This window comes from Symphalangus syndactylus, chromosome 23 (genome assembly GCF_028878055.3).
Source record: "Symphalangus syndactylus isolate Jambi chromosome 23, NHGRI_mSymSyn1-v2.1_pri, whole genome shotgun sequence".
Lineage (NCBI taxonomy): Eukaryota > Metazoa > Chordata > Mammalia > Primates > Hylobatidae > Symphalangus > Symphalangus syndactylus.
Window position 1 is genome coordinate 11,403,316 of NC_072445.2, and position 60,948 is coordinate 11,464,263.

General features: G+C 43.7%; 1 protein-coding gene across 3 annotated transcripts; it reads left to right on the forward strand.

Moving 5' to 3' along the window:
• The first annotated feature begins 709 nt into the window (after positions 1–709).
• On the forward strand, positions 710–38,113 carry RNF8 (ring finger protein 8). 3 transcript variants are annotated; one of them, XM_055264312.2, is made up of 8 exons: positions 710–1,021; positions 7,178–7,306; positions 15,412–16,146; positions 18,438–18,500; positions 21,550–21,639; positions 23,842–23,949; positions 28,004–28,208; positions 37,614–38,113. In XM_055264312.2, exons 1-8 carry the CDS (start codon positions 911–913, stop codon positions 37,628–37,630), a joined length of 1,458 nt encoding a protein of 485 aa, XP_055120287.1. In that variant the 5' UTR covers positions 710–910; the 3' UTR covers positions 37,631–38,113. The 3 variants fall into 3 exon arrangements, with proteins under 3 accessions (XP_055120287.1, XP_055120288.1, XP_063488376.1); XM_055264313.2 differs by lacking the exon at positions 28,004–28,208; XM_063632306.1 differs by lacking the exons at positions 28,004–28,208; positions 37,614–38,113 and adding an exon at positions 26,783–27,985 and having other exon boundaries at positions 742–1,021.
• The last annotated feature ends 22,835 nt before the right edge of the window (positions 38,114–60,948 follow it).

Sequence of the window (60,948 nt, forward strand, 5' to 3'; positions counted from 1 at the left end):
ACCTCAGCCTCCCAAGTAGCGAGACTACAGGTGTCCACCACCACACCCAGCTAATTTTTCTTTTTTTCTTTTTTCCTTTCTCTCCCTCCCTCCCTTCCTCTCCGCCTTTTTTTTTGTAGATACGGTGTCTGCCCCTGTGGCCAGGTCGGTCACAACTCCTGAACTCAAGCGATCCACCCGCCTCGACCTCCCAAAGTGGTGGGATTACAGGCGTGAGCCACTGCGTCCGGCCACATTTCCATGACTTTTTAATAAATTTATACAGTTGTGCAATTGTCACCACAATCCACTTTTACAACATTTCTATCACCGCTTTCCTCCAATTTTTTCAAGCCCATCTGCATTCAATCCCCGCCCCCACACCTCGCCCCAGGTAACCGTGCTCTCTGTCTTTGTAGATTTGCCTAGTGTAATTTATTTTTTACTTCGGTAATATAAGGAGGTCGTGCAAAATAGAGACTATTTAGGAACAGACTAGGCGGACTTAAATCTGATGGAAAGTTTAAAGTTGTTTAAAACTGGGCTATAGTTTTACATGATTTTTTTTAAAAAGAGGAAAGGTGAGGAGAGGTTCCAGTCTGAGGCGGCCAGGCCTGGGGTGACGGTTCTGGAGGGGGCGAGGGAAGGTGTGAGGGGAGGAGAGCTCTCGAGTCGCGCCCGCCCCGCCCAGGGCCGGCTCCCAACCCACCCTCTTTGCCCCAGGGCGGCCGCCGTCCTCCTGCGCAGGCGCAGTGCTCCCGTTTCCTGGCCGAGGGCGGGCGAGCCGAGCCTGCAGTAGCAGCGATTGCGAGCGTGTGGCGATTGCTTCTGTCTGTCATTTAGATATGGAAGCTGAGGGGATGCACGGAGGCAGCCGGAACCTGGGTCGGGGTCTCGCTGGGTGCTGACCGCCCCCGGGGTCGAGTAGGCGATGGGGGAGCCCGGCTTGTTCGTCACAGGAGACCGCGCCGGTGGCCGGAGCTGGTGCCTGCGGCGGGTGGGGATGAGCGCCGGGTGGCTGCTGCTGGAAGATGGGTGCGAGGTACGGGGGAAGGGGTCCTGCGGGGCGGAGGGCAGGGGCTGGAGGGAGCGGGGCTCCGGGGAGGGAGGAAGGCGTCTTGCTGGATGAATGGCAGAGAGGAGGCGGGCACCGGGAAGAGGAGCGAAGCGTCTGTCGGGGGTGGATTCCCGGGGAGAGAAGGGAGAAAGCGGTTCTGGCGCGAGCGGCTGAAGGGTCTGCGGTGGGAGGTGTTTGGGGGAGAAACAGGGGCCGAGTGGGAGAAACGAAGCAAAGAGAGTTCGGCTCCGGGGAGCCCTGGGGGGCCACAAGGGTTGGGGTGAGGACGGAGGCCCTGACCCGCGGCCTGTGGGGCGAGAAGCGGGCCCCGTCCAGGGAGGCCTGGCTCAGCGGGTAGCCGGGCCGGGGACGGGAAGGAGGGGGACGCGCAGGGAACGTGAGGAGCGCGGGGGTGTCGGAGAGGGGAGGCGGGGGCCGGATCCCGTTTAGGGCGCACAGAGCCCCGCGGTGCCCGGGTCGGGGGACGGTGGCGGGGGCCGCGAGCCGCCGGGAAGCCGAGGCAGGGCCCGGCGCGTGAACTTTCTCGAGTTTGTTTTGAAAACGATTGCAGATTTTGGGTTTTGTCCCTTAAAGCAATCAAACTTTCACGTAGAAATGTCTTCCTCCTTCCCAACTCTGAGGAACATGGGCGGCTTGGGCTGGGCCACATTTCTGCCGTGAGGCTCCTCCGTACGGCCGAGTGGCACTCCCCGAGGTGGGTCGGGCGGGTATTCAGAGTTCTCTCCAGAGGCTGCCTGTCGTCTTTATGAATGCAGTTGCAAATGAAAAAAATTTTAAGGGGAAAGATGAGGCACGGTTCCTGGCACGGTTCAAGATGCACCAGCGTGGTGCATCTTGAAAGGGCGAGGGAAGGGAGGAGGGCGTTAGATTGCAATCAGGTTGAGAAAGAGAACTGGGTCAGGGACAAGCTTGTGATGACTGGGAACCATTTGGGTTTTGGAAATAATCTGTATGAAAAGTTCTCTTTGCAGTAAAAGTGGATGGTTGGTCATGATGTAAATTGAAGAAGTCTTTTGAGTCTTATGTGTGTTCAGGTAGATTTTTTCCTATAAGCCATACTGCCTCAATTCAGTCTGCCAGGTATTTACTGAGTATTTAACATGGTTTGGTGTACAATGAAGACAAATAAAATCTCTGCGCTCGGAGAGTTTAAGGCTTGAGTGGGAAGAGAGGATTTATACAATGAAGCAGTCATTGTATAAAGAAGATCCATATGGGCTGTATGATCAAGTGCCAAGATGTGGATTATTTAGTTCAATCCCAGAGCAGTAGTTCTTCAAGTCAGAGGAGGAATTCATGTCTAGGCACAAATTTAGTTGCTAGATTAGGGGGTGTTATAAAGGGTTACTTGTATGCTGTGATTTGAGGAACACCAAGAAAACATCTCTGCCCCCAAATACCTCTTCTATCCAGGTATTAGTGCCTAAAAGTCCACATTAAGCATTCATTCTTTTAGCTTGAGCACTGATCTTTCCCTGCCTGGCCCTTTCCAACAGCATATGTTTGTGAGAAGTTTAACAAATTAAAAGACGAACACCTGAATAATAACCTGAATAATACACACAAAAATAAATTATTTTTGTGCATAACTGTTAGTTAATTTCACATACATTACTTAATCTGATCCCTGCATACACACAACCTTATAAGGTAACTTAGTGGGCAAGTGTTATTCCTTTAGATTCAATTGTTGTGGATTAGTTTATGACTCTTCTGAATAGCTTGTTAGTACTGCCGTCTTGGGCAGGTGGGATGGGGAGGAAGAATTAAAGCACCTGAAGAAAGGGCAAGAAGACTATAAAGCGCTCTTAGACATATTCTGAACCATTTGATAGTTCTTTGTGGAGCCACTTGCATGGGGAGGGACCCATATAAACCCGGTAGTAAGACTGTGGCTGGCTTCAGGGACCTGTGTGTAGGAGAAGCCTGCCAGGCTTGGCGGCCTGCAAGGTCAGGTCGTAGCACAGCCTGAAAAAAAGTCTGAATCTAAGGCAAGAGAAGAAGTTGTACTTATTGTTATGGTCCCCAGATCATAGCACAAGCTGTTTTGCACAAGATTTTAAAAGGTATGCTAATAACATAACAGCAAAGGTAGGTCAGTTCCCTGCCTTTCCAGTTCTTAGTCTCAGATGTTGTGGATAAAATAATAAAACAGGGTTCCTTTCATTTCATTGATGGGAACACTGTAGTAAATTGTCTAAATAAGTGGCTTTAAGCTTGTTAAAGCAATGCATAGAGTTTGGTGGAAAAACAAGTAGAGATTTATTGCAAATTAGCTAGTTCTCAGGTACTATAAAGTATCTAGGCCTTTGGGGAAAACAACAGAAACTTCTCTCCCCTTTTCTTCTCTTGTATTTAGTTTTCATTAAGTTTTCTGCCCCAAGGGAAAAAAGGGAAAGGATGGTTATATTTACTGGTTTGGGGGCTTTTTTGTGGGGTGTTTTGTTTTGAGACAGGCTACTCCCTCTGTCACCCAGGCTGGAGTGCAGTGGTGTGATCACACCTCCACCTCCCCGGTTCAGGTGGTTCTTCTGTCTCAGCCTCCGAAGTAGCTGGGATTACAGATATGCACCTCTATGCCCAGTTACTTTTTGTATTTTCAGTAGAGACGGGGTTTCGCCACGTTGGCCAGGCTGGTCTCGAACTCCTGGCCTCATGTGATCTGCCTGCCTGGGTTTCCCAAAGTGCTGGGATTACAGGTGTGAGCCACCGCACCCGGCCGTATTTACTTGTTATTTGAGAAACAGTAGGAATTGTGCCCGGGAGGAAAGAGATAGTCTTAGTGAAGGTGGGCAAAGACAAGATGATCTTTTAGATCAATAATGTATGTAAGCCCAAAGGCTTGCAAAACTATTGTAAATGAAAACAACCCCTAACATACGGGTCGTCAGTCAGTTCCCATGGGAAATTCAGTGTTACGTTGAGTGGTCCTGAGATTTCCAGGTAACCTCACTGCACTCCTTAACTACCGTATAGGTGAAATATCAGTAGTACCAGGGTAAATTCTAAGACCAGGCAGTGCAGGGAAGGATGTAAAAGAATGATTCCTTTTTCTGGGTTCAGAGTCTGTTGGAGGCAATGTCAGGAAAAGGTACTCTTCTACTTTTTTGGTACTGTTTTCCCCAGGCTACTCACAATGGCAGTCTGGCTGTCTCCCCTCAAGTATTAGCATGTAATATGAGATGCTTCCTCTCTTAGAGATAAAGCTACCTAAATAGAAATTTTACTGAATATGGATGACAGATAAATCCCTAGCCATTCCATTTTTAACAGATATGTGTATTCAGAGGAACTTCTATAATTAATATAATTCTGGCAGAGTGTGAAAGAACTGAAAAACTTTGTGCTCAGTGTTGGTGGAGTGATCACCACAACATTTTAAAGAGAAACAAGTGAGACCGTATGAGTTCCAACTGCTGCTCCATATTTTCCAGTGGTAATACAGTCTCTACCTTCTGACCTAAAAACACCCACCCTAAAATCTTGAGGATTCATATGCAAGACCTCTTTATTCTTTCATTCATTCTCAAATACTTAACTGAACACTGTGCCCGGTATAGAAACACGGTGGTAAACAAGACAGACAAAGTCCCTGCTTATCTAGTTTATATTCTATTAAGGGGACACAGGGGAAAAGTAAAATAAGCAAGATAATTTTGGTTTGTGTTAAGTACTTCCTAATAACTGAAGAAATATGATGGGAAGCAGACAACCAACTTTAGACAGAGGTAATCAGAGTAGGCTTATGAGTAGCTGGAACATGAAAGATAAGGAGTCTGTGCAAGATCTGAGAGAAGAGTGTTCTTAGCAGAGGGGCTAAGTGAGAAGACTTTCAGGTAGGCTGGCACTTCGGGGAGAGGGGCTTAAGGAACAACAACAACAAAAAGGTTGAGGGGCTGGAGCAGCTAGTGTTGGCACTATGGTATGAGTTAAGACTAAAGAGTAGAGGGGCTCAGGACATTCAGGGTCTTGTAGGCCATGGAAGGAAGTTTGAATGATTGGACAGTTTTAAGGAAAGAAGGAAAATGATCTGATTTAAAATTTTTACATTTCTATTCCAGTTACTGTATAAAGCTTATGGGGGCTAGAGTGAGAACAGAAACAGTAGGAGGCCAGGTGGTTTGGAGTAACATTGTGGCTGCAGAGATAGGAATGAACAGATTTAGGACATATTTGAATTATAGCCCATATAATTTACCAGTGATTTCAATGTGCGGATGAGGGACAGAGATGAATCAAAGATGGCTTCTGGGATATGAGTTGAGTAGTTGGTTGGAGAGTATTGTGAATACTGAAATGAGAGTTTGTGGGGAGGAATAGATTAGGTCAGTGAGTCATGGTGGTCTTTGAGGGACTGAGGAGGACAGGTATTCTGAAAGATTTTAAAAAGAAGAGGGCAGTTTTAGCTAACTTTGGTTTAAAGTCCCCAGTTAAGATCGTGGTATGAGTCATTAAAGAGGTCGTTTGTGCACTAAGAATATGCAAGGAGCTGGGCGCGGTGGCTCACACCTGTAATCCCAGCACTTTGGGAGGCTGAGGCGGGCAGATCACTTGAGATCAGGAGTTCGAGACCAGCCTGACCAACATGGTGAAACCCCCGTCTCTACTAAAAATACAAAAATTAGTCGGGCGTGGTGTTGTGTGCCTGTAATCCTAGCTACACGGGAAGCTGAGGCAGGAGAATTGCTTGAACCTGGGAGGCAGAGGTTGCAGTGAGCCAAGATCGCACCATTGCACTCCAGCCTGGGCGATAAAGCAAGACTGTCTCAAAAAAAAAAAAAAAAAAAGAAAAGAAAAAACAACAACAAAAAAGAATAAGGGAATTCTGTGATCTGGATCTCAGAAGAATTTCCTTCCTTCACAGGGTTGTTATGAACTAGACTGGTCCAACAGGAAAGTATGATAGATGTGAATTGGGGCTTCTTTTCAACCTTTTCTGGAAGCTCTCAAGCTGTTGTTGTGGATAAGACAGAGGATATGTACTCCAATGCAAAGACTTTTGGTTGAATTATAACTGGCTGAAGTATATCCAGACTGTGTGGATTAATGTTTACTAGGTTCTCCTGAAAACTTTGCCTTTGGCTGCACCCCATTCTGTGTCTTGAACGAAGGTATAGAAGGCATCGTCTCATATAAATTTGGTGGAAGGGATATTAAGTATGTCTGATCTGATGGCAGATTAAAAATTCAGAAAGGTCTTGACAAATTGGTTTGATAGGCTGAACTAGCAAGATGAAATTTAATAGGAATCAATCTAAGGTCCTGCGCTTGAATCCAAGGTTTCCCATCCAGTCAACTATAGAGCAGAAGAGACAGGACTTAGCGTAGCATTTCTTGGAGGAGGGGGAGACCAAGAAATTTAATCATTCCTAAGTTCGAGGATACACTGGCAGTGTACTAGATCTGCTATGAAAGCTAATGCAATTTGTATGCTCCAGTGATAATATCTAGAACTGGGAAAGTAACACTTGCGTTTGACTGTGTAATAGAAATTAAGTTTATTTTTCTTAATATGCCATCCAGGAATAAAGATAAACCAGCAGTCCTTTCACAGACTCATTAGAATGGCAAAGACTCAAGCCCATCCCCTGGGAGTTAAGTTGAAGTAACTGGGAATACAGAGCCAGGAAAAGAGAAAACTCAGTGTTCACTTTATAGCTGTGACATTGAAAGGGGATTGGAGATTTCCTGATGGTGCCGAGGGCAAAGCCAGTGCCAATGGATGGAATTTACAGGGAGAAAGATGCCAAGTCAGAGACATTTTAAAAATTGGAGGGCCTGCCTTATGTAAAGTTACTGACAGTATTTATGCATTGATGGGATGTGTAGAAAGAATTCCTCCATCTCATGGTCACTGAACCAGATGACCTTTCAAGATCTCGCCAACCCTGAGATACATGGATAACTGTTTTTCAGCGTTCTCTTCTTGTCACAACTGTTTGCCTTTTTCTACTTGGTGGTTCTCGTGGCAGCTGAAGAGGAGATAGCTGATGCACTTCCACAGGTGTCTGATTTCTTAAGTCAGGCCTGCATATGCTGCTGGTTGACGAGATTTGTAAAGGACCTCCCTTTTCGGTACAATGACTGATGGTATTTCTTCCATTGTTGTTGTCTTCCCAGGTGACTGTAGGACGAGGATTTGGTGTCACATACCAACTGGTATCAAAAATCTGCCCCCTGATGATTTCTCGAAACCACTGTGTTTTGAAGCAGAATCCTGAGGGCCAGTGGACAATTATGGACAACAAGGTACAGGAATTCACAGAAGCCTAATGACTTTTGTTTTTAAATTACTTTTTTTTTTGCATAGGTAATTCATGGTATAAAATTCAAAAGTATAACTTCTTTCCTAGCCATCGAGTTCCCTTTTCCAGAGGCAGCCACTTCCATATGCTGCCAGAGATTCGATTGTGCTAAAATAATTTCTCTTGATTTGGCTTGAAGTTTGTTACCTTGAAGAGAATACCTGAACTGGGGTAGTAAGTCCTATTCCAGAAACTAGACTAAGTTACTGGGCAAATTAGCCTGTTTGAGGTGAAGCTCCCAGAGACCCTGGGAATCTGCAGAATCTGCTGACGCTTCTGGAGTACACTTATGGCTCAGTGGACGGGGAGGACGGAGAAACTGATCTGACTGCACTTAGCCCCTTTCCTTCCTCACTCCTTTCAATCTGAGCAACCTCCCCTGGCTTTTAAAACATGTTTTAAGTATTGGTGTTCTGAAGATTTCCTTTGAATAATGGGTTTTTCTCCTTTAAACAAATTTGAAAACCACTAGTTTAGTGGTAAATATATTGAGGGAGGTGCAATAGTATATAAAGCCCAGCAATTAGAAAGTACCTAATGTGCTGGGTGTGGTGGCACATGCCTGTAGTCCCAGCTACTGGGGAAGCTGAGGCCAGAGGATTGTTTGAGCCCATGAATTCTGGGTTATAGTGTGCTATGCCATTCTGGTGTCTGCCTTAAGTTCGGCATCAATATGGTGTCCTCCTGGGAGCAGGGGACCACCAGTTTGTCTAAGGAGAGGTGAACTGACCCAGGTTGGAAGGAGGGCAGGTCAAAACTGCTGTGCTGATCAACAAAGGGATTGCACCTGTGAATAGCCACTGCACTCCAGTGTGGCTGACATGGTGAAGCCCTGTCTCTATCAAAAAGAAAAGAAAATACCTAAAGTGCAGATGTACAAGCACCCAGGAATGTGATGAAAATACAGACTATGAGGTGAGAGAAATTCTAACATAAACAGTTAATGTTTAGGAAGTATAACATGTCTTTAAGTACCATTTCATATTGCTTCACTGCCCCAGTTAGGATTTTAAAGGTACCATTAGAAGGGAGGATATCCCAGAGGTCTGCCCGCCAGCCTCATTTTGCGTGCATAAAACTGCTAGATTTAAGCTGTTGGAAAGTATCTTCCTGCTCTAGAATTAAGCTGAGTTGGCACTGTATTGAAGGAGACAGTACATAAATGCTAAGTAAATTGGTTCAGCACTTTTAGCAAGGCATCATGAGCGGGATAAAAGTTGGCACTGAGATTATCTACTTTAACCCCTTATGTAGACAGATGAAGCTGAGGCCCAGAGAGATAAACTGTTTTGCCCAAGGCCTTCTCTACAATGAGCCAGGACTTAAGTTTCTCTGCTATACCCTGTGTCAAATACCAGTAAAGTACGTAAGCAATTTGCTATACTGGCTTTATGACATCAAACAATTAATTATGCATATTTAAAATATAGCTGCAAGGTTTTAAAGCCTCTGTAATAGCGTATATCAAAACAGCTTAGGAAAAGATGTTTTCCTCATCAGAGTAGGCTGTATGAGAGTTAGGATTACAATATTATAGAAGTGAGTTCTCTGCTGCTGCTTTTCTTAATTATGTGCAGTGTAGATGTGATCCACTTACGGGATTAGCAGATTTTCATAGGCTGGGAAGCCAAGAGCTGATCAACTTTAGTGTTATTTGAATGTCAACCACAGGGATACAGAGGCAGCCTGTGCAAGATCAGATCATGACTGTGCTCCGGGCTCGCTCTCCAGTGTTTGCTTTGTACCCTTCCTTCTAGGGTTGCTGTTGTCATGTGATTCTTCTCAGGTCTCAGTCAGGCAATAGAGAGGAAAGATGGGTTTCTTAACAACCTGTTTAAACTTTTTAGCTGTGATTGTGAGATAACTGATTTTTAAGAGAAGCTAGGACTGGGGTGTTTTGATGGAACAATTCTTACAAGTAAATCCCTCCTCCCCCCTGCACTTTTCTTTTGACTACAGATGCCCCCTTTCTGGCTTCCTCCTGGCATGATGCCATGGCAGCCCTCTTCTGCTGATAAGAGACCTGAATTTCAGCTGTAGGGTATTATTGCTGTGGTTGTGTTTGAAGTCATTTGCCAAGTCTCTTTCAAGAGATAGGTGTTTCTAATAAGTTAAAACTCAGAGCTGCATTCTCTTATCTGCTGGAATGGCCAGAAAGTGAGAGCTTAAGTATAGATACAAAAATTGCAAGAAATGTTATTTTGGTTTAAAATTGGCTTAAAATATAGAAAAAAACCTTGGAGGACAGCTAAGTCTGCACACAGTATGAGGATGGTTCTAGTTGTGTAGGTTTTGGTCAATTCATATGCTCTTCAGATGGCCCGTCCTTTGTATTGGTATCCAGCTCTTTCAGAAAATTGGTTGTTTTAAAGTCACAGTATGAAATGCCTTAGAGGTTCGGTCACGTCTTACTTGAGCCTTTCCCATTCTTACACTCCTCTCCTGTTGCTTTTCACCTGCTGCCTGGTGATTCCTACCTTTGTTCTTCTGCAGACTCTGGCATTTGAAGTCTCTGGTGAGTGTACTCTTACGTGAACAAAGTTTGCTGCTTGGGACAGTTCAGCTTCTGGTCCTCCAGCAACTAGAGCAGTGGTTATCAACCCCGTTTCCAGTTTTTACTCTCACCTGGGGCACTTTTTAAAAATACTGATGGTAGTACAATAGAAACATTCATTCATCAAAAAACACCATTAAGAGAGTAAAAGGCAAACTCAGAGGAAGATGTTTGCTACACATTATAGTCAATGAAGGGCTTATACTGAGGTATCTGCAGAACTCCAATAAGAAAAAGACAGATATGCCCTATTTAAAAATGAGCAAGAGACAAGCACTTCACAAAAGGTTCTATCCAATGAAAAGTTGTTCAACCTCATTAATAATCTGGGGAATTTAAAACCATAATGGAATACCTCTACACATTCACCAGAGTGGCTAAAATTGAAGACTATTGATGCCAGGTATTGGTAAGGATATGGAGCGACAGAATGCTCTTACCCTTCTGTTGGGAGTGTAAATTGGTACAACTACTTTGGGAAATTATTTGGCATTATTCATTAAAGTTGAACATACATATAGCTCTTGACACAGTATTTTCACTCCCAGGGAAACAGCCCAAATGTCCATCAACAGTAGAATGGATAAATTGTGCAATAATCTTATATTGAAACACTATACTGTAGTGAATATGAATGAACTACTATAATAACATGGATAAATCTTACATAATATTGAGTGAAAGAAGGCCGGGCACAGTGGCTCACGCCTGTAATCCCAGCACTTTGGGAGGCCGAGGTGGACGGATCATGAGGTCAGGAGATCGAGACCATCCTGGCTAACGCGGTGAAACTCTGTCTCTACTAAAAATACAAAAAATTAGCCAGGCGTGGTGGAGGGCGCCTGTGGTCCCAGCTGCTCTGGAAGCTGAGGCAGGAGAATGGCGTGAATCCGGGAGGCGGAGCTTGCAGATCAGGCCACCGCACTCCAGCCTGGGTGACAGAGCGAGACTCCGTCTCAAAAAAAGAAAAAAAATTGAGTGAAAGAAGACAGACACAAAAGAATACATATTATATGATGCCATTTATACAATGTTTAAAACCAGGCAAAATTTAGATGTGCTGTTATATCTGAATAGTAGTCACCTTATTGCCAAGGTGGCTACTAACTAGAAGGAGGCACACAGGGGTTTCTGGGATGCTGATAATGTGGGGTTTGTTTTGTTTTTGACTTCATGGTAGTTACACTAAGATGTTCATTTTGTGACTGTTCATCAAGTTGGTACATTTATGATTTGTACACTTTTATGTTTGCATGTTCTGCTTTAGTAAAGACTTTAAAAAATATATTGACGGATACATACTTAATACAATTGCTGAAATAAGACTTGATGATACCACGTGCTGGCAAGCATGCAGAATAACTGGAACTCCTCAACATTCAAGTGTGAATATAAAATAGTACCTCCACTTTGAAAAACTGGTGGTTTCTAAGAGTCAAATATACACTTGTCCAGTGATCCTATTTCTAGGTATTTACCCAAGATTAATGAAAGCTTATGTTCTCGCAGAAACTTGTATGTGAATGTTTCTAGTGGCTTTATTTTTTTTATTTTTATATTTTGAGATGGAGTTTTGCTCTTTTTGCCCAGGCTGGAGTGCAATGGCGCGAACCTGGCTCCCCAAACCTCTACCTCCCGGGTTCAAGCGATTTTCCTGCCTCAGCCTCCCGAGTAGCTGGGATTACAGGCACGCAGCACCACGCCCGGCTAATTTTTGTATTTTTAGTAGAGATGGGTTTCACCATGTTGGCCAGGCTGGTCTTGAACTCCTGACCTCAGGAGATCCACTGGCCTCGCCTTCCCAAAGTGCTAGGATTACAGGCATGAGCCACCACGCCTGGCCTGTAGTGACTTTATTAACATTCACCAAAAACTGGAAAAAAAACAACCAGGGAATGGATAAACTGTGCTCCACCCGTACTACCTTCAGTATTACTCAGCAATAAAATATAACAAACTGCCGATAATGCAACAGCGTGGGCGAATCTCAGAGGCATTACACTAAGTGAAAGAAGCAAGACTCAAAAGTGTAGATAATAAGATTCCATTTGTATTACATTCTGGGAAAGGGAAGAGAACAGATAAGTAGTTGCCTGGGAATGCGGGAAAGGTTGACTACCAAGGGATACTGTTTCTTGATACAGTTACACAACTATATGTGTTTGTATATAAATGTAACTTTTAAAATACTGATACTTAGTTCCTATCTCAGACCACTTAACTCACTCTGAGGGTGAAACTCAGGCACCGCTCTTTGTTTTAAACCTTCCCAGGTAGTTTTACTGTATAGCCAGGGTTGAGAACCACTGAGCTACATAAATTATCTAAAGCACTCCAAGAAAACATTGTCTTTTGGTTTTGAGTTTCCACTTTCCTCAATAACTGTTTAAAAGCAGCTGGACAGAGATTGAGCATCTAGTGAAGTAATTCCTGTCTAAGCGGATGTGAGTTATCCCACTTTTTTCCCGTTGGTGGCTAAGAGACATCAGGCAGACTTTTCTGGGTATCATTTTCTGCTGTTAGCATTGTTCAAGTGGGTATTTATGAAAACCAACATTAAGAAAGCCTTGAACAGAGCATGATTATTTAAGCCATTGTATTTGAGATCATATCCGGCAGTACTTGATTGTTCTTGTATAGCCATGGGATTTTTGTCCTTTTTTTTTTTTTTGAGACGGAGTCTTGCTCTGTCACCCAGGCTGGAGTGCAGTGGCGCGATCTCGGCTCACTGCAAGCTCCGCCTCCCGGGTTCACACCATTCCCCTGCCTCAGCCTCTCCGAGTAGCTGGGACTACAGGCGCCCGCCACCACGCCCGGCTAATTTTTTTGTATTTTTAGTAGAGACGGGGTTTCACCGTGGTCTCGATCTCCTGACCTCGTGATCCGCCCGCCTCGGCCTCCCAAAGTGCTGGGATTACAAGCGTGAGCCACTGCGCCCTGCTGGATTTTTGTCCTTTTCTAGTCTCCTTATATGAACAGACCTGACTCAGGGCTTTGGTTTAAATTATACCACTAGATGTCACCAAGAAGTGATGAATGGGTAAATGTACAAGGATCCAAGGACAAAATATGATGGGAGAATTTTGAGTTTTACTTTCCAGCTTCTAAAAGGGCTCTGAAGGCAATGGGTTAATGTAGAGGATCTAATGGAAGGCTGCAACATATCGTGAAAGTTTGCCCCAGCTTCTGAGGGATTCTTACTCTCTTTAGCTGTGGGCTGTTTCTGTAATCTTATTTATTTATTTTACCTTATCTTAGCTTTGGAGACTTTCCTTAAATTTCTGTACCTTGGCATTAGGTGGCCTTCTGTGTCTTACTACTTTTTCTGAGACCTTTTTCCTGCGTATAATCTAAAATGGACTGTCCTGCTCTAAAATTGTTCTCAGATAGATTGTTCTGGCTCCATCCCTCTCCTTTGTTGTTTCTCATATGTTGTTTAAAAATTCAGCAAAACTTATCACTCCCCATAGTTTCTCAGGCTGAATAGAAAGAGTGTGAGGAGGTTTCCTAGATGAACCAGGTTAGGCCCAATGCACAGTGGGTTAAGACTAATCTTTCTGTATATATCTATGCCAGTCTTTCTTTCCGTGTAAACCAAGTAATAGAAGATAAAACTGGAAACAGGAGCCTAATGCCAAACCAGAGCTAAGATCTAATCTCTACTTTACCCTCTGTGCCTTGTGGTCAAACCCCCCGTCCCTCATATTTGGGTTGACTGGGGATTTTCTTCTAGCTGAAAGTAGGTAACTGTAGTTGCCAGTGTAAACATAAATCTTGGTCCCAATTCAGAAGTGAGCTTCATCTCTCGCCTATCCCCTGAATTTAAGTCCTTGGTATGGGTTGAAATGCTCACCAGTATATTTCAACTCTGTATCTTGCCTTTGTTTCAAATCTATTTTAGGACCTGTCATCTCCCTTTAGCATCCCTTAGCTATCCCAGCTGCATGTGATATTCCTTTGCATTTACAGGCTGTGCCATGTAATCCCACATTTGCTTATTTGTGCCCTTGCATTTTCTTTTCCACCGTCAGCTGCTGAAAGTTTTCATGTCCTTTCCACTCAATATATTTACCTTGCATGACATTGAGCATAGAATCGAAATGACTGTTGATGAATCAGTTGAACCAAGGCATAGTAATAGTAGTGAACACTTATGTAATACGATGCCCAGGCACTGTCTAAATACTTGCCATATGTTATCTCATTAAATCCACACAGACACCATGAGGGAGAGACTTGTTTTCCTCCATTTTATCAGTGCAGTAACTGGGCCATAAAGAGGCCAAGAAACCTGGCCAACATCACCCAGCTGCTAAATGATAGAGCCACATTACAAACCCAGGCAGTCTGACTCCAGGATCTGTGCTCTTAACCTCAATACTATGACTTCATTAAAACCATAAAAGTAAATATTTATTTTATTTTATTTATTTTGGAGACAGAGTCTCACTCTGTCACCCAGGCTGGAGTGCAGTGATGCGATCTCGGCTCATGGCATCCTCTGCCTCCTGGGTTCTAGCAATTCTCATGCGTTGGCCTCCCAAGTAGCTGGGATTACAGGCACCCACCACCCCACCTGGCTAATTTTTATATTTTTAGTACAGAGGGGGTCTCACTGTGTTGGCCAGGGTGGTCTTGAACTCCTGGCCTCAAGTGATCCGCACACCTCGGCCTCACAAAGTGCTGAGATTACAGATGTAAGCCGCCACTCCCAGACAGTAAATATTTATTAAGCATTTATTCTATGTGAGTCATTGTGCTAAGTGATTTCCATGCATTATCTTATTCACTCCTCACTGGAACAGTGTGAGGTAGGTACTGTGCTATGCCTGTTCTGCAGACAAAGCTGAGGCCTGGAGAGGTTAAACTGCCGAATGCCATGCAGACTGTGACCCCACATCTGAGTCCAGAGCTCCAGCTCTTAACCGCTATCCTGTATTGCCCATATACCCCTGTTGGTATTCATTGGGTCAGATCCTACCTGCCATTTGACCCCAGTACCGGATATAGTACTCTTTTTTTTTTTTGGTTTATGTGTGCTTGCTTGCTTACCAGTGTGTTAAGGAACCACATCCAGAGATAGCATTTGAACCTACCTCATGGACCTCACCCTTAACTACTGCTTTCTTCACTAATAGCATTTTTTCTAGTTTTGGGACATTGCTCCAGTTTAGGTTAATAGGAGCTATCCAATTTCAGTTTCCTTTAATGCTATTCCATGTGTTTGAGTAAATTATCCACCAATAATAAGGTGATTCCTGCCTGTTATAGGGCAGTTCTCTGTGGAGGCATGAATGTGAAATATAGGTAAAAAGCCAAAGCACTGCTTGACGAATGCTGTTTCTAAGGATGGTTGTTTATGAATCTTTCTTTTCTATTTGTTATCAAGAGTTTTCCTTCTGAAAAGGCAGAAGATTTTACAGCAGCAGGAGAGAGATTCCTTTAAGAAGACGAAAATCATGAAGCTTATTTCTTCTTTCTTTCACTTTCCCCAGAGTCTAAATGGTGTTTGGCTGAACAGAGCACGTCTGGAACCTTTAAGGGTCTATTCCATTCATCAGGGAGACTACATCCAACTTGGAGTGCCTCTGGAAAATAAGGAGAATGCGGAGTATGAATATGAAGTTACTGAAGAAGACTGGGAGACAATATATCCTTGTCTTTCCCCAAAGAATGACCAAATGATAGAAAAAAATAAGGAATTGAGAACTAAAAGGAAATTCAGTTTGGATGAATTAGCAGGTCCTGGAGCTGAAGGCCCTTCAAATTTGAAATCCAAAATAAATAAAGTGTCTTGTGAATCTGGTCAGTCAGTGAAATCACAAGGGAAAGGTGAAGTAGCCAGTACACCCTCTGAAAATTTGGATCCTAAGTTGACTGCCCTTGAGCCAAGTAAGACCACAGGGGCTCCCATTTACCCTGGCTTCCCCAAAGTCACAGAGGTTCATCATGAGCAGAAAGCCTCAAACTCTTCAGCATCTCAGAGAAGCTTACAGATGTTTAAGGTGACCATGTCCAGGATTCTGAGGCTGAAAATACAGATGCAGGAAAAACATGAAGCTGTTATGAATGTGAAAAAGCAGACCCAAAAGGGGAACTCAAAGAAAATTGTGCAAATGGAGCAGGAACTGCAGGACTTACAGTCCCAGCTGTGTGCAGAGCAGGCTCAGCAGCAGGCAAGAGTGGAGCAACTAGAGAAGACTTTGCAGGATGAAGAACAGCATCTTCAGGTACCACACAGAAGGGAAGGGCAAGAGTGGTCTTCAGGGGTGGGGCAGGCACTTCACGAGCCTCTGGCCAGAGTTCTCAGTTTCTAGGCCAGGTACCAAATTCTGAGCACCAAAGACAGGAAATGAAATGGGAACAGTAAACTTTTGAGATAAGGGAAGGGGATTGAGTAGAGGGTTAAGTCTTCAGCATGCTGATGAGATCAGGAGCCAGAGTTAGAGTGCCAAGATAGGGTAAAGTGAGCAGCAGAGCCAGCCAGGGCATAACTCATCCCAGGATGCAAAGCTGAGGCAACTCAGAACCAACATGAATTCAGGGGGAAGTTAGGTGAAGGTCAAGATGCCACAAAACCACAGTATAGTCCAATTAAATCAATAGTTGTCTTCAAGACTTACCTATCTTTGCTCTGTGGCCAAGGCCAAATCACTTAGTCTCAGGGCAGGTACAGGTCAGCTGGTTCCTCTGCCCTGGTGCCTGACAGTTTGTTAGCTATAAAGGTTAGTTAACTCTGTAGCTAAGCCAGGAGGTGAGGGGCTAAAAAGGCAGAAAATGTTTTTGTTTCTATTTTGAGCAGCCAGCATGTGATGGGACAGATGCACCATGACTGCATTGTTGGGTTGAATGATAAACCACCTTCCACAGTGCCTATAGTAGGAAGGTAAAATAATGACTGTCTTAGCTGTATAAAGGTAAGACCAAATGTATTTCCATCCCTCAGTCATTTGCTTAGATGACAAACTCTTGCACAAAGCTTTAGGCTAGAGCAGATCCTGTCCCTGCTCAAAATGTCATTTCCTATCTGGCAGGAACTGCACATTTTGCTCCCACCCAGTTGCTCAGATAATATTGAATGTCAAGAATTCCCCATTGTTGACTTAGAACTCAGATGGACCAGTCACAACTAAAGTGAATAAGCTTTTTGTTTGGGTTGCTTAGGGTAAGGAACAGCCAGGGGTAGTGTTGGCTTATTTCTGAGCAATTTATAAATTTCATTCTGATCTCTGCCATCCCCTTGAATTGGTAGTATTAGCAAAGGCCATGGATTAAATAGGTCTTTTGAGAGTATACACTGCTTGCTTATGTGTACCTTTTTGCTTCCGTTATCCAGCCTAGACTAGTTCTTGAAATTAATAGAGGGTGGTTTATGTCTACGTGTTTAGTATATCACACCTTCACCAGGACAGAACTCTCTGTAAAGGCTAATATGTTCAGGAACAAGTTACTGTTGATTAATATTTGTGGCTGCTCTGGACATGCCTCAAGGTATAGCTGCAAAATCTTTTTCTGTACCAAAATGTTAAAGGGGAAAGGATTGGTTTAGAGAATTTCTCTGGGTATGAGTTGGTCGTGTATATATTGCTCATAGTGAAGTGTATCTAGTCCCTTGTTTATCAGCTGCATCTCCCTCTGCCCACCAAGCCCTAAAGATTTATCCTATCCCCTACTACTTGTTTAGAAGCTCATTAAACCTTTGCTCCTTCACACTTTTTTTTTTTTAAGTACTCAAATTGCCTGGTACTAGGGAATTCTGGTGGTTATAAAGATGCTTACCAAATGGTTTTTGCCATTAAGGAATTTATCTTGTTGAGGAGGCAAGATGTTTCATACACATGATATAGTCAGAGAATAGTTTTCAGTCAATATAGTAAATTAGAGAACAATTTCAAGTTGGCATATTAAATGGGTAGGTAATTCTTAAGGACAGAAGGGCCCAGAAGTTCTTTTGGAAGGTGCTGGACATATAAGTTAATGATCACCTGGAAAGCTTCCACATTGGAGGAGGCTGATAAGGAAATACAGCATAAGCTCAGGCAAGGAGAGAGGAGGAGCAGAGGAGCAGTGTATAAACTGAAGTGGTAAAGACTCAGAATGAGAGACAAGATGGCCAGAGTAGAGGGAAAAGAAGCATGCTAGGTGTTGTGAGTGCCAGCACTGGGGATTACATCTGAGTTTAGGTATTTGGGGGCTCAGAAGTTCTCAGTTTATATCCTTTTGGGAATCATGGCATTAGTCCATGAAGGAGGCTTGGACTGTTAGGCCATAGTATTTCCAGAACAACCCAATTGGTGGCTTAAAGCTGACAGTCCTGAAGTGTGCAGTATTTGAGCAGATAACTCTGCTCAAATTCTTTACTGCCAACAGCTTGAAGTAAAACAGGAGATTTTCCACCTGCTCCCTCACCCCTGTTGTTTCCAGATGCTCACACTAGCTGGTCTGCTCTGCTTGTTGCTGGATTGTGTTCCTTTTTTCTTTTCCCTGCAGAGAAACCTTCCATTTTGTTTTGGCTTTGCAGGGTTTGGAGATAGCACAAGGAGAAGAGGACCTGAAGCAACAGCTGGCCCAGGCTCTGCAGGAGGTAACTTTGCTATAGTACTAAGATTATAGTGGAGTGGGGAGCAACCAGGCATCACATGGCCACTGGCTGCCTCTGCTGCTTAGCCCATACCTGTGTGGCATCCCCAGTCTGTAAACAGAGCAGTTGGCAGCTGCTCACACCATCAGATCAGAGATTTGGAGCCTTACAAACATGCCAGACCTCAGCATGAAAACTTACATCTTTGTCTGAGCAGAAGTTGCTCTGGTGAAGATGGAATGGAGCTTTAGCAGTTAAGAGGCTCTCTGGGGAAGTGGCTCCACTTCCAGAAAGGTGAGGGCAGCAGAGGGAAAATGTGAGGTATGACTTGGCCACCAGGGCCTGTGAAGGCCTCTGTTACCGCAATGTTCCTGAGCTGTAGCCGACCAGAAACAATTCGGGAATGTTCCAGTTAAGCATTTTAGGCCAGGTTGAGAATGTGCAGTTTAACAATCAACAACACATATCAATTTATTGAAAAGGTAAAGCTCAACAGGACTAAAATTCTCCTAAAAGATTGCCTGTAATTTATTTAACCTGACTACTCTCATTTGATTATTTTTTTGTGTGTTCTTTTGCATCTTTAAAACCTACTATGCCTTCTACCTTTTATGTATTATGATTAGTAGTTTAGTGCCATTTAGTCAGGATGGTTCAAATCTCATTGGAGAGAGTGAGCAAATCGCATAGGAATTTGTTCAGGGGAATTTATCCTTTTATCGTAAACCTACTTCCCAACCTTACAGTGCTAACAGTCATACAGTATTGTAAGCATGACAGGGTGCCTGCCTTGATCTCCTTGAGGGTTGCACAAACAGCTTTGGAAAGAATTAGATGAAAATTAATTCAATCTTTTCAGAATTTTATTTTTTGAGCTTGTTTATTTTCTAGGGTGGGAGAGTAGGCATGTTTCCCATTTGGAGCATTATTAAGTTAACATTCAGACACTGTTTTGAAATTGAAAAAGAATGTGGTTCTGCTAGTTGGAAATCCCTGAGGGATCACTGAGTAGCCTGCACCCTCTCCCGAGATAGGAAAACCCACTATCATTTTGCATGGGATACTTGGCCATGCATTTGTGAGCTTAAAATGTGATACTTTTAGAGCGGGCGCAGTGGCTCACGCCTGTAATCCCGGCACTTTGGGAGGCCAAGGCAGGCGGATCACCAGAGGTAGGGAGTTCAAGACCAGCCTGACCAACATGGAGAAACCCTGTCTCTACTAAAAATACAAAATTAGCCGGACGTGGTGGCGCATGCCTGTAATCCCAGCTACTCGAGAGGCTGAGGCAGGAGAATCGCTTGAACCTGGGATGTGGAGGTTGCAGTGAGCTGAGATCGTGCCATTGCTCTCCAGCCTGGGCAGCAAGACTCCATCTCAAAAAAAAAAAAAAAAAAGTGATACTTTTAGGTCATGGTTCTATACCATCATGCCTGGGGGACATGCCACTCTCATGCAATGGTGGTTTTTTTGTTCCACCATGCTGATACTTTTGAAAGCTGTTCTTTACCAGACCATTATAAAAACTGTTTTTATAATGGTCTTTTATAACTGATTTCCTGTTTAAATCACATAATACCTTCCTCTCCAATCTCCAAGAAGCTACCACATCTTTTTAAACCGAGTGATTCATAAGTTCTCAGGGAATTTGACTATAGTTAGAAATGGGTCCAGACCTTCTTCATTGCCCTGAGCGGTCTGCCAGTCTTTGCTTTGAGTGGGAAAGAAAATAAAAAGATGCATTTATATACAGCTCAAAAAGCTTCTCTGAATGCTTTTCATACCTGTTATTTTCTTATGAACACTAAGGGGGGGGGGGGGCACCTATTTTCCCATTTCCTTTTATTTTTATTTTGAGACAGTGTCTTGTTCTGTCACCCAGGCTGGAATGCAGTGGTGCAATCTCAGCTCACTGCAGCCTCCGCCTCCTGGGCTCAAGTGATCCTCCCACTTCAGCCTCCTGAGTAGCTGGAACCATAGGCGTGTGCCACCATGCCCGACAAATTTTTTGTGTGTTTGGTAGAGACGGGGTTTCACCATGTTGCCCAGGCTGGTCTCAAACTCCTGAGCTCAAGCGATCCACCCGGCTCAGCCTCTCAAAGTGCTGGGATTACAGGTATTATGAGCCATCAAGCCCGGCCGTATTTTCCCATTTTGTAGATGAGAAAGTTAAAATACACATATCTAATTAGTGAGTCAAGTTGAAGACCCAGGCCTTCTGACATAACTGCTTTTTTTTGTCAGGAGATCACACATTTTAAAATTTGGTTCTTGAATAATATCTTTTCAAAAATATTTACCTTTAGTCCACCTTCTTTTAAAAAGAATTTGAGGTGAGATTCTAAAGTATAAGCTATACTTAAGCATGAGAGTACTCATAAATTATGTTTCATATATGTGGAACCTCTTGACATTCAGCATAGGCATTTAGTCGCAATGAATGAGCTGTTAGCTCCTGGGTGTGCCTTCTTCCAGAAGACACTGGCAGGGTTCAGGCAGCATTGTCTTCTGAGCACGTAATGTGTGATTTGTAGAATAAATAGGTTAAAGATCTTTTTTATTTCAATAAAAATGACTATCTAATTCCGCTGATTCCCATTTCCTCCTGATTATTTCATAAAAGCCGCTTCCAGTTCTGAATAGCTTTTAATTACTTCCTAGTTCTTAAATACTGTTCCCAGAATCACTTGGGTGGCTTTAAAAAAAAAAAGAAAAAAAAAAAACACATTTCTGGGCTCCAAGCCAAACCTATAGAAGCAGACTCTGGGACACAGTGAAAGTTCTTCAGTTGACTTGGATGGCCACCAATGTTGGGTTAGTTTTAGAGGCCCTAGTGCATTTGGTGGCCGCCTTCCCTAACTGCCCTCTCCCCTGAAAAAAGCAGCAGGTAGGTGAGATAGCCCGATGGAATAAAGGTATTATTTTGAAATTGCCAATTTATCGATCCCTGAAACAAAGTCACTAACTAGAGGGAGAGAACAGGCATGTTTGTGGCTAAAAGGAAGGATGCATTGTAGTTCATCCTGAGTATGTATCTGCTATGTTTTTGCAGCACTGGGCTCTAATGGAAGAGCTAAATCGCAGCAAGAAGGACTTTGAAGCAATCATTCAAGCCAAGAACAAAGAATTAGAGCAGACCAAGGTACTGGAAAGAAGATGGAAGTTTAGAATTTGGTTAGTGCATGCAACTCAGCATTTTCAACAGTGCAAGGGTTGCTATGGAGAATATAGAGAGAAATTTTGGCTGCTCCTTGCCTCTGGGGAAATAATCTATAAAATTATAGAGGCCTGTAGCAGGTTCTGCCTGTCAGACAACATCTATTTCCTTCCCTTGTTCAGAAGCAAAATGCTGGGAATAAGGCACTTGCATCCTACATTCTAGTCCTTTGTCTATGGTGGGTACTTCTTCAGGGTGTGTCACTGATACAGACTGAGGAATATTGTAGTCAAGAAATAGTTCCTCCTGAACTATGTAATTTGAATTACATAAAGTAAAGTGAATTACTTAATGCAGTTCCTTCCCATGTCAAATCAGGAGAACTCTTGAATTAGGGGTTATAAACTTAAATGCCCACCAGGGCCAGACTGGTAATCAAAGTGAGTGAAGTGGCCTGAATGTAAGAACACAGTAGGGAGCTGTGCGGGCTATGGCTCATTGGATGGGGTACTTGCCCATACCCCATCCCAGGAGGCAACTCTTCTCTGCTCAGCCAATTGTTGCCATCCAGAAGTGCAGGCCCAGTGTTGTCAGATCTTCTGATTTTTCCACAGCAGATGAAAGTCCAAATGTTTAAGTGGAATGTCCCAAATTTTAAATATTGGCAACAGCTTCAGCTCTTTGTGTGTGTTTTCTTTAATATGAAGGCCAAACTAAACAAGTCTGCAGGGTGGATCCAGTCCACAGGCCACCAGTTTGCAACCTCTGTCTTGAAATTAATGCCTGAGTCTGACTGCATCTCTCATCCCACCCCCTCCATGTACTGACCTAGAGCTGAAGGAGGGACTTGTTTTAGTTGGTTTGATTTCCTGTTTAAATCACGTAATACCTTCCTCTCCAACCTCCAAGAAACTACCACATCTTTTTAAACCCAGTGATTCATAAGTTCTCAGGGAATTTGACTATAGTTAGAAATGGGTCCAGACCTTCTTCACTGCCCTAAGCAGTCTGTCAGTCTTCGCTTTGAGTGGAAAAGAAAATAGATGAAAAATGAGCCAGCCACTCAAATGTACCTCAAATGGCCTATCTTCTCCCCTTCAGGGGCTCTTAATGCTTTCTGTGTTGGGAATGAAGTGCTAAAATAAATGTCTACTTCAAGAGAGCATACCTAGGATCCTCCTTAAAAAGTGTGTCCACACGCAGTCTGACCTCTTGGGGAAAGCCGGGGAGATGGTACTGCAGGCCTCTGCAGGAGTGGGAAGTGGCAGGTATCATAGAGCATGGAGCCTGAAGGTAATTCAAGAGGCCTCTCTCCAGCCTTCTGCCTCCAGAGGTGTACCTTACTTTATAGAAAAGTCAGCTGCAAAGAACACAGCAACTTTATAACTAATTCAAGTTTCCTGCCTCTGTGGACTATTCGTGCCTCTTTTCTTGTCCACTGAGTTTTTAATTGTTTGGGATGATCTTATGTAACGTCTGAACTACAGCTTGCTATAAACTGCTTCATGCCCCAGCTGGTCTTGGGTGGTTGGTGTGGTTACTATGCCACCTGCCTTTTTCTCATTTGATTAATTTTGGGGAAGGAGACAGAAACTGCAATGCAAGTACTGAAAACGTGGTATTTTAGTCCATTCAGGCTACTACAAAGAAGACTCATAAACTGCGTAGCTTAAAGACAACAGAAATGTATTTCTTACAGTACTGGAGGTTGGGAAATCCAAGATCAAGATGCTGGCATGTTTGGTGTGTGGTGAGGGCTATCTTCTGATTCATAGATGGAGTCTAGCCGTGTCTGTCCCTACGTGGTGGGAGGGGCAAATGAGCTCTCCTTGGGCCCCTTTTATAAAGGCCACTAACCCCATTTATGAGCATGGAGCCCTCATGACCTAGTCACCTCCCAAAGGCCCCACCTCTTAATACCATCACGTTAGGAATTTGGGAGGAAGCACAAACATTCAGACCATAGCAAGTAGGAAGAGGAAAGAAAGGAGGTTAGTGCTCTGTATTAGAAAACAATTATTGAGAAACAATAACCCTTAGGGAAAGTGTTCTATTCTTAATGTTGCTGCACCAGAATGAATCATTCATTAAGACTGAATCCTCTTCTAAATAATTGACCCTGCTCCCTGTCCCATTTTGCATTTTTGTTGGTTCTCTGAATGACAGGTAGGATTGTGTGTCTTGCAGGAAGAGAAGGAGAAGGTGCAAGCACAGAAGGAAGAAGTTCTCAGCCACATGAATGATGTGCTAGAGAATGAGCTCCAATGTATTATTTGTTCAGAATACTTCATTGAGGTAATTATGAACAGTTGCTCACCCTTTTTTTTTTTTGAGACAGAGTCTCACCCTATCACCCAGGCTGGAGTGCAGTGCCACGATCTCGTTTCACTGCAACCTCCACTTCCTGGGCTCAAGCAGTTCTGGTGCCTCAGCCTCCCGAGTAGCTGGGATTACAGGCACATGCCACCACGCCTGGCTAAGTTTTTGTATTTGTAGTAGATGTGGGGTTTTGCCATGTTGACCAGGCTGGTCTCAAATTCCTGACCTCAGGTGATCTGCACCCCCCTCAGCCTCCCAAAGTGCTGGGATTACAGGTGTGAGTCACTACACTCAGCCGACCCCTTCTTATTCTCCCAACCCTGAATGGAGCCTGGGCTACACAGGCTGCTTCTACTATAGGGGAACATTCTGAAGAGATCTTCTTCCAGGAAGTTACAACTATTTGATTTCAAAGTGACCTCTAGAGATGACCACCTCTCATTTGTTTTTATAATCTTCTTTCCCTTCACTGTCCTTTTTTGGCATTTCATCTGTTCTTAAATGTTTATTTGGTCTGATTAACATTTTTAGCTGCAATGAAGCCTTTATCTCTTTGTTGTTGAGGAGAAAACAGGGCCAAATTAAATTTTGGAAGTATCAGAATAAAGCTGCTCAGTAAAAGCTATTCTTTCTTTACTCTGAATGGGCACAATGCTGAGAATATGCTTATAGTGCAACCTTTTAAACGAGGGGGTAAACGTCATTAAAATGTGGTCACTTTGGGAATTCAGGGCCCAAGTTGAATATATTTCAGGGACTCTGAGGCTCCTTATGGAAATGAAACCTCTACTATTTGTTAGCCTATCATATTTTTGCACTGGCTTATTTATTTATTTGACAAATTCTGCCATTTGTGACCAGTTCACCTTAGACCACAAGTGTTAAACTCAAGTTGCTAAATGACAGTGCTATTCAGACTCCTTTAAAAAGAAGGCCAGGTGCAGTGGCTCACACCTGTAATCCCAGCACTTTGGACGGCCGAGGCAGGAGGATCACCTGAGGTCAGGAACTCGAGACCAGACTGGCCAACATGGTGAAACCCCATCTCTACTAAAAATACAAAAATTAGCCAGACAGGGTGGTGTGTGCATGTAGTCCCAGCTAGTCAGAAGGCTGAGGCAGGAGAATCACTTCAGTTCGGGAGGCGGAGGCTACAGTGAGCCGAGATCACGCCACTGCACTCCAGCCTGGGCGACAGAGCAAGGCAGGAAAAAAAAGAAAAAGAGAAAGAAAAATGTAGGCCGGGTGCGGTGGCTCACGCCTGTAATCCGAGCACTTTGGGAGGCCAAGGTGGGCGGATCACCTGAGGTCAAGAGTTCAAGATCAGCCTGGTCAACGTGGCAAAACTCCGTCTTTACTAAAAATACAAAAATTAGCCAAGCATGGTGGTGTGCACCTGTAATCCCAGTTACTCGGGAGGCTGAGGCAGGAGAATTGCTTGAACCCAGGGGGCGGAGGTTGCAGTGAGCCAATATCACACACTGCACTCCAGCATGGGTGACAGAGCGAGACTCCATCTCAAAAAAAAAAGGAAAACGCATAGACACACAGCTTTCTTTTCTCGGGCAATCTTTGGGGAAGTTGGGTCTGAAAAATCTCTCCCGGGCAGGACTATTTCTTTTGCTCTGGGTCCATTTAGACTTCAGATCGTAACTTCTCCCATAATTTCTAGTCATCTGATTCTCTACTTTGGAGAAGTTCTATGTTGTTCTGACAGGGCTTATGGACTCTAGAAGAGGAAGACAAGGAACGGGGGTTGAAATAAATGATGAGTTAGCCAACCTGGAGCATCTGCAGAGACATATAAGACATAAACAACTTAACCTGTGTTTTGTTTACAGAATACCGTCTTATCTACTCTACTGGTCACCTCTTAAAATTAGTCTCAGAAATATGTTTTATTTTATTTATTTATTTATTTTTGAGACAGAGTCTCACTGTGTCACCCAGGCTGGAGTGCAGTGGCGCAATCTCGGCTCACTGCAACCTCCTCCTCCTGGGTTCATATGATCCTGCCTCAACCTCCCGAGTAGCTGGGACTACAGGCACCCGCCACCACGCCCGGCTAATTTTTTTGTATTTTTAGTAGAGATGGGATTTCATCATGTTGGCCGGGCTGGTCTTGAACTCCTGACCTCAGGTGATCTGCCTGCCTCGGCCTCCCAAAGTGCTGGGTTTACAGTGAGCCCGGCCAGATGCTTCATTTTTATCAGATAGGTTTTCAGTACTGTTTATGAGAGCTTGTCTCATGTAATAAACACAATGTTTCCTAGCTTCTGTGCTCAACTTGTCATTTGAAAAATACATAATATCTGTATTAGTTTGCACTGTTATCCTAAGAGCAGAAATGAGCACTTTTGGGCCTCAGAAAAAGTTGTATCTTAGGAGATGTACATAAACAAGAGTAACAAAGAGAAAGGTTTGTATTTTTCTGAGTGAAAAGGGCTCAAGCAGAAATTGACCAGAGGGATTACTCAGAGGAGCCCCACAAATACAGGCTTCTTTTTGCTTTCTCTCTTCATTGGCACATCACTTAGATATTCAAGCATTGTCAATGAACCCACTACATTTTTACTTTTTTAGTTTATTTTTTGCCCAGCATTTTTAGTTGCTTTCTATATTATTTTACTTTTTTATTTTTAGAGATATATAATTCTGTATACTTAATATTTAGTATGTGTTCCCTTTCATATGTTAATTAGCAAGACATAAATTTGTTTTTCTTTTTAAAAAATTTGTTTTATAAAAGCATCAGATTGGTGGAAATAATAATTTTTATTGTTTGTTTTTGTTTGTTTGTTTTTTCCAGACAGTGTCTCCCTCCGTCGCCCAGGCTGGAGTGCAGTAACGCCATCATGGCTCACTGCAGCCTCTAGCTCCCAGAGCTCAAGTGATCCTCTCACCCCAGCCTCTTGAGTAGCTGGGACTACAGACTGTGCCACCATGCCTGGCTATTTTTTTTTTTTCTTTTTTTGTTGGGATGGGGTTTCGCCATGTCTCTCAGACTGGTCTCAAATTCCTGGGCTCAAGCAGTCCACCTGCTTCAGCTCCCCAAGCGCTGGGATTACAGGTGTAAGCATTCATGCACTTAATAGTCCTACTCATATCCAGTAACATTTTGTTTGCAAGGTGGCCAGCCCACATTGGGAGCGTGGTCGGAGTTGGTGGACTGAAAAAGACAAATCAGCCTGCCTGGAGCCTGAGTCTGTGACCTTAACTTTGAGAAAAGAAAAGAATTGTCGAACATAAAGCTTAAAATTTCCCAACCCAGGCCAGGTGCGGTGGCTCACACCTGTAATCCCAGCACTTTGGGAGGCCGAGGCGGGCGGATCACGAGGTCAGGAGATCAAGACTATCCTGGCTAACACGGTGAAACCCCGTCTCTGCTAAAAATACAAAAAATTAGCCGGGAGTGGTGGCAGGCGCCTGTAGTCCCAGCTACTCGGGAGGCTGAGGCAGGAGAATGGTGTGAACCCAGGAGGCGGAGCCTGCAGTGAGCCGAGACTGCGCCACTGCACTCCAGCCTGGGGGACAGAGCAAGACTCCGTCTCAAAAAAAAAAAAATTTTTTTCCCAACCCTAAAAACGATTTCTGCCTCTGTCACCCTGGCCGGAGTGCAGTGGTGTGATTTTGTCTCACTGCAACCTCCATCTCCTGGGTTCAAGGAATTCTCGTGCCTCAACCACCTGAGTAGCTGGGGTTACAGGTGTGCACCACTGTGACTGGCTAATATTCGTATTTTTAGTAGAGACGAGGTTTTACCATGTTGCCCAGGCTGGTCTCAAACTCCTGACCTCAGGTGACCCACCCGCCTTGGCCTTCCAAAGTGCCGGGATTACAGGCATGAGCCATCACGCCCAGCCCAACCCCAAGAATGATTCTGATACTCTTTATAAGCCCTCAAGATGGGATTGTTGTTAATTTTCCATTTGGCCTTTGAAATTCACTCCTGTCCTAACTTTGAGATCACAAGCATCCTGAGAAAGTAAGCATGAAAGTTCTGATATGTGTGTTCACATTCCTGTTGTAGGCTGTCACCTTGAACTGTGCCCACAGTTTCTGCTCCTACTGTATCAATGAATGGATGAAGCGGAAGATAGAATGCCCCATTTGTCGGAAACACATTAAGTCCAAAACGTACTCTTTGGTTCTGGACAATTGCATTAATAAGATGGTAAATAATCTGAGCTCAGAAGTGAAAGAACGACGAATTGTTCTCATTAGGGAACGAAAAGGTGAGTGGGTGTGAGAATTCCTACCCCTCAAGAAAGGACTTATTTACTTCCAAACTTCAACAAATATTTTTGGAAAGGGAAGGAGTCAGATAAACAGTTCTTGAACTAGGGAAGAGATGGACTAAATGGGGAGGAGTAAAGGGAGTTAAAGACAATGCATGAGAGGAAGAGCTGAGATAGAATTAACCGCAACTGTTATTTGAGCAGCAGGGAAGTGGGAGGCAGTATGTGTGCCTTGGTTGTGGGGATAAAATAAAGATGTGATTTAAAAAAATACACACAGTCAGACGTTTTACTGTACCAATCACTAGATGGTGCTGTTGTCAAGACACCTCAGTTGCTGTCCAGGTGTTGAAAAAACCTTGAGTTAAGTATACAGTGAGTTATAAATAGGATAGAAGGGCCAGGAATCTGATGCTGACTTGCAAGCACCTGTGGTTTGAAACTGGCCCTCGGCTGGTCAGCCAGAATGGAGGCAGCAGGCTTGTCACAGAGGCTAAGCAGGACGTGTGTCTGAGCCTCTTATGCCCAAGGAAGACATTCTGACCTGTGGGAGGGCAGAGCAGACTTTGAAAGTTGGTTCTTTGGAACTGAAGTTTTACCACTTTACAAACAGCTGTATGCTAATGGGTTTTGTGCCTAAATTTAAGCCCCCACAGATTTTCACTTCCAAGAGCTACTTGATCTGGCAGAATCCCATTGTTCTTCCTTTTCACCTCCCATCACTCCGTAAGCATTTATAGGAATGCTACACTAGGCATCAGGAGAAAAAGATAAATAAGACATTATCTCAGCCCTTACGGCACAAACAGTCCGGTGGAGGAGATAGAAAGGCAAGTAGCTAGTGGGATGAGTTCCTTATCAGGGTGCTATGAAACTTCAAAGGAAGGGACACACCTGATTTGGCCTGGGGAGGTGCAGGTATGGGAGAAAGCTTCATCAAGGAAATGACATTTGAATGAGCCTTAAAGGTTCCCTAGGAGGTTAGCTTTCTAAGCAGAGGCAGTAGCACAAGCAAAACGCAGAGGCATGAGAAGCAGTGACCTGTCCTGCCCCAGTTCTCAGTGTGGCCCACACAAGACATAATATTCACATGATGTCAAGGCTTAGAAAGTATCTACGGAGGCTTTGCGAATGTTTTTTTCTTCCCACTTTCCCTTTTTGAGAGGAGCAGTGATCTGGGAACCCAGATCTGGCCAAGATCAGCTGAGTCGGGGGACGGGGTTGGGGGGTGGACCTAGGGACACCCATGGGCTTTCTTTGCCCAGTCTACCACCTAAGTTCCTTCCCTGCAATCTAAGCATGGCAAATGGCTTCAGAAAACATCAGGGAAAGAAAAGGCTGGGCACAGTGGCTCATGCCTGTAATCCTAGCACTTTGAGAGGCCAAGGTGGGCAGATCACGAGGTCAGGAGTTCGAGACCAGCCTGGCCAACATGGTGAAAGCCCATCTCTACTAAAAATACAAAAATTAGCTGGGCGTGGTGGCGCACACCAGTAGTCGCAGCTACTCAGGAGGCTGAGGCAAGAGAATCGTTTGAACCTGGGAGGCAGAGGTTGCAGTGAGCCAAGATTGCAACACTGCACTCCAGCCTGGATGACAGAGCAGGACTCTGTCTCAAAAAAAAAAAAAGGAAAGAAGGGCCCTGGGCTCTGTGTCCTAAGTTTATGTCTGACTCCTATTACACAGAGTTAATTCTGCAGAGTAATAACAGATCCCCCTTTTCTCTCCAAAGGCTAAAGAAGGTGTCTCTCACTTTTTTGGTAACACTAGGGGGCTACACAGTAAAATGAGTCAGCTTCCCTGTTACATGCATTGGCTGGGAGCAGTTCTGGCACCCATCCTGGTTTCTGTAGTTATCGCACTGAATGCAGCTTTGAAGTTTTCTCTAGAGACAGACAGGTTTTCTGAGACCTGATTTAGGGAAAGACATGCCAGAGCTATCAACAGCTTCACTGGGTTTAGAGAAAATTCTCAGTTTAAATACCAACCTTCCTTCCATATTCCAGGGCCAATTGAAAGCTGGTTTAATCCCTGTTGCATGGGAATTTTTAAAAAGGACCAAATTTAGGATCTGGAAACTAGGATTGGCAAGCCCCTGTAATTGTCAGATTCCCAACACTGCAGGCCCTGGAGCAGGAATTGCTCTTATAAATTCAGAGGAGACCTGCCTGCCTGTGGCAGCAGGGGGTTGCCCATGCAGACATGCCTGTATTCTGATTTCACCAAGAGTAGCCTCACTTCTAGGCCTCCTGGGCTGGTTATTGAATTTTCATATATCAGTGGGAGGAGTAGAGTCTCATGACTGATTAGCCATTGATCTCTTGTGTGAGACCAGAGGAGAGGAGGAGGATGGGAATGTTAGGATGCTGGGTGCTGAGTTGGAGATGGATGTTCTGGAGCTAGGACAGATAACAGACATTCAGTAAGTCTTGTATCATGAGTCACTGTGGCTCTCTAGGATATTGACATGAGATTTTTTCTGAGTGGAAAGGTTATTTTTGAAATCCCCTATAGAGGATCTCCCTCTGGAGCTGGTGAGGTGAGAGAGCAGTCTTCTGTCAGCTGCTCCTCTCCTGTTTCTTCCGTTCTCATTCGATGTTAGTTGGTTGACAAGAGTGTTAAAACTCTTGTGTTTTGCTTTTCCTAGCAGTTTCTTTGGGCTGTACTCAGAAAAAAACAAGCGATGTAGAAATAAAATCTCCTTGGTCCTTTAGAACAGTGATTTTCAACCAAGGGGCTTTTTCAAACTACATTCCTTAGCTCCCTTGCTACTATTTTTTTTTTTTTTTTTTTTTTTTAGACAGAGTCTTGCTTTGTTGCCCAGGCTGAAAGGCTGAAGTTCAATGGCATGATTTTGGCTCACTGCAACCTCCCCCTCCCGGGTTTAAGTGATTCTTCTCCCTCAGCCTCCTGGGTAGCTGGGATTACAGGTGCACGCCACCATGCCCAGCTCATTTTTGCATTTTTAGTAGAGATGGGGTTTTACTATGTTGGCCAGGCTGGTCTCCAACTCCTGACCTCAGGTGATGTGCCCCCCTCAGCCTCCCAAAGTGCTGGGATTACAGGCATGAGCCACCGCGCCTGGCCCCTTGCTACTATAATAGTGAATTGCGGCTACTAATGAGAGTGTGCCATGGCCTTCACGTGTGCTGAGGTGGAGAGAGGCATTTATGAACTATTGTGTGAATCTGTGACACAAAGACCCCTCCAGAGGTTGGGGGTGTCTGGGAAGATGAACCCAGGTCAGATCACGTGGCCTGTATCTCCTGCCAGCTTCCTATAGGCTAAGTAGAGGGCGTTCCCAACACAGGACAGGAGAAACTGGCAAAGCCTAGGCTCTGGAGAGTGTCCATCAGCCCACCTGTAAGGCTTTCCCTGCTATTGCCCATCCTCCTTTGCTGAAAGACAGCCTTTTAAAGGGATGTTTGAGGGAGTGGCAGCAGTAATCCTCTCTCTTCCAGAGAGAATACTTGTTAGCAGGTAGTTGTAACCTACTCAGTCCTGTCCCTGGAGAATCAGGGTCATTTGCATGAAGTCAGCATTTCTGTCTGCCTTGTATAAGACAGTGTTTGTCTAAGGGAAAATGGATCTTGGCAAGGTCAGGATGAGGCGGGAGTGTCCACATGCTTGTACTCAGTATATAACACTGTATTCTTAAGATTTTTTTTTTTTTTTTTTTTTTTTTGAGACGGCGTTTCGCTCTTGTTGCCCAGGCTGGAGTGCAATGGCGCAATCTCAGCTCACCACAACTTCCGCCTCCTGGGTTCAAGTGATTCTTCTGCCTCAGCCTCCCAAGTAGCTGGGATTACAAGCATGCGCCATCATGCCCAGCTAATTTTGTATTTTTAGTAGAGATGGGGTTTCTCCATGTTGGTCAGGCTGGTCTTGAACTCCTGACCTCAGGTGATCTGCCCACCTCTGCCTCCCAAAGTGCTGGGATTACAGGCGTGAGCCACTGCGCCCGGCTCTTAAGATTTTTTTACTTTAAACAATGTATGCAGGGCAGGCACTGTGGCTCATGGCTGTAATCGCAGCACTTTGGGAGGCTGAGGGGGCATGGATCACGAGGTCAGGAGTTTGAGACCATCCTGACCAACATGGTGAAACCCCATCTCTACTAAAAATACAAAAATTAGCTGGGCATGGTGGTGCACACCTGTAATCCCAGCTACTCAGGAGGCTGAGGCAGAAGAATCGCTTGAACCTGGGAGGCGGAGGTTGCAGTGAGCCGAGATCATGCCACTGCCCTCCAGCCTGGGCAACAGAGAGAGACTTCATCTCAAAAAAACAAAAAAGAAGAAAAGAAAAAGTATGCTTTGCAAAATTGTAATAGGATAGAACATTATCAGACTTGTTACTAGAAGCTTTTTAATTTCTGTATCACCACTTCCCTATTCATCTCCCTTCTTTTTTCCTTCTCTTCTTTTGTGTCCTAGTATCCTTCCTTGTCATCAAGATGTGGTTTTTCCTCTGTTAATTTCTTTCCCTTGTCATTCTTTTTCTTTTCTTTTTTTTTGAAAAAGGCTGATGTGCAGTGGCATGATCACGGCTCACTGTAGCCTTGGCCTTCTGGGCTCAGGTAATCCTCTTACCTCAGCCTCCCAAGTAGCTGGGACCACAGGCGCGTGCCACCACACCCAGCTAATTTTTTGAATTTTTTGTAGAGATGGGATTTCGCCATGTTGCCCAGGCTGATCTTGAACTCCTGAGCTCCAGCAATCCACCCACCTCAGCCTCCCAAAGTGCCAGGATTACAGGTGTGAGCCACTGCACCTGGCCTAATTTTTTTCCCCTCTCACTCTTATTGGCACCTCAGAATACACAGTTTGAAATGACAAGGGCATCATAGGAACTGTTCACCTGGTGAAACTTAGAAGTCTGCTGTGGGATGAATTGGACTGTATGGAGTAGAAACCCAGGAAGTCCTAGAACCTTGAATTCTTTATTGTCTCTGTAATCCTTGTGATTCCCGAATGGTCCTTCCATCTGGAGGTCAAAAGGCTGTTCTCTGACTTTGTGCTCTGTGGTAGAGTGTCTTCTCCCTTTCACCAAAAGTTACTACCGCCCTGCAGGCACCCGGAAAAGTTTTCACAGCTTAGGAGAGTGGCCTTCCTAGATGCTGTTAATCATCTTTCAGTACACCCTGAATGTGTAGAAGATTGAGTTGGAGGGAACCATGCATGCCAGAGTTGAGAGATCCAGTGCTGGCTTTGACTGCTGGGCTACAATAGCTTTAAATACACCCTGAGGAGTCCAATGCAGGAGAGTCAGTGACTCCAGTGAGCCCCGCACCATGTTGTACTGAAAGCGAAAATCAGTGCTTGCTGGCCGTGGTGGGATCCCATCGCTGCTGGAGGCTGCAGCCCAGCTATCAGCCCACCAGCCTAGCTTGTGCATCAGGCTGGGAAAAGGGCCTGGAGATGGAACGTGAGCAGTTCTGGCCATCTCTGGTGTTTAGCAGGAGACACTTCAGATTGTTCATTGCTATTTCCCACAGTAAAATTTTATCCTGCCCTTTTTTGATTTTTAGTGATAACGCAGTTATTTTGGCCCTCTAAAAAATGGATCCTCCTTCCCTCCTAACATGTAGTTTTATGATTTTTCATACCTACTTCCAGGAATGTCTATTGTAGGAGACTACCTGTGCAAATATAGAGTAGCGTCATTAACCAAAGCAGCTTTTCTTTGAGTTTCTTGGTTAACCCTAGATGAACACTGAGTATTTTTAGAGCAAGCTCAAATAAGTTGATATTCTATGAACTAATCATAGAGAATGGCTGATTATACCTCATCAGCTGGATATATATTGTGTCCAACTGCCAACTGCTGTGGTTCTTAAGAAATCTGATATAACTAGACATGCTCCTTTTCCTGGCTAGGGCTTCTACTTCAGTTACTTTCTGTATCCTGGAGAGTTTGGACTGCTTTTACCCTTGTTTCATTAAACTTGAACCAGAACCAACCCCAAAGAAATATCTCTTCCTTGCTTCCTTTCTTCTCGGTCTTTCCTTTTTTTCTGTCGCCCAGGCTGAGTGCAGTGGCATGATCTCAGCTCATTGCAAACCTCCGCCTCCTGGGCTCAAGCATCCTCCCGTCTCAGCCTCCCTAGTAGCTGGGGCTACAGGTGTGTGCCACCATGCCTGGCTAATTTTTTGTATTTTCTGTAGAGATGGGGTTTCATTATGTCGCCTGGGCTGGTCTCGAACTCCTGGGCTCATAGGATCAGGCCACCTCAGCTTCCCACAGTGCTGGGGTTATAGGGATGAGCCACCATGCCCAGTCCTGGGTCTTTCCTTTTCCTTAGCACCTACTAAATGCTAAGTGCTTGGGGATAAAAGCAAAGAGGGCATGTGCAGCCTCTCCCCTCATGGAACTTTTGCTCTAAGTGCAGGCCCTAGGTTCCTTAAAGTCCTACAATATGAGAAATAAAGGGTGCTAAGTTTAAGGAAAGGCTTCCCTGAGTCAGTGAAGGACATGGAGTGTATATTTTAGGTGTAAGGACAAGAAGCAAAAGCAAGGGGTTTTTAGGGGCTGAGAGAAGTAGAGTGCTAGAGAGAATATTGAGCATTCAGCCTGGAAAAGTTGGCAGGACTGGGTCATGAAGGGTGTTACAGACGTGTTGCAGAGTTAGTCTAGGGGCAGGGGGAAACTATCAGAAGATATGAAGTGGAGATCTGACTGTTGATGTTTGTGTTTTTCTGGATAGGTTAGTCTGGCTGTAGTGAAGAGACGACATGGTGCTGGGAACAAGAATAAAGGCAGTAATCATGGCCAGTGATGACGGTGGCTAGGCTAGAGAAGTAGCAGCAGGGATGGCCAGAGTGGATAGATTCAAGAGGTAGTTAAGGAGGTAGAATCCACAGGTCTGTGGGACTGATGTGCTGTGGGGACTGCAAGGGAGCTCAGATCATGTCCAGGTTTCTTTCTATTGGGGCACCTGAGTTGATGATGATGCATTTACTAAAATAGGAGCAATTGGGGCAGACAAATTTAGTTTTCAACTGGAAAGTTTAAGGCACCTGAGGACATCAGTGGAGCTGTTCAGTGGATATTTGAATGTGTGGATCTGGAGCCTGAAGGACAGGCCAAGTTGAGATTCTAGGTTTGGGGATCATGAGCCATCGAAGTGGATGAACCACTGTTACCCTCTCTGTGGTATTAAGAGCCAAAGGGCAAGTTCTTAGCCATGAGAAACACCAACATTAGGGGATGAGTAGTAGAGGAGGGGCCTGCAGGGCAGACTGATGAATGGCCAAAGAGAGAGATGGGAAAAGAGGGATGTGGGGCAGGGATGTGGGGCAGGCAGAGCTGGCACACGCCTGTCCTCACAGCTACTTAGGAGGCTGAGGTGAGAGGATCACTTGAAGCCAGGAGTTCAAGACCAGCCTGGGCAACATAGTGAGACCCCCATCTCAAAAAAAAAAAATTAGGCATGGTGGCACATGCCTGTGGTCCCACCTACTCAGGAGGCTGAGGCTGGAGCATCCCTTGAACCCAGGAGTTTAAGTCTCCAGCAAGCTGTGACTGTGCTACTGTACTCCAGCCTGGGTAAAAGAGCCAGACCCCATCTCTTTAAAAAACAAAAAACAAACAATAAAAAACATTACATGGTGTCCTTTGAGCCTTCCTGGCCACACTCTTGTCTAGGGTAGACCCCCCTCATTACATTCTAGACATTGCCCTATTATTTCTTGGAAAGCATTTACCAGATTGAAATAATATTTGTTAGTGTACTCTTGCCTCTAGATTTCTGAACTCCTTGAGGGCAGGAATTTTGTCTTACTCCTTGTAGTATTTTCAGGGCGTTAAAGAGTGTTTGGCACATGATAGCTCTTCAGTAAATATGTGTTTATGAAGAGTTATAAAGTGAGAAGTCAGCGTTTGAAATGCTGCTGAGACATTAAACAAGATAAGGATGAAAAATTGCCCATTGAGTGTGCAGGCATGTGGGATATCGGTGACTTTATCTAGTATAAGTTGTGGGGGATGGTGGAGTCAGAAGTCAGTTTACAGTGATTGGGGAGTGAGTATGAGGTGAGGGAGTACAGAAAGAATAGATAACTTCTTCACAAAATTTGGCTATGACTAAGATGGGGAGGACCACCACCAAATGAAGGCTGTATTTGGAGGAGGAAGTAGGGTGAAATGGAGTTTTTGTTGTTTTTTAAAGACAAGAGATTCGAGCATGTTCAATTGCTGATTGAAAGGAGCCTGTAGAGAAGGGCATGCTGGCAAGCCAAGATAGCGGACAGGGCGTGATTCTTTGGAAGGCAGGGGAAGACAGGGAGTACAGAGCTCAGAAAGCAATCAGTCTTTAAGAGGAGAAGGGTGCATTCTTTGTTTTATAGAAAGAAGAGTATCGTGGGGTGGGGGGGTAGGGCAAGGAAGTTTGCTTGAGGGGCGTCCAGAGAATTTCTTTCTTGTGGCTTCTGTATTCTGTGAGCTAATAGTTGAGGCCGTTAGCTAAGAGGGGGGGAACCCCACTTGGTTCTCTCTCTCTCCAAGGCTGAAGGCATGCCCAGCCCCAAGGCCCACCACTTCAAAGGCTACCCAGAAGTGGGAGACGAATAACTTCTGTAGTCCTTTCAATCCTCTACCAAAGCATTCCAGAATTCAGTCTCAGAGAAAGGGGACAATTTGGTTGGTGACTTTATTGTGCCTTTGGCATAAGCCAGGATCCCCACAAGGAAGCAGAAGCTATTGGAAAAGCATGGAGGCTAGTAAGCAAATAGCCTTTCTTGTCCCCTCCCTCTCTGAACACAGGAAGAACTCTCGCCTCTCCCTGCCTATTCCTGTATATAATTCATTCCCTTCTTTAACAGATATATTGAGGGCCAGGTTTGTGCTAGGCACTGTTCTAGATGCGGAGGATGTAAAAAGTGAAAATCTAAGTTAGATGTAATTCATGCTATGGAGAAAAATCAAGCAAGAAGAGGGGAAGGGGTGATGGTGAAAGCCTTGGCAATTCTTGATAGGGTAATCAAGGAAGGCACCTCTGAGCAGGAACTATTTGAGGGAAGCTCTGAAGGAGGTGGCCATGCTGCCATGTAGGGAAAGAGGGAATGGTAAGGGCAAGCATGCTGGTATGTGGGAGGGACGGCAAGGAGGCCAGTGCTAGGGAGTGGAGTGAGCGCTGGGGAGTGGGTAGGAGAGGAAGCTTGGGCAAGACGCAGATTGTGTAGGGCCTTGTAGGTCTTTGAAAGGACTTTGACTTTAACTCTTACTGTGAGAGGAATGAGGAGTGGGCTTTGAGCAGAGAGTGACATGATCAGACTTCTGTTTTCTCAGTTCGCTATGGCTGCTGTGTGAGGAAGAGACACGGTGGCGAGGCTGGAAGCAGGGAGTCCAGGGAAGGGAAATGCAGGCTCCTCATTTATTTATTTCTCTTCTTTTTCTCCAAAGCAAAGAGATTGTTCTGAAGACTGTGCTCTAACGGCATTTGAAAGACTGCCAGGCAATGGGAGCCTGAGATGGTCTGGAGGATTCTCTCTAGCCGTGACTCCGCTGCTCTGAAGGTCAACTGAGAAGTCTTGTGGGACAGAGACTTGAGTTAGGAAGCCCTCAAGTCACTTGCCTTCCATGGTGGCCAGCCCTGCTGCCATCATTGGCTGAAGCACCACCAGGATTCACGGCACCCAACGGCTTCAGGGTACTCCGTAGACTCTGCCTCACTACATATTGAATGAGTTATTTGAGTTCTCTTCTGTTTTTTTAATTTGTTGTTGTTGTTACTGTTTTGATACCTCAGAAACACCTCCGCTGACAATTGTTTTGGATAGGTTGGGTGTACCCCATGGCTGCCTCTGAAAGCAATGTCTATTTTGAGAGGATGGCTTACCTCTTCTTTGTGAAAATACTATCTCATTTCCTGGAAATAAAATGTAAAATCTGTCAGTTGCTCAGCTGGGCTTTGGTGTATTTACCTTCCTTCCCTTCCTGCTCCCAGACAGTCTCACAAGTAAACACCGGCAGCTCAGAGATTACAACCAAGAAAGTGACTGTATCAGATGATAGACTTCAAGTGAATGTCAGCCTAAGAGGCCAAGCCACAGATCACGGCCACAGATGAGCTCTGTTAACCCCCTGACTGTCATGTTTCATTTTTGTTACAGAGGTAGGTCACTGTTTCCCTTGTTTCCAGGGTGGGAGGGACTCCTTTCCTTCAGCTGGCATTTGAATGTTTCCAAATCTATTTTATCCGACGTCATGAAGACACAGGCAATGATTTTATGACAACTTGATGTGCTTTTTTTTTAAAATTTTTCTTTTAAATTAAAAGTTTTCTCTCTTTTTCTCCACCTCTCCTTTATTTTTAATTTTAATTTTAATTTTTGAGACAAGATCTGACTCTGTTGCCCAAGCTGGAGTACGGTGGTACAATCTCAGCTCACTGCAATCTCCACCTCCCAGACTCAAGCCATCCTCCCACCTCAGCCTCCTGAGTAGCTGGGACTACAGGCATATGCCACCACACCCAGCTAATTTTTGTATTTTTAGTAGAGATGGGGTTTCAACATGTTGGCCAGGCTGGTCTCAAACTCCTGACCTCAAGTGATCCACCTGCCTCGACCTCTAAAATGTTGGGATTACAGGCATGAGCCATGACTCCCAGCCTGTACCCCATGTATTTTCATAAAGAGTTGGAAACTATTGACTTGCCAACTTTTTAAGGATGGTAGGGATTTTTTCTTTATTGAATATACTGTGAATTTTGGGATTCTGGAGTTCTTAGTCTTCATTTCCATTCTTCTGCCCACGATTACTGATTGAAATACTGGTAGAGTCATGGAGGAAGTAAGTGAAACGTGGAAAAAATGCTTTAAAAGTACTTACTATAACCACATGGTAACAATTCTGGAAAAATAGAGAACAAAAGGAAAAGATTGTTACCACCTTGATTTAATAACTTCTTGTTTCCCCATACATGGTTTTGTTTACAGATTGCGTGGGTATATGTCAATTTTTATATGTTCTGTCTTTAGTTTACATATTGTAATTCATTTTTAAGAGAGTACAGACACTTTTTGAGTAGGCAATATGTTCACATAGTTTGAAATTAAAGGTACAAAATGGCGTAGAATGAAATGCCTCTCACCCTTTCCCCACGGCAACTACTTACCACTCAGAGGCAACAAATATTACAGTTCCTTGTGTATTCTTCCAGAGATCTTCTCTGTCTGTGCAAGCAAAAACACATGTGGTCTTTTTCCTTGCTTTGCACAAATGGTAAACTGTACACTATTCTGAACCTTGCTTTTTTCAGGTATATGTTGGCAACAGTTCCATGTCAGTACGTAGTTCCCTATCTTTATTACAGCTGCCTGTTATTTCATTGTGTATTTGCACCGTCATTTGCTTTTCTGGCTTATTTTTTATAGAAATCTAGGTTGGTTCAAACCTTTTTACGCTTAAAACAATGCTGCAGCTAACATCCTTGTACATACATCTTTAGAGAAAAGATATTTTAGGCCGGGCATGCTGGCTCACGCCTGTAATCCCAGCACTTTGGGAGGCCAAGGCGGGCGGATCACAAGGTCAGGAGATCGAGACTGTCCCGGCTAACACAGTGACACCCCGTCTCTACTAAAAATACAAAAAATTAGCCGGGCGTGGTGGCAGGTGCCTGTAGTCCCAGCTACTTGGGAGGCTGAGGCAGGAGAATGGCGTGAACCTGGGAGGTGGAGCTTGCAGTGAGCCGAGATTGCACCACTGCACTCCAGCCTGGGCAACAGAGCAAGACTCCGTCTCAAAAAAAAAAAAAAAAAAAAAAAAAAGATATTTTAAAAAGAAATACCTTTTTAAAAATTACTTTGTTATTTTTTAATAGAGACTATGTTGCCTAGGCTGGTCTTGAAATTCTGGGCTAAAGCAATCCTACCACCTCGGCCTCCCAAAGTGCTGAGATTACAGGCATGAGCCATTGCACCTGGCCAAGAAGAGACATCTTGACTTGAGCCTGAAGACTGTGTACAGAGACTGACCTCACAGACTGACCATTCCATCCCACAGCTGCTGAACATAGAGTGATTTGCAGCCCCTCCTTTCAGAATACCACATCCCTCTCAAATGTTCCACAACATCTAGGAAAGTGAGATCTTAAAGACAGACTAAAAAGAATAATAAATCAGTACAACAACATTAAAAGCCAGACTAGCGGAGTTTGAATCTTGGCCCTGCTGTTAGTAACTGTGTGAGCCTTGGGCAAGTTACTCAGCCTCCTTGTGTCTTGGTCTTGGTTTCTTCATCTCTAAATAATTGTATCTGTCATTATTGCCCTGATCACAAACAAAAGCCTGAATGTGCTATGTTTAAAAGACAAACCAAAAATTAACCCAAACTTGCATTATTTGTCTGAGCTAGAGAATGTTCTTTCCTTGGAGAGAGATCTGATATTAAACATCATCTGCATTTTACTTGCCTAGAAAATACATGGTAACTTTTCTGCCTTGCAGCATCAAACTATAGTACAGCTGAGCCCCAGTGCTGTGCAGTCTGGCTCTAATTAAAGGCACATTCTTTACAGCAGGGCTCTGGGGAACTGGAAAAGGGGGTTTGTTTCATTATCTGGTTTTATTAAGCAGATGAATGCAGCCAGCTATATGAAGCACTTTGCAGTGAATGGCAGGTGTCCCATATCTGGTGATGTTAACCTAGAAAGGGCTCACTCTACCTCTAGGCGTGTTTCATCCCATCAATCAGACTGTGCCAAAGCAGGGGACTTTGTCCTTTGTGGATTGAATAGCTGGATACCCATCATCTGTTTCTCTGATTGGAAGCTGCTCTTGTATAGAAAGACCTGCATTTCCCCCTTGTCTTCAGTTCTCTCACTACTTTTTCCTCCTCTGTGAGTGACCAGTCACCATAACTGCTGGAGTGTCTGGGATTGGTAGCTCTCTCCAACTGCCTGCTTGCTCTTTACAGCCTCTCTCTGTGACTGGAATCTCTCCACCTCATCATATCTAAGGATAACCCAGAAACATGGGGTGCCCTAGGTATGTTTATCTTGACACCGAACCCCCTAGGCTTCTGATGAATCCAATGATTAGCTAAATTTGACATAGAAATTAAGAGAAGGAATGTCTATTTTGTATTGTGGTCCTAATCTAAGAAGATGAGGAGAATCCTGGAATTGTTATCTGTCTCTTGCTCTGAGACACAGACTTGTTCATAGGTGTGGGGCCTGATTGAAACAGGATCTGCCATTGGTCACAATAGGCCAAGGGCTTGTTCTGAACCATAGTTAGCTTCATTCAGAGAAAGAAACTTCCTACCTGGTCAGCTTTTTCAGCTTCTCCCACAAATGGGAGTTGAGGCAGTAGGAGTGTGGGGTTCCTGGGAAGACGATGGGGCCTTGTATTAAGGAGAAATAATGAACTATCTTCTTGATTCTTCCGTTGAGAAAAGCATATGAATCCTAGGAAAGGGCTGAGCCTGTGATAGGTATTCAATAAATACTCCAATGCTGTCATTCCTTTGTCTACAGCATCCTCAAACAATGTACCAGTGATGGGCTACCTGAGCTCATCTAGTCGCCAAGCAGTATCTCCTGCTCGCTGCTGCTTTACTACATTCCAGATGCCCACCTCATCCAATTTCCAGAGCCACTATATCTGCTGTCCACTTTCCTTCAGGCTCTGTGAATACTTCAACATGCTGTGATTTGGGGCCGTTTGTACTCTGCATGTATTCAATAAATTCAATTCAGCAATAGTTATCAGATGCCCATTTTCTTACTAGGCACTGCTCTAGGTGTTTGGTATGGCAATGAGCAAAACACAACCATTGTGAGCTGATGTTCTAGAAAGGTGTCAAAAGCGTTTCAAAGGTTTTATCAGATGCTGTGGGAGGGGTTTACGCACTGCTACCTACTGAGCTAGCAATATTGGGTGTTTCCTCATGTTCCTCAGCCTCCACGCAGGAGAGCCAGCAGGCTACGCTGGCCCATCCCGAGATCCAGAACTGACGTTTCACATCTCTAGGACCTGGGTAGCCCAAGCCTTTGCAGTCTGCTGCTTTTACCACCACCCACTGGCCTTCAGGATGTAGGGACCAGCTCCTTAGAGATCAAGCTCTCCTGGGCCTCTACCCAGCTCTACCCAGGGGCCTTCAAGGGCATCTCTGTGGCAGGTTTCAGGGCCAGTTTGGCCCCTTAGCATGGAGAATAGGCCCTGAAGCACCACATACCACTGTCCTGTGTAGGCAGGCACCCAGGAGACCTCTGGAAGCCTCAGGTACTTCAGTCAAGGTAAGCACAGCTGAATGTTTCTGATGCGAATATTGACACCAAACTTAACCTAGTGGTGGATAGGGCTGGACAAGTTTTCAGGACCATGAGGCTTTGTGAGTTTCAGCCTGGCTGTGAGGGTGCTCTCCTGATTTCAATTCCTCCCCATCTTCCCTGGGCCTCTCCCAGTGCCGCCCTGGCTCTGCAGCTGATGGTGTGCATCTCTTCCCAACTCTACATTCAGTGAGGTCATGTTGGTAGTTTGAAATCAGCCATGGTGGGAGTATTCACACCATGGAAATTGGCAAACGCTGTAAGTTGGAGCTTTCCCCACCCCTGGATAGGTGGTTAAACATTCACCGGAGCATCACTGACATCTCCCCGCATGGTTGACTCCTGAAGCCTGCTCACCCCAGGTCTTCCCTGTTCTTGTGAGAAAGCCACCATTCAGTCTAAGAATGCTTCTCCTTCCTAATGCTCTGGAATTGCCCAGCATGGTAGCAGTGTCACTACAGAGGCAGGAGAATGGCTCTTCCAAAAACTTGAGGCCACATTTTGGCACCTTTGGTATCACCAACACCTTTAGAATTCTCAGTTTCTCAACCAAGTTGCTGCTGACCATCAGTACCATAACCACTGGAACCCAGAACTCATCCCAGAGGCCAGGGAGAAGGTAGATGTCATGGCGCCCCCTGTAAATAGCCCCCATTTCCTTCCTCATAGCTGTCAATATAGATAAGATATACACTTGGTGGAAGGGGTGGAGGCAAGGGATGTCATTGCAACCAGCATAGCCTCAGTCCTCAGCACAGCCAGTCAGTCAGTGTGCTCAATTGTACTTCCTCAAGCCTGCCTTCTACAAGCTTTTTAATTTAATTATTTTTTAAAATTTTTTTTTTTTACTTTTTTTGAGACGGAGTCTCGCTCTATCGCCCAGGCTGGAGTGCAGTGGCGCGATCTCTGCTCACTGCAACCTCCGCCTCCTGGGTTCAAGCAATTCTTCTGCCTCAGCCTCCTGAGTAGCTGGGACTACAGGCACATGCCACCACACCTGGCTAATTTTTGTATTTTTAGTAGAGACGGGGGTTTCACCATATTGGCCAGGCTGGTCTTGAACTCCTGACATCGTGATCTGCCTGCCTCAGCCTCCCAAAGTGCTGGGATTACAGGCGTGAGCCACCGTGCCTGGCCTCAAGCTTTTTTACTTTAGGAGACAGAGTCTCACTCTGTCACCCAGGCTGGAGTACAGTGGCACCATCATGGCCACTGCAGCCTCAAACTCCTGGGCTCACGCAATCCTCCCGCCGCAGCTTCCTGGACAGCTAGGACTAAAGACATGTGCCACCACGCCCAGCTAATTTTTAAAATTTTTTGTAGAGACAAGATCTCACTATGTTGCCCAAGCTGGTCTTGAACTCTGGGCCTCAAGTGATCCACCTCAGCATCCCAAGTAGCTAGGACTACATGCACATGCCAACACGTCCAGCTAATTTTTAAAATTTTTTGTGGAGACAGAATCTTGCTATGCTGCCCAGGCTGGTCTTGAACTCCTGACCTCAAGCAGTCCTCCCGCTTTGACCTCCCATAGTGCTGGGATTACAGGCATGAACCACCACCTCCAGCCTCCTACAAAAATTCTTTTAACAGAGAAAAAAGGCATTGTGGCTGGGCACCAGGCATTTCTCCAGGGCTGGAGACAGTGCTGCATGATGTGAACTACATTTCATCCTGAGCCACGTGAGTCTGGATAGTAGCCCTTCCTCCCCTGGGACACATGGTTTCCACCCAGGAGGTTCCCACCATGCAAGGCAGCTCTGGCTTCTTCCAGCAAAGGCACAGGTTGTCATGGGTAGCGTCTTTCCTGATTTTTGGGAAAATCCCTCCCAAGCATGCTATGACCTGGAAGCTGGCAGCTGCCCTTGACTCAAAGATCATAGCATGGGGCTTGAGGGTTAACCTGGAGAGCAGGCCGGTTTCCCAGTGAATGCCTCTAGTCATGTAATTTGTTTCTAAGTGTGCAGTCCTCACAGAGCAGCTGTGGCTATCCTCTTCCCGTTTGGAAAATCTCCTTACCTTTCTGCCACAGGTCAGGTCCTGAAATTCAAGGGACAGAAAGAGTCTCCCCTACCTTCTCTTCCCATGCCTGAATGTGAAGGGTAGGACTACTCATTTTCTTTCTTTTTTTTTTTTTTTTGAGATGGAGTCTTGCTCTGTTGCCCAGGCTGGAGTGCAGTGGCGCCATCTCGGCTCACTGCAAGCTCCGCCTCCTGGGTTCACGCCATTCTCCTGCCTCAGCCTCCCAAGTAGCTGGGACTACAGGCACCCACCACCACACCCGGCTAATTTTTTGTATTTTTAGTAGAGACAGGGTTTCACCGTGTTAGCCAGGATGGTCCCAGTCTCCTGACCTCGTGATCTACCCGCCTCGGCCTCTCAAAGTGCTGGGATCACAGGCGTGAGCCGCCGCGCCTGGCCAGACTACTCACTTTCCCCTGCTCTTCTGGAGTTGCCCAGTCCCTTCTAAGGGGAACTTAGCTTCTGAACCCCTGGGTAAGAAGTGCTCACATTCATTCGTCGCACAAATAGTTACCAAACACCTAGCGTGCCAGACATTGTGTTACCTACTAGGGTTACAACCCTGAAAAAGACAGGCACAATGCGTGACCTTCTGGAGCTTGTCCTGTGAAGAACACACAGAGTAACAAGTGTTTGTAGGCATAGTACTGGCAGCCAAAAAAGCACTGAGAGGGGACAACTAGCCCAGACTGAGGAGCATGGAAAGCTTCCAAGAGCATGTGGCATCTTAGCTAAGACTTAAAGGATGACTAGGGGTCAGCAGAGTAAGACTGGGGAGAGGATAGGGCTGGGGAGCAGACAAGGAAGTGGGAGGGTGTGGAGGTGAGAGACAGCATGGCCTCTTGAAAGGCATTCCGTGTGACTGGATTGTAGAGTTTGGGGAGATAAATAATCATGTTAGCTAGTAGCAGCACAATAACTTTGGTTGAGCATTGTTACCAGTACTTTAGATGAGGAATTCTTTTTTTTTTTTTTTTTTTTTTTTTTAGTAGAGACAAGGTCTCACATTTTATAGATGAGAAATGAAGGCAATGAGAGATCAAGATTTATGATTGATTGAATGTAGGGGTGAGGGACAGCCTGGAGGGAAAGATGACCATGGGTTTCTGCCTTGGACAACAATCTCAGTGATAGTGTTCACTGAAATAACTTAGGGAGAGGAACACGTCTGGGGAAGGCACTGGAGATGTTGAGCAAGCATGAATTCTGTTTTGGGATGTCAAAAAGAAAATTTCGCCCAGCACGGTGGCTCATGCCTGTAATCTCAGCACTTTGGGAGGCCGAGGTGGGCAGATCACTTAAAGTCAGGAGTTCGAGACCAGCCTGGCCAACATGGTGAAGCCCCGTTTCTACTAAAAATACAAAAATTAGCCAGGTGTGGTGGCACGTGCCTGTAGTGCCAGCTACTCGGGAGGCTGAGGCAGGAGAATTGCTTGAACCTGGGAGGTGGAGGTTGCAGTGAGCCGAGATTGCGCTACTGCACTCTAGCCTGGGCAACAGAACGAGACTCCATCTCAAAAAAAGAGAAAATTTCATGGAATGTGTACAGAGTTCCTATGTATGCTGACTTGTATGCTCCCCTCTGCTATTCACACAGATTTAGATTTTTCCTCATAGTCTTCTGGACATCAACTTTCATAGCCATGGCTGGAAATTATTAAAATTGTCCTAGATTGTGTAGATTTGAGAATTTACTCTTTCACAATGCCCAAAAGCAAATCGTCACATGTTGTTAAGTGTGCCATATGCTATTACACCCACACCCATTCCAGCATCCACTGAATTGGTTGTCAACATAAGTATCCACTAACTGGGAGAGCATAAGTGCTGGGGCAGGAGAGCTGTTGCTTCAAGACCTTCCTCTGACAGTTGTGGGAAAATTCACATGTGAAATGTACTCAAGTAACCCTTGTGGTTGACATTGACAAAAGAAATGCCCCAATAAGTGAACTTATGAAATCACTGCCCATATCAGGACATGAAGGAGCTGCTGCCCTTGGGTGGAGGAGAAGGTGTCAGTCCTAAGGATTTTGTGGCTTCTCAACAGAGTTGAGGGTGCAGAGGTGAGAGCTGGCCTGGTGATACAAATGTGAGACTCATGGAGGTATAGATGGTCACTGGGGTCCTGAGAGAGGGTGAAATCCCTAGGGAGAGTGGGCGAGGGAAAAATTACCCAAGACAGAACATTGAGGATAACAGACATTCAAGGGAGCAGCTTGCAGAAACCGATAAAGGGTAGGAGGCAAGAGGTAGGAGATAGAAATGGTGATATAGCTGAGAGGGCAAATGTGATAAATAACTTGCTGTGTATACATGATTGGGCCATGGGTTGTCCAGGCATTTGGTCAAACATTATTCTAGGTATATGAGGGTATTTCTGGATAGGACTAACATTTGAAGCTATACCGAATAAAGCAGATTGCCCTCCCTAATGTGGGTGGGCCCCATGCAATCAGTTGAAGGCCTGAGCAGAACCAAATGGCTGACCCTCTGGCGAGTAAGACAGAGTTGCTTCTTACGGGACTGCCTTGAGCTGGGACATCAGTTTTTTTCCTGCCTTTTGACTTGAACTGAAACATCAGTTTTGTCTGGGTCTCAAGCCTCAGGTCTTTGGACTAGATTTACATACACTGTCAGCTCTCCTGGGTCTCTAGTTTGCTGACTGAAGATCTTCGGATTTGTCAACCTCCATAACTGTCTGAGCTCATTCCATATAACCGATCTTCCTCCCTCCCTCCCTCCTTCCCTTCTCTCTCTCTCCCCCTCTTTCTTTCTTTCCCTCCCTCCCTCCCTCCCTCCCTCCCTCCCTCCCTCCCTCCTTCCTTCCTTCCTTCCTTCCTTCCTTCCTTCCTTCCTTCCTTCCTTCCTTCTTTCTTTCCTTCTTTCTCCTGTTGGTTCTGTTTTTCTGGAGAACCCTGACCAATATAGCAAAGCAGTGCTTCAAGAAGTAGAGAATGGTCGATTGGGTCAAAGGTTGCTATTTGGTCAAGTAAGATAAGATATTTAAAAAGTAGCAACAGGTTTAGCAACCAGGAGGCTGTTGGAAGAGCAGTTTTAGTGGCATAGTAGAGGCAAAACAACCATTTGCCCTGCATTAGGGAGTGAGTGAAAAATAAGCACTTATTATATTTCAGGAGAGGAGAAAAAATAGAATAGAGATGGAAAGAAAAGTCTGAAAATATGGAAGAGGGAAGTTGAGGAATTTTCTTACTGATGGTTTCTATTTATGCTGTGAAGTTGAAAAGGGATCTTCTGACAAGTGTGAAGGGAGAGAGGTGTTTGGATGGAAGGTTGGAAGAAGGAGGAGATGGTCTAAAATAGCTACTGCAGAGAACAGGGGAGTGCTCACTAGGGAAACAGAAGGATTGCTGGGCTGTGTGGGGGCATGGTGATGAGGGGGCCATGGGTGTCTATGACACCAGTAGGCACTTTTGTGTGGTTTTTCCTGGCAGACCCTACATCTGGAGAAAATGCAACTGGATGGACCCAGGGTTGGGATTTGGTAATGGGGTACCATGGAGATGGATAGGGGTTAAAGTGATGGAACTTGGATTCAGGGCTGGTTAAGGTGGAAAATGAAAATAGGAGGGAGTTAATAAATAGAAAGTAGGGAGGTCCAGGGTCTGGGGAAGCTGCCTGCCGGGTCAAAGAACAGTGTAAACACACACACACACACACACACACACACACACACACACACACAGAGAGAGAGTCATCTTTTGGTATCTGTGGGGGATTGCTGGTTTCAGGATGCCCCATGGGTTCCAGAATCCACAGATGCTCAAGTCCCTGATATAAAATGACATACTATTTGTATATGACCTATGCACACCCTCCTGTATACTTTAAGTAATCTCTAGAGTACTTATAATACCTAAACAATCCTACACATCACTTCATTTGTGTGGATTCAACATAGTACTTGACACATGGCATATTCAAGTTTTACTTTTTGGAACTTTGTAGAATTTTTTTTCTGAATATTTTGGGTCCTCACTCAGTTGTATCTATGGATGCAGAACCCACGGATATGGAGGACCAACTCTGTGTGTGTGTGTGTGTGTGTGTGTGTGTGTGTGTGTGTACATACATATATATGTATATACATGAATATACTGCTCTTGTGGCTATATTTGTCTTACAGATATTAAAAATAAGAATAAATATTAAACAAAATGTCCATAGGAACTCTTCATTTTCAATAATATATTCTTCTTATACCTCTTAATCTCCCACTCTCTTTTCTCTTTAATTTTCAGCTGCAACAGCAGGAACAAATTATGCATTTGTTGTGGAATTAGGAGGACCAGAGAGAGACCTTGGGGTGTATACAGGAGGATATCTTTATTATTGAGTGCAATCAGACCCAGCAGACTTAATGTCCAAAGACTGGGCACAGAACAAAGACAGCACTTGACTTTCTTTTTTTGTTTTGAGACGGAGTCTTGCTCTGCTGCCCAGGCTGGAGTGCAGTGGCGCGATCTCGGCTCACTGTAAGCTCCGCCTCCTGGGTTCGCGCCATTCCCCTGCCTCAGCCTCTCCGAGTAGCTGGGACTACAGGCGCCCGCCACCACGCCCGGCTAATTTTTTGTATTTTTTTAGTGGAGACGGAGTTTCACCGTGGTCTCGATCTCCTGACCTCGTGATTCGCCCGCCTCGGCCTCCCTAAGTGCTGGGATTACAAGCGTGAGCCACCGCGCCCGGCCAGCACTTGACTTTCATACACACTTCACAAAAGGGAGTGGGTAAGCTTACAGTGGCCTGAAAGCAGGGATACAGAGGCAGGACAAAGACAGTTAATTAAACTGTAACAGGTTCATAACTTAGGATTGCACATGACCATTGCTGTGCAACCCAGATATCTATTATCTAGGTTTTGCTCTAAAGAGACTTGCACTGGCTTATCTCATAACCTTCACTATGGTGCCCAGGCAGCTGTAGTTCAGGCCTGCTCAGGCTTCTCATGACCTTCATTGTACTTATTAGATAAAAGAGAATACTTGAAGTTACTAGTTACAGAGAACAAGAATCTATAAACTCATACCATAAAACAAAGGAAAATTTGTTTTTCTTCTCCCTATGTTGAGGGAGTGCTGGGAGAGTCTGCAGAGCATGTTAGATAATATTGTTAAGACTTTTCCTGGGTCTGGCCTGTGCTTGTTGCTGCCTCTGGGTCAAGTCAGCCTAATACAGAAAAGCTTATTTCTCTTTCTTTTTAATTTTATTTTTCTTTAATTTCCCACCTCACATTGTCATGAAATGTTGCAAAAATCTTCTTTGATTTCTGCCCTTTTCCTGAAACTATCTCATCTATATTTGTCCTTTTGCCCCCTAGCACAGCACCTAAACTACTTTCTCTTGTATAAATTTAAGGGGCACAAGTGCAATTTTGTTACATGGATATATTGCCTAGCGGTGAAGTCTTGCCTTTTAGTATCCATCACCCAAATAATGTACCTTGTACTCATTAGATAATTTCTCATCACCTTCCCCTTCTGCTCCCTACCCTTCCAAGTCTTAAATGCCTGTCCCTTCACACTCTATGTCCATGTGCACATACTATTTAGCTTCCACTTATAAGTGAGAACATGCAATATTTGACTTTCTGCTTCTGAGTTGTTTCACTTAAGATAAGGGCCTCCAGTTCCATCCATGTTGCTATAAAAGATGATTTTATTTTTTTATGAATAAGTAGTATTCCATCGTTTGTATATACCACATTTTCCTGATCCAATCATCCACTGTTGGACACTTAGGTTGATTCCATATCTTTGCTATTGTAAATAGTGCTGTGATAAACAATGAGTGCAGGTTTTTTTTTTTTTTTTTTTTTTGAGATGGAGTCTCGTTCTGTCACTGAGGCTGGAGTACAGTGGCTCACTGCAACTTCTGCCTCCCGAGTTCAAGTGATTCTCATGCCTCAGCCTCCCAAGTAGCTGGGACTACAGGTGCCCGCCACCATGCCTGGCTAATTTTTTTGTATTTTCAGTAGAGACGGGGTTTCACCATGTTGGCCAGGCTAGTCTCGAACTCCTGATCTCAGATGATCCACCCACCTAGGCCTCCCAAAGTGCTGGGATTACAGGCATGAGCCACTGCACCCGGCATATCTTTTTGATATAATGATTTCTTTTCCTTTGAGTAGATACCCAGTAGTGGGATTGCTGGATTGAATGGTAGTCCTATTTTTAGTTCTTCAGGAAATCTCTATACTGTGTTCCTTAGAGGTTTTACTGATTTACATTCCCGCTAGCAGTGTAAAAGCGTTTTCTTGTCTCTATATCCTTGTCAATATCTGTTATTTAAAAACTTTTTAATAATAGCCATTCTGGGCCGGGCGCGGTGGCTCACGCTTGTAATCCCAGCACTTTGGGACGCCGAGGCAGGCGGATCACGAGGTCAGGAGATCGAGACCACGGTGAAACCCAGTCTCTACTAAAAATACAAAAAATTAGCCGGGCGTGGTGGCGGGCGCCTGTAGTCCCAGCTACTCGGAGAGGCTGAGGCAGGGGAATGGCTTGAACCCGGGAGGCAGAGCTTGCAGTGAGCCGAGATCGCGCCACTGCACTCCAGCCTGGGTGACAGAGCGAGACTCCGTCTCAAAACAAACAAACAAACAAAAAAAAGCCATTCTGACTGATGTCAGATGACATCTCTTGGTTTTAATTTGCATTTCTCTGATCACTAGTGATGCTGAGCATTTCTTCATATGCGCGTCGGCCATTTCTCTGTCTTCTTTTGAAGAATGTCTATTATGTCCTTTGCCCAATTTTTAATGGGGCTATTTATGTGTTTGTTGTTGTTTGAGTTTATTGTAAATTCTGGATATTAGTCTCCTGTCACATGAATAACTTGGAAATATTTTCTCCCATTCTGCAGGTTGTTCACTCTGTTGATTATTTCTTTTGCTGTGTGATTATTTCTTTTTAGTTTCATTAAGCCCCGCTTACCTATTTTTGTTTTTGTTGCTTGTGTTTTTGAGGTCTTAGTCATGAATTCTTTGCCAACGTCCAGAAGAGTTTTCCCTAGGTTTTCTTCTAGTATTTTTATAGTTTCAGGTTTTAAACTTAAGTCTTTAATCCATGTTGAGTTAATTTTTGTATACTGTGAGAGATGGGGCCCAGTTTCATTCTTCCGTATATGGCTATCCAATTTTCCCAGCACCATTTATTGAAAAGTGTGTCCTTTTCCCAGTGTATGTTTTTGTTGACTTTGTCAAATGTCAGTTGGCTGTAGATATGTGGCTTTATTTCTGGGTTTTCTATTTTCTTCCATCAATCTATGTGTCTATTTTTATACTGTTTTTATATCTATTTTTATGCTGGTTTGGTTACTATAGCCTTGCAGTATAATTTGAGGTCAGATACCGTGATGCCTTCAACTTTGTTCTTTTTGCTTAGGATTCTTTGATGATTCAGGCTCTTTTTGGTTCCGTATGAACTTTAGGATAGTTTTTTCTAACTCTGTGAAAAATCACTTTGGTATTTTGATGGGGATTTCTTTTCTTTTCTTTTTTTTTTTTTTTTTTGAGATGGAGTCTTGCTCTGTCGCCCAGGCTGGACTGTAGTGGCTCGATTTTGGCTCACTGCAAGCTCTGCCTCCCGGGTTCACTCCATTTTCCTGCCACAGCCTCCCGAGTAGCTGGGACTACAGGCACTCGCCACCACGCCCGGCTAATTTTTTGTATTTTTAGTAGAGACGGGGATTTCACCGTGTTAGCCAGGGTGGTCTCAATCTCCTGACCTCATGATCCGCCTGCCTTGCCCTTCCCAAAGTGCTGGGATTACAGGCGTGAGCCACTGCGCCTGGCCAAGGTGATCAAAGTTAACTTCACTAGTAATGGTGCAAACTGACATCATGTCCTTCCTGATAGAAGGGACACTATAATTTCAATGTATTATTGCCAAAAGTACATGACTCCAACTTGATCATGAAGAAACTTAGACAAATACAATTGAGAGACTTTCCTTTTATTGTTGTTGTTGTTGTTGTTGTTGTTACAGGGTCTTGCTCTGTCACCCAGGATGGAGTGTAGCGGTGCAATCAAGGTTCACTGCAACCTCCGCCTCCCAGGCTCAAGCGACCCTTCCGCCTCATCCCAAGTTCCTGGGATTACAGGCACATGCCACCATGCCTGGGTAATTTTTTATCTTATTTTGTAGAGATGGTGTCTCGCCATATTGCCTAGGCTGTTCTCAAACTCAAGCAATCTTCCCACCTCAGCCTCTCAGAGTGTTGGGATTACAGGCATGAACCAATGCACCTGGTGGAGACTTTCCACTAGATAACTTTTTAAAAATGTCAAGATTATGAGAGACGAAGATAAATTTAGGAACTGTTCCAGGTTAAAGGGGACTAAAGAGGCATTATGTATAATTTGATATATGATCCTGAAATGGTCTTTGGGAAAAAAAAAATCTTATTTATGGCTGGGTGCAGTGGCTCACACCTGTAATCCCAGCTCTTTGGGAGGCTGAGGCAGGTGGATCACTTGAGGTCAGGAGTTCCAGACCAGCCTGGCCAACATGGTGAAACCCTGTCTATACTAAAAATACAAAATTAGCCAGGCATGGTGGCAGGCTCCTGTAATCCCAGCTACTCGGAAGGCTGAGGCAGGAGAATCATTTGAACTCAGGAGACAGAGGTTGCAGTGAGCCAAGTCATGCCACTGTACTCCAGCCTGGGCAACAAGAGTGAAACTCCATCTCAAAAAAAAAAAAAATTCTTGTTTACTACAAAGGACACTATGGGACAACTGGTGAAACATGACTATAGATTCAAGTGTCATATCAATGTTAACCTCCTGATTTTTATAATTATACTGTAGTTAAGTAACAGACTATCCTTGTTTCTATGACATGAACACTGAAGCATTTAGGGATAACGAGGCATTATGCCTCATTGTAATTTACTTTCAATGGTTCATAAAAACAATATTTACTTATATAATGAGATAAGTATGTGTGTACATAAAATAATAATACAGAAAACTATGTATACATAAAGAGACATATATGACAGAACATGACAGAGTAAATGTGGTAAAATGTTAGCAACTGGAGAATCCAAGTCAAAGGTATATGGAAATTCCTTGTATTATTCTTGCAAATTTTCTGTAAGTCTGGAATTATTTCAAAATAAAAAAGTTAAAACAAGTAAATTGGATCAAAGTTTTTATTTTAGCTTGCCTGCCTGCTCGCTGGCTCGCCTGCCTGCCTGCCTGCCTGCCTGCCTGCCTGCCTTCCTTCCTTCCTTCCTTCCTTCCTTTCTTTTCTTTCTTTCTTTCCTTCTTTCTTTCTTTTCTTCTTTTCTTCCTTTCACAGAGTCTAACTGTTGCCCAGGCTGGAGTACAGTGATGCGATCTTGACTCACTGCAACCTCCGCCTCCTAGGTTCAAATGATCCTCTGACCTCAGCCTTCCTGGGACCACAGGTGCACGCCACCATGCCTGGCTAATTTTTTTTTTTGGAGACAGAGTCTCACTCTGTTGCCCAGGCTGGAGTGCAGTGGCACACTCTTGGCTTACTGCAACCACCACCTCCCAGGTTCAAGCGATTCTCCTCCCTGAGCCTCTCAAGTAGCTGAGATGACAGACGTGTGCCACCATGCCCAGCTAATTTTTGCATTTTTAGTAGAGATAGGGTTTCACTATGTTGATCAGGCTAGTCTCGAACTCTTGACCTCAGGTGTCCACCCGCCTTGGCCTCCTAAAGTGCTAGGATTACAGGCGTGAGCCACTGCGCCTGGTCCCCGGCTAATTTTTTGAATTTTTGATAGAGACGGGGCTTCACCATGTTGCCCAGACTGGTCTCAAACTCCTGAGTTCAAGCAATCCACCCGCCTTGGCCTCCCAAAGTGCTAGGATTACAGGCGTGAGCCAGCATGCCTGGCCTACTTTGCATATTTTTTACAAACCCAATTTAAAACGAAATGTCACAGAAAATGACAAATGATGAAGATCATATGTTATATTTTTTAATGTCCATTATTGAACGTTATGGGACACAAAAGGCACAGTGGTGTGTGTGTCTATAACAATTAATGTGAATTGAAGTATGACATCAGAAAAATTGAAAGAGTATATCACATCTGCCCAGCTTGAAAGGGCATCTAAGTAAGACATGTCTCCTGTCAGACATCTCTCAATGTAGCCAGCTCCCTCTTTTTGTTTCTGTATGCATGCTGATGCCATCAAATAAGAATTCTTATTTTGTGACTCCTTTTGGAAACTACAAAACCTGTTCATTTTGGAAATGGTGAAAGGATTTTTTGCCAAATCAAACTTTGGAACGAAAACTTTCATACTCTGCACAGATGGAGCTCCTGCAATGCTTGATATTGCATCTAGTTTTCCTGCTTTAATGAGAAAGCAAACTCTTCACATAGGCATCATCATTTTTTTTTTTACAGAGGCATGTACTGACAAGAAAGATTCTTTCAACAATCCTGAAAAATAAGGTGTGTCAACAGCCATAAACGTCATCAACTTTATCAGAGGCAGGTCTCCGAGTCAAACATGTTAAACATTTTCCATTAAGATGTGAGAGCAAAATATGAATTGCTTCTCTCCACACAGAGGTTTGCTGACCTTAATGAGAATATGCCTTGAAGCACTTTTTCAAACTAAGGACCGAAGTTTTACTTTAACTGAAATAAAACAAGAGCAAAAGAAAAGAAAACCCACTCTTGGGACATTATGAGAAACGGAATTTTATCAAGGTGTTGGCTTACCTGGCAGATACTTTAAACCATATGAATGAGTTGAACCTTCAATTCAATGTTATGAAATCAACATTATAGATGCTACTGAAAAAAAAAATTAAAAACATTCTTGGCTAAGCGGTCAATAAGAAGCTGGAGGATATGCTGTTCTAAGATGGAGTTGTAATACACAATTCTCTGTCGTTTTCTTTGAAAAGAGAAATCTGTAAATTTCTTGAACACTGCAGAAGGCTGCCAAAGGCTATTTCTATCTTGATGGCTTCTAAGTTGACCCAGAGACATGCAATCTATTTCTTTCTTACACAAACTGAATCAAAGATGTTAAGATGTTGACCTAACTGAAGATGAATTAATTGATCTTAGGATAAAAAATACAGTTGAAGTTTAACTCAAAACTCCTTGAAAAATTATTGAATTCCTTAAGAAAGGATTATTTTTGCCTTGATTTTTAACAAGGTCTAGAAAATTTAATTCTGTTTGCAACAATAGTTTTCGAATCCACAAATGGGGATTTTTCAGCACTTACGACCTTTGAAGATTGATTTAATGTGTAACAAAACATTCATTGTCAAACATCATCTTACAATTTAATTTTCTTATTTAAGCTAAGGAACAGCCTTTTCACATATATACTGATATGGATTGGCTCTGTGTCCCTACTCAAATCTCACTTTGAATCGTATAATGATCCCCATAATCCCTGTGTCAAGGGCCAGACCAGGTGGAAATAATTGAGTCATGGGAGCAGTTTCCTCCATGCTGTTCTCGTGATAAATGAATGAGTCTCATGAGGTCTGATGGTTTTATAAGCATCTGGTGTTTCCCCTGCTTGCACTCACTCTGTTCTGCCACCCTGTGAAGAAGGTGCCTACTTCTCCTTTGCCTTCTGCCATGATTGTAAGTTCCCTGAGGCCTCCACAGCAACGTGGAACTGAGTTGATTAAAGCTCTTTCCTTTATAAATTTTACCATACGTACATACACACACACACACATATATATGTTAAGTGTTTTTATTGTGTTAAGTTTTACATACTGTGAAGTCACAGTTTTTTTGTTTTGTTTTGTTTTGTTTTTTGAGATGGAGTCTCACTTTGTCGCCCAGGCTGGAGTGTAGTGGCACGATCTTGGCTCACTGCAACCTCTGCCTCCCAGGTTCAAGCAATTCTTCTGCCTCAGCCTCCCGAGTAACTGGGACTACAGGCATGCACCGCCACACTCGTCTAATTTTTGTATTTTTAGTAGAGATGAGGTTTCACCATATTGACCAGGTTGGTCTTGAACTTCTGACCTCGTGATTCACCCGCTTCGGCCTCCCAAAGTGCTGGGTTTACAGGTGTGAGCCACCACGCCCAGCCAAATTCACAGATCTTAAGTGAACAGTTCCAGAAGTGTTGGCAATGTATGTACCTGGGTAACCATCACATCAATCAAAGTATAAAATATTTCCAGCATCCCACCAAGTTCCCTCATACTTCTTTTCAGTAATTCCTCAGTCCCAGAGCCAACTACTGCTCAAATATCACCATAGATTAGTTCTGACTCTTCTTGAACTTCATATAAATAAAATCATAGCATGTATACTCTTCTGTGCATGGTTTTTTCACAGCATTTTATTTTTGAGGTGATGATGAATAAAACTGCTGTGAACATTCATGTGCAAGCCTTTTTGTGTGCGTATGTTTTCATTCGATTGTAAATACCTGGAGGTGAAATTGCTGGGTCATAGAGTAGGTGTATATTTAACTTCATGAGAAACTGCCACACTGATTTCCAAAATAGTTATGCCATTTTACACTCCCACAGTCATGTGTGAGAGTTACGGTTGCTCCATACCCTGTCAGCATTTGGTTTTGTCTGTATGTTTAATTTTAGCTATTCCAGTGAGTGGGAAGTGATATTTCATTGTGGTGGTTTTAATTTGCATTTTCTTGATAGCTAATAGAATACAGTTAAATTGGCTTTTTGGTATACAGTTCTATAAGTTTTAATACATATGTAGAGCTGTGTAACCACCACCACAATCAAGATGTAAAACAGTTTCATCACCCTAAAAAATCCCTCATAGATTCCCCTTTGTTTTGTGGTCAAACTCCCCCCCTCCCCATCTCTAACCTCTAGCAACCACTGAGGTATTCTTTGTCCTGTAGTTTTGCCTTCTCCAGAAGGTCATGTAGATGGGATCATACAGTATGTAACAATTGGAGCCTGGCTTCTTCCAGTCAGCATTTTAAACTTTTTCATGCCATTGCTTATGTCAACAGTTTGTTCATTTTTATTACTTGCATAGTATTCCATTGTATAGTTATATACAGTTTATTTATTCTCCTGTTGAACAACATTTGGTTTCCAGATTTTGACAATTATGAAAAGAGATGCTAAAAACATTTGTGGTTGTTCTGTGAGCATGAGATTCATTTGTCTGTGAGCATAAGATCCTAGTTATTAAATAGTTCAGTGGAACTGCTGGGTCATTTAGTAAGCATGTGTTTAAGTTTTATTATAAAAAACTGCCAAACTGTTAACCAGACTGCCAGTACCATTTTGTATTCCCACGTAATGTATAAGACTTCCAGTTGTGACCAGGAGCAGTGGCTCACGCTTGTAATACCAGCACTTTGGGAGGCCGAGGTGGGTGGATCATCTGAGTTCAGGAGTTCAAGGCCAGCCTGACCAACATGGTGAAACCCCCCCTCTCTACTAAAATACAAAAATTAGCTGGTCATGGTGGCGGGTGCCTGTAATTTCAGCTACTTGGAAGGCTGAGACAGGAGAATCACTTGAACCCAGGAGGCAGAGTTGCAGTGAGCCGAGATCATGCCGTTGCATTCCAGCCTGGGCCACAGAGTAAAACTCCATCTCAAAAAAAAAATAAACGGCCAGGCGCGGTGGCTCACGCCTGTAATCCCAGCACTTTGGGAGGCCAAGGCAGGCGGATCACCTGAGGTTGGGAGTTCGAGACCAGCCTGACCAACATGGAGAAACCCTGTCTCTACTAAAAATACAAAATTAGCTGGGCATGGTGGCACATGTCTGTAATTCTAGCTACTCGGGAGGCAGAGGCAGGAGAATCGCTTGAACCTGGGAGGCGGATGTTTCAGTGAGCCGAGATCGTGCCATTGCACTCCAGCCTGGGCAACAAGAATGAAACTCCGTCTAAAAAAAAAATAACAATAAAATAAAATAAAATAAACACTTCCAGTTGCTTTACATCTTCTCCTACACTTAGTATTGTCAGGTTTTTTTTTTTTTAAATTGTAATCATTCTAATAAGTGTATAACTAACCATTGTTTTAGCTTTCATTTCCATAATAGCTAATTTCAAGCACTTCTTTGTCATCCACATACTTTCCATGGTGAACTATCTGTTCAAATCTTTGGCCCATTTAAAAAATTGAATTGTTTCCTTATGGTTGAATATTGAGAGTTCTTTGCATATTCTGGATACAAATTCATTGTGGGATAAACAATTTGCAGATATTTTCTCCCACTCTGCAGCTTCTTTTCATTTTCTTAACAGCGTCTTTTTCAGAGCAATAGTTTTCCATTTTGATGCAGCCAAATTTATCAATTTTTTTATGAATCATGGTTTTTGTGTCATATTTAAGTAGTCTTTGCCTAACCCAAGTTCATTAAGATTTTCTCCTGTTTTCTTCTCAAAGCATTATAGTTTTACGATTTTTGTTTAGATCTATGATCTATTTTGGTTTAATTTTTGTACAGAGTTTCAAAACTCTATAAGGATACAGCTTATTTTTTGCATATGGATATTCAACTGGTGTTCTAACACCATTTGTTAAAAGGCAACCCTTTCTCCACAACTATGTCTTTGTATTTTAAAAAATTTTATTTTTTTGTTGAGGTAAAATATTCATGTAAAATTTACCATCTTTGTCAACTTTAAGGGTACACCAGTGGTAATAATTACATTTATATTCTTTTTTTTCTCTTCATCCCTCCTCTCCCTCCCCTTCTTGGCCTCTGGAAACCACCAATCTACTTTCTATCTTCATGAGATCTACCGCTTTAGCTCCCACATATGGGTAATAACGTATTTGTCTTTCTGTGCCTGACTTATTTCTCTTAACATAATAGCCTCCAGTTTCATCCATGTTACTGCAAATGAGAGGCTTTCATTCTTTTTATGGCTGAATAATATTCTATTCCTTTGCACTTTTGTCAAAAAGCAATTAGTTTGATCAGAAATATACCTGTTTTTGGTAAAAAGTTTTTAAAAAAGCAATTGGTTTGTATTTTTGTGTGTCTCAAGGGGGGAAAAGCAACTGGCAATATTTTTGTGGCCAATTTCTGAACTCTATTCTCTGTCCTACTGATTGTGTTTCTATTACTTTATAGCACCAGACTGCCTTGATTACTGTAGCTTTATAGCGAGTCTTAAAATTGGGTAGTATGAATCCTCCAGCTTTATTCTTCTTTTTCAAAATTGTTGCTGGCTATCCATGTTCCTTTGCCTTTCCACATAAATTTTAAAATCCATGTATCTATTTCTACAAAAATTCCTGCTGGAATTTTTACTGGAGTTGTATTAAATTGATAGATCATTTAGAGATAATTGACATCTTAACTATATTGAGTCTTTTAATCCATGAATGTTTTATGTCTCTCTATATAGGTCTTCCTTGATTTAGTTCATTGGCATTTTATATTGTTTAGCAGACATATCCTGCACAAGTTTTGTTAGAATATTTCATTTTCTTTAAGCTATTGTAAATAATTTAAATTTTTGTTTGATTTCCAATTGTTAATTGCAAGCATATAGAAATATATTTTTATATTATATAAGTATATTTAAAATATAATATATAAATGTATAATATATATAACATATAATATACATATATATTTTTTTTGAGATGTAGTCTTGCTCTGTCACCCAGGCTGGAGTGCAGTGGGGCGATCTTGGCTCAGTGTAATCTCTGACTTCTGGGTTCAAGCGATTCTCCTGTCTCACCTTTCTGAGTAGCTGGGATTACAGGTGCACGCCACCATGCCCGGCAAATTTTTGTATTTTTAGTAGAGACAGGGTTTCACCATGTTGGCTAGGCTGGTCTCGAACTCCTCACCTCAGGTAAGCCACCCGCCTCGGCCTCCCAAAGTGCTGGGATTACAGGCATGAGCCACTGCGCCTGGCCGCATATAGAAATATTCATCTTTATCTGTTGACTTTGGATTCTGTAAACTTCGAAAACTCACTTATTAATTCTAGGAGCTTTTTTGGTAGATTCTTTGCAATTTTTCTGTGAATTCATCATGTAATGTGTTGAAAAGGACACTTTTCCTTTTTGCTTGTCAATTGTATGCCCTTTTCCCCTGCCTTTATTTCACTGTCTAGGACATCCACTAGGATTTGAATAGGATGTTAGCTATATGTGTATATATATATATATATGCACACCAATATGAATATACACATATATCCTTCATTATCAGGTTATAAAAGTTCCCTTTTATTACTAATTTTTAATAATTAGTGGATGTTGAATTTTGTCAAATGCTTTTTCTGCAGCAATTAATGTGAAGTTTTGATACTTAAGTATGTTAATATGATAGATTATATTGGTTGATCTTTGAATATTTAACCAGTCTTGCAAGTAGGCCATGGTGTATAATTCTTTTTATATATTGCTGGATTTGATTTGCTAGTATTTTGTTTAGGATATTTGTTTTTTTATTCATGAAGGCTATTGGTTCTTTC

Excerpts from the sequence above, each read along its gene's own strand:
- RNF8 (XM_055264312.2), top strand. The coding sequence starts at position 911 with ATGGGGGAGCCCGGCTTGTTCGTCACAGGAGACCGCGCCGGTGGCCGG. Across the intron at positions 7,307-15,411 it reads GGACAATTATGGACAACAAG|AGTCTAAATGGTGTTTGGCT; the intron begins GTACAGGAATTC and ends CACTTTCCCCAG. Across the intron at positions 18,501-21,549 it reads TGGCCCAGGCTCTGCAGGAG|CACTGGGCTCTAATGGAAGA; the intron begins GTAACTTTGCTA and ends ATGTTTTTGCAG.